This window comes from Pholcus phalangioides, unplaced genomic scaffold, assembly GCF_987345545.1.
Source record: "Pholcus phalangioides strain wild (caught in Gottingen) unplaced genomic scaffold, Ppha-v1.0 ptg000012l_1, whole genome shotgun sequence".
Lineage (NCBI taxonomy): Eukaryota > Metazoa > Arthropoda > Arachnida > Araneae > Pholcidae > Pholcus > Pholcus phalangioides.
Genome location: NW_028301605.1, coordinates 18,520,128 through 18,592,216, shown reverse-complemented (window position 1 = coordinate 18,592,216; position 72,089 = coordinate 18,520,128). Strand labels below are relative to the sequence as shown.

At 38.3% G+C, this 72,089-nt stretch overlaps 2 protein-coding genes across 2 annotated transcripts; both read right to left on the bottom strand.

Annotated features, from left to right (window-relative positions):
- Positions 1–35,790: 35,790 nt before the first annotated feature.
- LOC149079823 (uncharacterized) lies at positions 35,791–47,738 on the bottom strand. The gene is made up of 3 exons (XM_089240319.1): positions 47,701–47,738; positions 42,931–45,334; positions 35,791–38,980 (listed from the first exon to the last, which is right to left on the bottom strand). The coding sequence occupies exons 1-2, from the start codon at positions 47,716–47,718 to the stop codon at positions 42,959–42,961; spliced, it is 2,394 nt and encodes a 797-aa protein (XP_089096445.1). The 5' UTR covers positions 47,719–47,738; the 3' UTR covers positions 35,791–38,980; positions 42,931–42,958.
- Positions 47,739–59,726: 11,988 nt separating this feature from the next.
- Positions 59,727–68,173, bottom strand: LOC149079822 (uncharacterized). Its single transcript, XM_089240318.1, has 2 exons — positions 68,024–68,173; positions 59,727–60,434 (listed from the first exon to the last, which is right to left on the bottom strand). The coding sequence occupies exons 1-2, from the start codon at positions 68,039–68,041 to the stop codon at positions 59,937–59,939; spliced, it is 516 nt and encodes a 171-aa protein (XP_089096444.1). The 5' UTR covers positions 68,042–68,173; the 3' UTR covers positions 59,727–59,936.
- Between the last annotated feature and the right edge of the window lie 3,916 nt (positions 68,174–72,089).

Genomic DNA, 72,089 nt, shown 5'->3' with positions numbered 1-72,089 from the left:
GTCCCTGATTCCAGGGCAGGAACTAGAGGGGGGGGCGGGGAGGGGGCAACTGCCCCGGGAGGCAAAATTTAGGGGGCGGCAGTTTTTTTAGGTGGGAACAAAGAACACCGTTACGAAATTATCGAATTTTAAACTTGTGGAGGCGGCAAAATAATGTTTGTCCCTGGCGGCAAAAATCCTAGTTACGCCTTCCCCCCCCCACCCTCCGCCTGTGATACTTCTCACGGCATCTTCATTCCGCTAAATTTAGCACTCAAAAATAACAGAGTTATTCCATTTCTTTTGTGCAAATTCATCTCCATTATGATGATTAAAAACAAAACAAAAAAATGCAATATCCAATACATACATTAGAGACATCATTTCCTAAAGAAAACAGCTAAACTACATACATTACTGGTCATTTCACAAGAACAAAATAACAACATGAATTCAGAGAACATGGGTGAGAATTTTATTTTTCTCCCCTTTCCCAGGAGATTCCCATCATCCAGAAGCTTTTCAAGGTACATTTAGTCGGAAACTCATATACACAGTTAGAATACATCACGAGAATCTCTCCCTGTGTAATTCCGACTCTAAACCTTACATCACTCCGAAACATGTTACGCATCCCTAAGAAATCATACCAGAGGGATAACAAAAGAAAAAAGAAGTCATTTACGTAGAAAATCGGGAAAAAAAACATGTTTCTTTTAAAGGGAGGGGAAAAATAAGATTTTTTTCTCTGAATATACGGTTGTTAATTCCCTAACATAAATAAGAAAATGCAATTTTTTCTCTTCCCAAAAACCGAAATAACGTGATCCTAATGTAATCTTTCTCATTTGTTTCTAAAGTGTCTCCCACACACGACACTCTTAAAATTGGTACGTGCATATTTTATTGCTCCCTTGGTATTTATACGCGTTTAAACGCGAGGAATAAAAGCGAAATTACTGCAAGGAATTGCTGCTCCTTGTAATGTAAGCGTTTCTGAATAATACACTTATATATTTTTAGCGTTACGTTTTAAAAAAGAATGCTATTACTTTGTTTAAGGCACTATAACCTGTGCTTTAGTTATGGGGGTGGTGTATATCTCATATTTATTACTTTCGGCATTTATTTTGCTGAACGTAAAAGTGTATTTATTGGTGTTAGGTTTTTTGAAATATAAATGTTATGTGGCGTTTTAAGGGGAAAAACGCTTCTATTATTATTATTTTAATGTTTAGAGATCATTATTTTTTTGTGTGATTTTGTTTAGGAGTTCGCTCATCTGTGTGTACCTCAAGTTCTCAAAATGTGTCGCTATAATGGCTGATTCTATTGGCATTATCTTATTGGAAGGGATTCTTAGTGGGTCCCAGTCAGAGCAGCACCTCCTAGAGATAGAAGGCCTCCGCACACTGCTTGTGACGTCAGTAAATAGTCCATTTTCCCTCAGGATATTCAGGGGAAAAAATTCCCTGCTCGCACCAGTATCATCGTTGTGAGGAAAATAAATGATCGGGCTCAGAATTGGCGATTTCTATGCCTCACATCCAATTATACGCCAGAATAACAAGAGAAAATAGGATGCTGTGCTTCAAAATGCGGCTAGGTAGTCTGAATGACGTTTATGGTACCCAACCCATGAGAAGGCCTTCTGTCTTTGGAGGTGCTGGTCAGAGGCACATTTATTATTTTGCCGCCTTTCCACAATTCTAATCCAATTATCTTGACTAATCTTTATTCGAATTCGCTCCCCCCGTGCTATAAGCTTATTGCCCCCCCACCCGCCACTCCTGCAAGTGCACGTGGTCACGACCATGATCAGACACACACTCTAAGTCACTTTTTTAGTCATTCACATGATTTCACGCTGTTTTTGGTCACTCACATGCCTGCATGCTGTTTTGGTTCCTTGCTTTATAGGTCATTCTATTTTGATCGTTTATACACATGCTACAGGTCGGGCATCTTCAACCGTGGTGTGCTCGCGAGCAAATGGTTGAAAGATGCAATTTGTACAAGGTGTTTAATTGGAAGTGTGCTCGCGATCAACAAAAGAGAAAAATGAAATAATAATAAAATATATATACCAAAGAAAAAATAAGATTAAACGCACGTTAATTTATGTTGCTTAATTATGTACATTTGCATCTGGATGCTATAATTGGAATGTAGAGTGTATCTCCGAGGAAGGAAGGGCTGCCTGGATTGATCTTTCTTTACTCCTGAGTCTTGTGATCATGGGATGCTGGCTAGGAATTTTTGGTCTTGATTCTGAAACGTTATATTTGGAGTCGTTGAAATCGTCAGTCCAGTTTCTTGGACATCTGAGTTCAGTTTTGCATGTTCCAAGATGTTTAACAAGTTTTAATATGCGATTTGCATTCATCGGACTTCTGATGATGCGTCGTTTCCAGAGCGTCAGCTTGTCCTGGGCTGGTAATTTAAAATGGAACTCTTTGGTCTTGGGGACACTCTGAGATGAAATGAAAATTGTTTCTCCCTCTTTTTCGCACAGAGGCAGAGGCTGCTGTTTTGAATCTTGAATCTAGCCAGATATGAAATCAACGGGGCCATGGCAAGTGGTGTAGAATTTCGACTGACTTAGGGTAGAATTTCGTGAATCTTGTGCCCTGTACGTTCGGTGTCCTATCTTTCTTGCCAGTAACGTAATGATTCTTGCATTCACTCTATTTTATATACTGATTGAGAGATTGGTAGGGTATAGGGGGTTCCTTTCTTTTTTGGCCAGCTTTGCGAGGAAGTCAGCTCGCTCATTTCGTGGATCTTTGTTTTGAGCTTTAATCCAGCAAAGACGTATTTTGCTGTTTTGTGCTGTTTTGAATAAGTAGCTTACGGACTTCGCGGGCCATTGGATTTGTTGTGAGTGGGTCTTTGAGAGTTTTCAAAGAGGACAGGCTGTCTGTTTTTATTATGGTATTATCCGGAAATATTGTTGCCACTTCTACAGCTTTCTTGATGGCCAGCATTTCAGCTTGGAATACTGTATTCCGATCGCGAAGTTTGTAGATTCCAGTAGTCTCTCTCTTCGTTGTCGCTGAATTTGCTGTGAGCTGCTCACAATCCCCCCGTTGTTTTGGACCCATCCGTGTATATTATTCTTCGACGTGTTCCCGGAATATTTTGGAGAAGTATTTGTGTACTGGTGCAATATCTTCTGCCGGGTGATCTGTCCATCCCGTGATTTTGTTTTCTATGATATTATCCATTTGCGAGAACTTGTCTTCTGGTTGAATATCTTCGTTAAGTCGTAGATTAATGGTTTCAACCTCGTAGGTGAGCTGAATATCTACTGGGATCTGTTCATGTTTCTTACAACAAGGCCAAATAAAAAAGTTAGAAGTCTTTAGTCAATAGTTTTATGTCCCTGTTTGTCCCCGAACCCGTCTGACCAACGCATTTCGACTTCACTGTTCAAAAAAAAAGACACGTACATAGAGTTACTGTTTCCTATCATGTAATAAATGAATTCCGTAAATATAATGCATTCAATTCATGAATAAAAAATATATACTACACACACAAAAAACCATTTTCCACAAAAATACCGATAGATATCATCAGTTCATACTCAGGAGTAGGTAAACGTTCATTACCCTGTAATCTCTGAGCCTCCAAGAAAAAACTCCATGAGGACTTTGTAGTTTCCTTATTTTCTCCAATAAATCGATATCATCATTCTTATGTATTTCATTACATATACCGCAATAGCCTTTTTTGTTTTTGTCGTTGCAATTATTTGTTACTTCGTTGCTGCAATTCAGCAACTTTGTTTCTACCATGTTCACTTATGTAGGGGGAAAAAAAATCCCTGGAGAAATTTACGGAACAAATTCTATTCCCTACACATTTTCCCTCGTAAAATTCCAGTCGAGTTTGAAAACGAAATAAAACAAATCTCCAGAAAATGAAAATCTGTGGAATGAGTTTTCCCACTTTTTTTTTCCTCCCCATAAATATATATACTTCATACACCCCCCCCCCCTACATTCTCGTTTTATTCCTGAATCAGTGTAATCAAGTGCATCATTTCATTTCCTACCTTCTCAAGGGGAAATAAATCCATCTACTTTTTTTTCATGGTTGCCTGAATGGATCCTATCGTGAAGGATTTCTGCGTGGTCAGGTTACATTATGGATCGAATACAAATATTTGCGTGCACTGCATTCTGGATTAGAAATTATAAATGAATTTTTTTTTTTCGATTCACGCAATTTTGGTACAGTTTTTTATGAATATTGAAGATTCTTTTCATGAAATTTCGAAATTGCTTATCTTCATTCAAGATGAGCAATAACCGTTGTGATTAAAGAGTAGCGTAGTTTGTTTTTGTTGGATTTCGATCGTATGTGCGCAGGAGCCGGGATGAACAAAAGGGCCAGTTGCCCCCCCCCCCTCCCCTCTCAACTTGCTTGATGTGCCATGTACGTGTTTTTTTTAGGATTTGGTTCAAAAAAACGTGACTTGTTGAATAAATCTCGATAAATGGCCTTTATTGCATTTTCACCTCCACCATTGCTGTTTCGAAATTTTCTGACGCCGTTTGGCATTTGCTGTACTGTATTTCTCCCCCCTCCCTCTCTCTCCCTCTGAATTTTACCCGTGTGCCCCTTTTCTAAAGTTTTTGCTCTCTGATTTTTATTCTGAATTTCTGCTTACTCTATTTGCTCTTTCCTGAATGTCTGCTTACTCTATTTTTGGCCCCTCTCGGAATTTGTGTTCTCCTTGCCTTTCTTTAATGCCGTTATGGACGACATATTGACAATACGGCAAAAAATTCACAGTTCTCCAGAGCTGATCAGGTGTGGTAAACACTGGAAGATACTATGTCCAATTTTAGGTTTGGAACCGCTATTAGGATCTAATTAGAAGTAGTTTGACTCTATTAAACAAACCATTGAGCATTAGTAAAAATCAATAACATAATATTTAGCACACCAAAGTACTCAACATAAATGGGATATCTGATATTATATTTCCGTTTCACGGCATACACGTGTATACATGCACTTAATAGGGTTTTCCGACTTTTTCAATGTAATGGGGCTTTATACGTTTCCTAATAGTGGCAGAAATTTGTAGACATACAACATAGAATTACCGTAATCCCATTTATAGTAGACCCGCTTAAACGGATATCAACGCTTCTAGCTTATATTACAGATTTAGCGGGTTCTTCGATTATGCGGGATGCAATTCAGTTGCCGTTTAAAACCGTTAGTATAGTTTGAAAAATGCGTTATAAGCTCCATTTACATGCGAAATAGTGAAAGCATGATTGAAATTTGCTTCAAAGTTTTTTCACCGAAACCCGTTTACATGGACCGGCACTTTAAACCCACTTTTATGATGTCGTCAGAGGTCACGTGGGTCGACAGGTTCAATTCGCCGCGCAAAGGATTACAGTGGAACTTCGGTTAACGAGCTCAATTCGTTCCACCAACGTGCTCGTTATCCGAATATCTCGTTATTCGAATCAAACTTCCCCCATAGGAAATAATGCAAATTCCAATTATTTGTTCCGCAATTCACACAAAAATGACTAACGAAAACGGCATTCAATCAATAAGTAAATCTAATAGTATATACAAGGTATATTCAGAAAATATAGGAAAAACTTTAAGAGGTGATAGCACACACCAATACAAACAATTGTCATCATAGTGTTCTTTTTCTCCCGATAAATTTCAACAGGAACGCCGTTTTAACGTTTGCGGAGCGGCCGTTTCGAAACGCGCTACCGCGTTTGCGTTTCATGTTAGACCATGCATTCTTTGAAGACAATTGTTTGTATTGGTGTGTACTATCACCTCTTAAAGTTTTCCCCCCATCTTTTCTGAATTATCCTGTATAATACAATAAAACACACATAATGCAAGTAACGCGATAAACATCAATACGCTAATGTTTACAAATTTCTCTAAACGACGTGAGAGAGGAGTTTAGGCCAATTTAAGACAAACTGTTTGCAAAATTATTCTGTTTTTGCGTGACTTTCAAAAAGAACCTTATCAAATCACACTTGCTTTTGAATAATTTTTTTGTATTTCTGTTAAATGGGAAATTGCAGTGTTCGTTGGGCAGATTCATTTCTCGCTCACTGCTACAGCTCTATTTCGGTGGTTTTTTCCTGCAGAGTTTTGCACAGATTCCCACATTCTTCACATCTTTCTAATTTTATTTTAAGTGGGGGGGGGGGGGGCTTCTCTCTTCCTCGGATGAGATACCGTCCATAAACTCTTGCTGGCGCGTGCAAAAGTGATACATCACTTCATCTACCCGTCAACTCCTAGACGGTTTTCCACCACTAGTTCTTGAATTCCATCCTCATGTACCTCCAGTCCAGTCCATGGTTCCCCCAAGCACACAATCTCTTCGACGAGTAGTGGTTCCTTTTCATGAGCTAGCTCCTCAGTCACAAATACAAATACAAAGCCACAACAGGCAAAAATTTGTTCAACATTTTTGCTCTGTTATGATAATTGCTCGTTAACCGAAGTTCCTTATGACAAAGGGTTTACACTCCCCCAAGTATCCCCAACGAAGAAGGGGAAATTCCTGCTCCCCTATTTGTTTCCCTGCGAAGGAATAAAAAGTCGTCAAGCGGGTGCTAGAACTCCCAACGCTACCGCAAATATTGCACATATAAACTGGGCTATTTAGTTTTCAGTGGCTTAAAACATCAAATTTTACTGCCATCTCTGTGTAACTATCTATTCTTTCGAAGCAGAAACATTTTCACGGTTTTCAAAATCTTTGCGCGATTCCCTCGACATTTTGGCTAATCTTTCGCTACAAGTAAATATATATTTAGGCACACAGAAATACGAGCGAATAATTATTCGAAAGAAAATAATTATAGTAAATAAAGCTACATTTACACAAGACTAAATTATTCAAAGCTGTGGTTAATAATTTGGTTGTGATTTTTCAGATGGATCGGCATAGAGAGTCTGCTTGTTCTGTTTCTCTTCTCTTGCGTCTGCTCTGTTTTCTCTAGAGAAATTTCATATATATATTTGGCAATTTCAGATTATTTTTATTTATTTTTTTTGCATTCAAACTTTGCAGTTTTTGCAAAAACTCAAGAACGTGATCTCTTTACGTGATCATTTTTTTCTAATTTTGATGCATTACAAGAATCCATCACGTTCGTGCAGATTTCTTTTCAGTTTTAATTTCATTAGGAGAGTTAGTGCCCTCTATAGGCAAAAAGAACAAAATTAGAATAAGATAATTTGATATACCGAAGACACCTTAAGACATTCCGAGGCTCAACAGCTTAAGTTTTAACTGAAAACGTATTTTATCTGTAAAAATATTACGTGCGCATTGGTTAATACGCAGGGTGCATAGCAAACAGGTAGCATTTTACTCGCGAACCGTTGATTCTACAGGTACACTTCCAGTTAGAGAAAGTTTTCAAATTGCGTATAGTACTCAGATATGTCATTCATGTTGCAAGGTGCTGTGTAGTTATTACAATAAAAAAGAAAATTAACTTTTTATACAATTCTACGTATGCCTCGAAACTCAATTAAAATGTTGTTGCTCCGTCTCTCTTGATGCCAACAAAAAAAAAATTCCATATTTCCAAGTGCAATATTCACCAAGATATTCAAATTCAAAAAACGGAGCGAATTTGGGAGAAAAGCAGCTCTAAATACGGGAAAACCCGTTTTAATTTCATTTAACGCAGTTTTTCGCCCCAAATTTCCACCTTTTTTTCGAGTTCGAATATCTCAGTGAATATTGCACATAGAAACGTGGAAGATTTTTTGTTGGCATCGGGAGACACAGGGCAACAATTGGGTTTCGAGACACACGGGACGGTATAAAAAGTGTTTTTTTTTTATAACTATACAACACTTTCAAACATGAATGACATATCTGGGTATATTACACGTTATTTGGACAATTTTTCTAATTGAAAGTATACCTCTATGATCAACGTTTCACCAGTAAAATGCCATACACCCCCCCCCCCCCCCGTTTGCTATGCACCCCTGTATATTTACAGCTGTCGCGTGGGCTGAAGTATATGATTAAGTGGAGAAAAGAATTTCTTAACTACATACATATAGCATTAAGCGGGGAACTTTAACAATGTCTATGGGAGAAATTTTGTTCAAAGAAGATTTTATCTGTCTAAGCGTAGTATATGTTTATTCGTTACCCGGTTAAGCGGGTTCTACTGTATTTACAAACATAGACACAATTTTGTATTAGTTCAACCTATTCATGGTTATGTTCAATCTCATTGAAGTTTGAACCGTATATTGAAATTCTAGAGGTATTTCGACATCGTTTGAAATTTGCATAATTCATATTCACGAGTTTATTGCTACGGAATATGCATAGGTACTTCAAAAGACACACGAGAAACTGATTGGATATTTTTGAATAGAAGTTTTATTTCAATGGAATTCCGTATCAATCGATCGCGAAAAAGTCGATGCTACTGAAAAAATGGAGAAAAATTTGAATTTCGAAACATCCGTAGACCACCATAGAATTCACTCAACCAAGTTTCAACATAACCAAACTGAATGAATAAGTAATGTTGGTTCCCCATCGTGCAAATACTGCCTCGCATGCATAATGGTGGGATTCTATCGTTGAAAAAGAAAACTGCCCTCAAGAAACATTTTCTGACAAGCATTTTACGGATAAGTGAAATTTTAAAATCGGGGACTATTTTCTGGAATTGAATTCACCAGGAGGGGTTTTGCATTGTTAAAAATCTCTTGAATCTTCTTTCGAGGTTTGTCATAGATGATGATCTCTTCTTGACTCTTGGATGTGAAAGGATATTTTCCCTCCAGTGGTACAGCAATAGTCTTCTTCGAGATTTTTGCGAATTTTGAAAGATAGTGAAATTAGAAGATATTCGAAAAATCTTATAGACACACTTTTGAAGTCAATGAGAGTAAGTAATCCTATCAGGAAAGGCGAAATTCATAGAGAAGGGCAAGGAAGTAGTATACAAATACAAATACAAATACAAATACAACGCCACAACAGGCAAAATGCCCAACGAGGTGGCTGATAAAAAGATGCCCATAAAAATATGGCTGTCACATGTTTCAAAAATACAGCAACCCAATTAAAAATGCAATTAACACAAATTACAAACAATATATACACATGATAAAATATTATACAATGCCCATAAAGAATACCCATGGTTGTCTTATTCTAAGAATGGATAGCTTCTCGATTTACCCCAACATGTTTATCGTATTTCTTTTTAAACGTGTCAATTGTGTTACAATTTACTACCTCCGGGGGTAAGCTATTCCATTTATTAACAACCCTATTGGAGAAAAATTCCCTGCGACACCATAACCTTGCATTGTCCCTCACCAATCGATACTGGTGTCCCCTTGTAAAAGCAGTCGATTGGCGGTGTACTAAAAGTTCATGGTCCATCCTATCCATCCCATTGAAAATTTTGAACACTTCGATCATATCTCCTCGACACCTGCGTTCATCCAATGTAAACATATTCAAAAAATGAAGTCTTTCTTCATAACTCAAGCCCTGTGTGATAATAAGGACACGCGTAGCTCTTCTCTGCACCCCTTCAACCAAGTCTATGTCCCTCTGTAGGTATGGTCTCCAAAACCTTACAGCATACTCCAGTCCAGGACGAACTAAGCCTCGAAAAAGCGGAAGAATGACTTTAGGAGAACGCGAAGAGACCTTTTTGAAAATGAGACCAAGCATTCTATTCGATTTTTTGACAACCGCTGAACAATGTTCAGAAAACTTAAGTCGCTCGTCAATGAGAATTCCCAAATCGGTGACTCTAGTTGCATCCAGGATAGTGACACCATTCAACTCGTAAGAGAACCGTGGGTTGTTCGAACCAAAATGAGCGACCATGCACTTATCTACGCTAAACGTCATGCTCCATTCATTTGCCCATGCTGCAATCTTGTTTAAGTTGGTCTGGAGCAACTCCCTATCGCTTTCATTCCCGATTACCCCCATTAGCTTCACATCATCTGCGAATTTGCTAGTAATTCCATCGATACCCTGATCGAGTTTATCGATAAAAAGTGAAAAAAGTATGGGGCCAAGGACACTTCCCTGAGGAACTCCACTTGTGACGTCTGTCCAACCAGAGAATTCTCCGTTCACCATAACTCGTTGCGACCTATCTCTTAACCACGATTCTATCCAATTCAGCAAGTTGCCCCCTATTCCAATCTCGTGTAAACGCTTCAAGAGTTTGCCATGTTGGACCCGATCGAATGCCTTCTGGAAATCAAGGTAAACAACGTCGACATTTTTGCTCTTACCCAAAGCCTTAGTCACGTAATCATAGAAGCAAAGGAGGTTAGTTACACATGACTTCCCCTTCCTGAACCCATGCTGATTATCCGACAATACATTATTCTCGTCTATCCACTTCACAAACTGCCTTTTGATGATAATTTCCAAAATTTTCGAGAGGGAGCTCGTCAAACTCACTGGACGATAATTAGACACCACTTCTCTACTACCCTTCTTAAATATCGGAACAACGTTAGCCAGTTTCCAATCTCTCGGGACGATACCCTCAGCAACACTACTCCTGTATATCTGTGCGACTGGCCCCAACAATTCATTAGCACCTTCCCTGAGAACCCTGGGATAGATATCATCTGGTCCTGGTGCTTTGCTTGCACATACATTTCTTAGAAGATTTAGGACCTCCACGTCTTCCACTTGAATATCGTTGAGCGTTTTATTACCCCATGCAACACCCGTATATCGAATATCATTATCTCCATTAAAAACCGACGCGAAAAAGTCATTGAAAGCACTACACATGCCTACATTGCTCTCTACTTTTGAGCCTCCTATCGAGAGGGGGCCAACTGTCCCCTTACATCCATTATTGACGTATCGAAAAAATGATTTTGGGTCAGAGCCAATGTTATCTGCCAACCTAGATTCAACTTGCTTTTTACTATCCCTTATCGCTTTCTTCAACAGTCTTCTTTTATCAGTAAACAATGATAGGTCACCTCGTCTACTTTTATACTCTCTGAATGCTCTTTTCTTTTCAAGATAAAGGTTCCGCACGCTATCCGTGAACCATAGAGGGTGTGATGTACAAACACGCTTTTTTCGAACAAAGGGTATGACGTCGTGCAAAACAGAGGACAGCTTCGTACTAAATTCTTCCCATTGACTTACCACCCCTACTGATTCCAACCGGTCTTTGAAAACTTCCGCTAACCTTCTTCGCGGAAGTTTTCAAAGACCGGTTGGAATCAGTAGGGGTGGTAAGTCAATGGGAAGAATTTAGTACGAAGCTGTCCTCTGTTTTGCACGACGTCATACCCTTTGTATGACGTATAAGGATAAGGACAAGGAAGTAGAAGTTCGGATAAGGACAAGGAATTAAAAGTTCGGATGAGGGCAAAGAGAACAGAAGTTGGGATATTGCTTGTCAGAAAATGTTTCTTGAGGGCAGTTTTCTTTTTCAACGATAGAATCCCACCATTATGCATGCGAGGCAGTCTTTGCATGATGGGGAACCAACATTACTTATTCAGTTTGGTTATGTTGAAACTTGGTTGAGTGAATTCCCTATCCTTCTTCGTACCATTCCCCAAATTCCACCCCGTTGTTCCCTTTGCCCTTATCGGAATTTCTCTGCTCTCTTTGCCCTTCTTTGAATATTTTTTCTAAACTTCTGCTACCTTTGCCCTTATCCCAACTTTTGTTCTCTTTGCCCTTATCCCAACTTTTGTTCTCTTTGCCCTTATCCCAACTTTTGTTCTCTTTGCCCTTATCCCAACTTTTGTTCTCTTTGCCCTTATCCCAACTTTTGTTCTCTTTGCCCTTATCCGAACTTCTACTTCCTTGCCCTTCTCTGTGAATTTCTCCTTTCCTCACTTTTCTTGAATGTCTGCTCTCTTTGCCCTTCTCTGAATGTTTTTCTAAACTAAACTTCTGCTACCTTTGTCTATCTCTGAACTTCTGTTCTCTGCGCCCTTATCCGAACTTCTGTTCTCTGCGCCCTTATCCGAACTTCTGTTCTCTGCGCCCTTATCCGAACTTCTGTTCTCTGCGCCCTTATCCGAACTTCTACTCTCTTTGCCTTTCTCTGTAAATTTCTCCTTTCCTCACTTTTTCCTAAAAATCTGCTCTCTTTGCCCTTTTCTGAATATTTTTTCTAAACTTCTGCTACCTTTCAGTTTCCCTGAACTTCTGTTCCCTTTGCCCTTATCCCAACTTCTGTTCTCTTTGCCCTCATCCGAACTTCTACTTCCTTGTCCTTATCCGAACTTCTACTTCCTCACCCTTCTCTATGAATTTCGCCTTTCCTCACTTTTTCTGAATGTCTGCTCTCTTTGCCCTTCTCTGAATGTTTTTCTAAACTTCTGCTGCCTTTGCGCATCTCTGAACTTCTGTCCTCTTTGCCCTTATCCGAACTCCTACTATCTTTGCCCTTCTCTGAATTCCGAAATGTCCATGAACCACTAAACCAAATTAGAACATAATCTAACTGAATTTATTACTTCTAATTATAACAAATACATAAATAAAAATAATGTCAATGTATTAATAATGTTGGTTCTTCATCATAGAGAGACTGCCTCTCATGCATGCATAACCTTTGCATTCCACCCGTTGACAAAAAATTGCCCTCAAGAAACATTTTCTGACAAGCATTAGGGATAAGTGAAATTTCAAGATTGGAAACGTTTTGAAAGTGAAATTCAACAGGGAGCTCAAAAACCTCTTGAATCTTCTTTTGAGGTTCGCCACAGATAATGATCTCCTCTTGACTCTTTGGATGTGAAAGGATTCCCCCCCCCCCCCCTCGAGGGGTAAAGCAATCATCTTCTTCAAAATTTTCAGAATTTTGAAAGAAATAGTGAAATTTTAAGACATTATAATCGAAAAATCCTATATATACACACACGCGCACTTTTAAATTCAATGAGAGTAAGTAATCCGATCACGGGTTCCTTCTGTTCCTTCTCCACTTCAGTTTTCCCCGATCCCTGATATAATGGCGGATATTGTTCAGGAAAGTGCAATTCCTTTAACGCTTTTTTCTACTACTTCTTTCATCCCTAAATAAATAATTTACCGATCTTGAGATATTTGCTGCAATTATAAGTTGCTCCTGGCAACTATTTTCCAAGAAATATTCTAGAAAGTTCGTTATTTCCCCGAAGCAACTTTAATAAAGAATTCCTATGCAATGGCATCGTGAATTTGTTTTTACAATTTACCTTATCTAAGAGATACTGGGGAGTAGAAATGAAAATATCGAACAGATATTGTTTCTTTCAAAAATTAATAGATTAACTTCATTATTTTGGTTATATATTTGACATCCATATTTTTTATGGCCATATTTTTTCAGCCACCGTTGGGCAATTCGCCTGTTCTGGCTTTTGTATTCATATCTGTAGAAATTTTGTCATCATTTTACAGCCTATTCGATTTTTAAGTGGATCTTTATTATAATTATGAGATTCAATTCATTATGATGCTCTTAGATGCACTGATATACCTGAGTTATGGGTGTCTTGACATTTGAGTAATATAAGTTACTACAGTAGTAAAAAATATTATGCGCTGTGAAATGCTAGAACTTGCAAGAGATATGCGCTGTGAAATGCTAGAACTTGCAAGAGATATGCGCTGTGAAATGCTAGAACTTGCAAGAGATATGCGCTGTGAAATGCTAGAACTTGCAAGAGATATGCGCTGTGAAATGCTAGAACTTGCAAGAGATATGCGCGCTACCATTCTTCGATTGCAAACAATATTCAGGAAAAAGGCTTGATCGCGAAAAATATTCACTAAAATGCTTCAAAAAACAAACTTTCGAGAAAAACATTAGCCTTAAAAAACCCTCGCCTTTGCGAGAAAAAAAATGAAAATCAACTGGAAATGGTAAACGTCCGGAAAAGTATTGACGCTGAGAAAGTTCAATTTGCACAAAATAAACGAATCCTTCAACTGGTAAAAAAAAATAAATATTTCGATTTTCTACGAATCGCGCATGCCGGAATGTCGGTGTCCTGCATGTATGTGTGGCCCTGACGTGTAGCCGAGTTGCGCTTGTTTCGGGTTCATGCTGCCATCTGTCTGCCATTTTCTGAAGTAAAAATGGAAAAAGCTTGAATTTTTATGCTATGTCAGTATCGTGTTGCAGGTCTGCCTGCTCTCTGCGGAGAGTCTTATTGAAATGGGGGGGGGGCGGCTGAACTGGAATGGGGGACCAGTTGGTTTTCTGCGGTTACCGCAGAAACCGACTTCAGTCGACCACCACTGTGCCGTCAACGGGGTTCGGACCCGGATCCTCAGGACGAGAGTCCAGCGCGATGCCCACATGACCGCACAGCGCCCATCTGATTTGGGCTGCTTTTCTCAGGAATGGCCTTCATACAGTAATTCCAAAACTCTCTCTTAAGGGGCCGTTCAAGTATTACGTCATCATCGATGTGGGGGGGGGGGGGGTTTCCGATTTGCTGACTTTTGATGACAAGGGGGGAGGGGGGTTTGGATAATGCTTACGTAATCAACTACTCCTTATGAAAATATGAGGTAGGATTCAGAGGGGCAGAGCTGATGACGAAATTTTGCTGACGAGGGGGGGGAAGGGGCGGTCAGCGTTTTGCTGAATTTTGCTGACGGGGGGGGGGTCAAAAATGACTTTAAATTTGCTTACGTAATACTTGAATGGCCCCTAATACAAAGATACAATTTTTCTACCGATAGGTAGCGCTTGCACGAGCGACTTCAGTGGTAATATGTAAATGAGAGGGTTATGAGAACTTGCGCTCCTAATCCACAATCAGTTCACTGTTGTAAACCGTGTATGTGGACCTGCTGCACTCTGCAATGTGGTGGTCATGTGGAACACATACTGCTGTATTAAACGATTTACAGGCATTCTGTTCGTTATTTGCGTATCTTTTCTTTGTACGTCAGAATCAACTATCGGCTGTTTTCGAGTTTTTCTATTTTCTTCTCTTTAAAAAATTCCCGCGACCTAGCGATGCTAACCCTGTAAACCATTTTTTATTTCGGTTATTATTCCGTTTTTTATGAATTTTTGAAGCTTCTACGGACTTTTTGCACACCCTGTAGAATGATTAGTTCTGAGAGGAACCGCCACCATCTTTTTCTCGGTTGCTCGTTATCTCGTTGAGATATCACGGTGGTGGTGGGAGAACGGGGTAAGGATTACGCACTCTTTGCCCACCCTGTATATATGTATGTATGTACAGAATATTTTAAAATTGTCGCAGATGTGGTTTTTTTTTTAATTTCGCAGAAAATAACAAATAGAAAGAGAAAGAGTGTCTTTATCGTGCGCAGAATATATTAAAACCAGCTGCTTCTATCAGTGAAAAGAAAATGCAAAATATATCGAGCGATATGCAAAAAAATGCCGAATATCGAGTTTCAAAAAAAGAGTGGGGATAAAAGAGATGGGTCTCTCTTCGCTTTCCTTTTGAAAGGCTCTTGGTTCTTGTTTCTTTTTGAAGATTCTGGGAAAAAAACTCATGATTTGTGGGATATTTCTCGGTTATATAACATATTCCGGCAGTACTGAGTATGGTTGCGGGAAATGGTGAATGCAGATGTGTGCTTTCCTCAAACAAACTTGGAATTTAAATGAGGTAAACGAACCTCAATGGAAAAATGAGGAAACAGGTTGCAGTTTGTGAATGCCATGTCTATACAAGGATATATTTTTCAACAAATCTCGAATAGACAAGGGAATATTTAAAAAGATATGTATTGAATAATTTTCTATGAAGAGTGTATTTTAAAAAGTAGCCTACTGTGGGTATATGTTTCAATATCCAAATTTATGCAATATTTCATGTTTTTTCTAATGAAACGTAGGGTCTGCTGAATCTAAGTCGGTGGGTATCTACAAGTTTTCAGGTACTATAATGGTTGATCATTTTTTTTAGTGTGGACTGTGCCATTGCCAAAGCCGTAAATGTCATATTTAATACATCTTGTACAGGGTGCCCATAAAATCGTAAATAGTTTCAAAATTCGTGAAAATACGTATAAGGAATTGCTATATTTGAATGCGTTTCATGCAAAAAAAGTTATTCTCACAAAGGGAAGACGGTTTAGGAAAAAAAAATTTAGTTAAGTGTTTTGTCGATAGAGGGTGCTGTGTGAAAGTAAATTATTGGAATCATTGGAATCCTGAAACATTTTTTCATTGAAGATGCATTTTCATCGATTCTGAAAATATCTCCTTAAATAATTCTGTAAATATTTATCATTAAACATAAAAATATTTCTCATTAAACTCATTAATCATGAAATTATTTCTCTCATTAGTTTTGAAATGTTTTCTAAAAGTAAATTTGAAATTTCTTCTTTCGCCAATTTTCAAAAATACATATTTTTCATTCGAGATTTTTTACATTACACAGTATTTCTATATGTTCTGTAACTGAGCGTACCTTCCCGCCTGCAAAAAAAGCAGCGAGAGCCACATGCTGTCATCGGGCCATGCGTTGAACGCCGTGTTATACTAAAGACTCCATTCCTTGCAAAATGGGCCCGTCCTTACAAACTACGCACGTGATCTCCATCATTCTTTCATTGGCGCAGTTTAAAACCATCGTCATCTTCAAAGTGATATTTTAAAGCACGTCACTGTCGTAAATTCGGTTTATGATGAGGGAAACGTATTGGGTTTTTAGCAAGCCATTGCGCATTTTTGCTTGATTTTTAGAAAAACTCAAAATCAATCACTAGTCTACACGAAGATGAAATGTGGCAGTTGAAAGCCATTTCGACAGTCAAAAATTATGCAGATCTAGATTGTTTCTAAAGCAATGATAAAGTAACTGATAAAGTAATTTTCATTGACCATGACTCTGACTCGCAGTTTATGATATTACAGAGAGAGAAGGTAACTGCAGATAAGCTCAATTTGGTGGCTTTTGAATTCAAAAAACAAATATTTATCTCCCTGCACTTCAATTTTCATCATTAAAATTAACATTGGAGGTCTGACTGACACGACGGTGCTCTCCTCGTTCCATTAAGGAATGTCAAGTAGAACTCGCCTAAGATCTCCAAAGAACGCTACTGAAATTACAACTACACTGTACAATGGGCTCATAAATATATTGACTTTCTCTTAAATACAAAAGGCAGCTGAATTAAAAGGATTTTCCTAGAGTATTCTACTACTATACCTCTATCGAGATGGAACTCTTAGAACTTAGCGCACCATCAAATGGACAACATTATGACATCATTACCTAAAGGGGGAAAACAAAATGGAAAGAACCTCCCCCCCCCCCCTCTGAAGTTCGCAATAGAAAGCATCTCTCAAATATATCGGGAATGAAGGCAAAAGCCTGGAGGATATTACAGTGAGAAAAGAAAGATCCGAAAATCCAGGACAGTTATTGTTGAAGTCTAATCCCCCTTAAGTGCACAGAGAACAAAGATGGGGGTGGGGGAAGGAGTATAATCGAGACACTTTTGGGACTCGAACTCGAGGACACTTTTCGTGTCTATTTGTGAAACACTTTCGGGAGTGCAAATAGAGTGTTTTTTCTCTCTCCGCCCGCCTTTTTTTCATGAAGATTACCAAGAAAACTGTTTCGTAACGTTCGGGAGAAACAGCTGCTCAATAAACATTTGCCTCTTTTTTCTATTTCGACATTTAAACGCGAAAAGTCGTAGGTATTTATTCGGTAAGGATGTCTTTAAGGATTTTTTCCCCAACTTTGCTGTAATAAAAATATAAAAGATGCTACAGGCAAAAGGTCCAGTAAAGAATGTAAGCGAATCGGTCCTTGGGGACCGATCATCTGGCATTGTCCTTAACGAAACCAAACGGATATTGAAGACCAGTGTGTTACCCATAATATTAATTGTAAAGAGTTGACTCGCCTGCAATGTGTTATCCCCTGTACTGGTGATCATGTGGAACACATAGTGCTGTAATAAACGATTTGGAGGCATTCTGCTCGTTATTTGCGTATCTTTCTTTTGACTTTTGTACGTCAGCGCCACCTATAGGTTGTTTTTTTAGGGTTTTTTTCCTGTCTTAGAAATATTCCCGTGACATAGCGATGCTAACCCTGCAAACCGTTGTTTATTTCGGTTAAGTTTTAAAACATTTGTGGGAAACAGCTGTTCAATAAACATATGTCTGTTTTTTTCTATTCCGACATTTGAACACGAAAAGTCGTGGGTATTTATTGGGTAAGAATGTCTAAGGATTTTTGTCCGCCTGCTTTACTGTAATACAAACATAAAAGCTGCTACATGCAAAAGGTCCAGTAAAGAATGTAAGCGGATACCTCTTTAAGGACCGATCATCTGGAATTGTCCTTAACGAAACCATAGTTTGGTGACAATTTGTTTTTTTTAAACATCATTATTGACTTAAATTTTCTTTGAGCCCATCTGTTGTTCCTATCACATCATACGTGAAGTTTTGAATACAACCAAATAAACTTCATTTCATTTTGATGTTGCAGCTTCCGTGCGCTTTCCAAATGCCACTGCTTCGGGTGGATAGCAACAAGATATGCTTCATGATCAGCTGACGACTGATGTCGCAAGAAAGAAAATTGCTTAAAAATTTGCTGTACCTGTGGTAGATGTTCCCACGGCTGATTTCCCCTCATTAGACTTCTTCTTTGAACAACATATATAGGAGGAGGTTTTCAATTCATAACCTAGCTTTCGCAGGGAAAATAACCGCATCAACTGAATGAATAGCGTAATGATTTCCGTCATACCGTATCATTACGTCATTATATCCTACTTTTAATACGTTAAAATATCCCATTTGTCATTTTTGACAACGCTCACTTGAATTCCCTACTTTTACAGATAATTTTCATAATTTTCGACAAATAGTAATAGTGATATAGATATTTACATATAAAGTGAAATAAGTTTTAATTCACTGCAGATTCGCCGGAGGCTTTTTTTCTCCCTTACTCAAAGCTAGTTTCAAGCAATTTCAGAGATGATTGGAAATTTCTTCGACGATCAGACTCTTTTTATCATCCTTGAGCGATGTCCCATATTTTCCTTGATGATGGATCGATCCCCCTTAGTTCTACCCAGTGTTCGCCAATACGCATCTAGATGCGTGATTCACGCATCAAAATTCGATTTTACTACCCCAAATTTCGTTGAGAGGAGTGGAAATACTCCTTTAAATTTTAGGTAGATTCTTTTAAATACAGTTATATATATTTATCTCTGAAAAAAAAAAAACTCCTCTTTGCACAAAAACACTCTTTAAAATTTTGGAGAGGAGGGAAAAATCACTCTTCAAAATTATATTTTCGGATAACACTGGTCCAACGTGATTGTTTAAGAGGGTGAGGGAAGCAAAAAAATACCCACGCAATCCATGCCTTTTGCACTACACTATTGTCTTTTTCTATACACAAACATTTCCAAAATTTAATTTTTTTTTCTTTTCTGCGAATTTGAAAAGAAAATTTGAAGAGTGGTTTTTAGTCTTTAAAAAACTTTTGGGGGGGGGGGGTAAAAACGAAATTTGATTCGTGAAAATACGCATCTAAACGAGTATTGGCTAAAGCTTTCGAATAGTAAATAATGCTTTGCCTGATATAAATAGCGAAAAGGCCACAAAATTCCCTAACGCAAATAAAACGAATTTCCTTTCGACATGAAGTGTCATCTTTACAAGATAAATATAACAGCTATCGCGCTGACCGGGGATCCCACATGGGCTGGTCACATAATCTTCGCTCCCTGTCGTTCAACGACGTCTGTTCGAGTCAAACGTCGTGGTCAGAATGAAACTGGGTGCCTGCATGTAAGCCTAAATCAACGTTCTGATTGGTTGGTTGCGAAATGGAGATATTTGATTCGTCTATTCGAATTCGCTTGCAATTCCCGCTCGTGATGAACCTAGGGTACAAACATAGCGCATGCTGGTTTCTGTAAGTCCGCGCCGCTACGGATGACCGGTTAATAAAATTGAATCATGTTTTAACCTCATGTTTTTAACCAATGTATAACGACGCCGACTTGCAGAATAAGAAGCCAGCGTGTATCATGCTTATATAATCCATGGCGCTGCGATCGGTGGTGGTGTTGATATGGTTTACCTGCATCTCCTTGAAAGTGTGTGTGTGTGCCTTCGAAGAAGTCTAGACAACGGTCCTCAGATTCAAATTTCATGGAGCGAGAGTTTTTCATAAACTCCATGGCTGATTTAGATTGAATTCACAAATCACCGTGAATTATTCAACATAAACCATATTCATAACCTTTTCGCGCCCACTTCTTACTTTGGATAGGGTGTGTTTTCTGCGTGTGAAAACGGGGCACATGCCCAAGTCCTCGAAATCGGCTGCTTTTCTTAAAATAGGCATGGGCCCTTCTCCCCCCCCCCACACTTTGCTTAGAAGAACACTATATATTAGGGGTCCAAAATTCGTATTTGCCCAGGGCCCAAACTTATGAAGAGACAGGCCCTGACTTTGAGCTATAACCCCCCCCCCCCCGATTAACCAAAGCCCTAATCCAAGGAGAGATAATCTCCCTCTAATTGCAATTTATTTCTAACCAAATTTATAGAGCACAAAATGTTTTTAAATGAAGTCAATGTCTGGATCCACTTGGGTAGAGCATTATAGAGATATTTATACTGACATCCTCCGTTTTGTAAACCTAGTGTAAAAATGAAATTCTCATACTTTTCCCCTACTATATATAACTCTTAAATACTCTATATCTTCAATTTTTCTTTCAAACCTCTCTGTGTCATTATTATGTCTCCACTTTAACTTGGCTCCCATTAATGTTTCACCCTTTGTTCCCTTAGAAGATGTGAGGTTCGCATGAGTTTCATATTCCTAGTTTGAGAACTAATGTTTAAACGACCCAAATAACTTTGAAATTCTTACACACCGTATATGCTCTTGAAGCCGAGTAGTTTTATTTACAACTTCATTCCAAGGAAGGGGGGGGGGGGGAGGGTCACACAACGTCTAATGGGTGAAATGCAGTCCTTCAGGTGGTTAAGTTCAACCTACTTAAATTGTTTCTTCACAAAAAACGGATCCATCCGTGCTTCACAATAAGTACATCAGTTTGAGAACCCGCGCTATTTCGCATATCTAGCCCGCAGAGGCAAAAAGGTTGTTGTGTAAACCATCCCACCTCCTCCTTCTCTTGAGAGAGCCATCTGGACATCCTGACAGATCCTTCTGGGTAAAGTGGTGTTCTAGGGTCCCTACCTAGCTGGACATACCTATCTACCAATTTACATATTCACTCTCGAAGACCCCCCTCCCCCACGCCCTCATAGAGGAAAGGTATTTCCGGTTCGAATGCAGTTTACAGTTCACTTAAATAATCGCCAATTATGGCACCGTTTTATATTTCATCTATCCCCACTACTCCCAATATGATGTTGAAGTGTTTCGTTTACGGATGCGTATTTAACCGGGAATTGAAAGAACGTATTGGAATCAACTTACAAATAAGTTTGAAGAATATAACATTGGAGTACCGCAAGGTTCGGTATTGGGACCCATGATATGGAACATTGCAGCAAATGAGATATTTAAAAAGGCTACATCTAAAGGTATAATACTACAAGCGTTTGGTGATGACTTCTTGATCATAATAACAGGAGAAGCACCATACAAGTTCATCAAGAAATCAAAGAACATCCTTAAGGAGCTTGCAAGATGGGCGGACAGATTTGGCTTGAAATTTAATCTTCAGAAATGCCTATTTACGATAGTAAAAGAAAGGGGCAAAATACCAACGATCCCCTCCATAAAGATGAATAAAAAATCACTAAAATATGTAACAAAATTCAAATACTTAGGCGTAGTCATCAATAGAAAGTTTTCATGGACTGACCATCTACAATACATTAAGAACAAAATGGCCAAAAAGACGCAAGGAATTGTTCAAAGATCAAGGGCCACTTGGGGTGTCAAAGCTGAAGTGCTAAAAAAAATTTATTTGGAATGCTTGGAGAAAATGGTAATATATGGGTACGAAATCTGGTACACAAATACAAGAACTCAGGATGACAAATTAATTTCTATCCAGAGGAAAGCTTTAATTGTAATCTCAAAATGCTATATTACGGTTTCTAATGAAGCATTGAATGTACTTACTGGGATACCACCCATACAGATTACGCTTCAAAATCTGCTGAAACGTTACAAATTGCTTCAACTTGGAGAACAAATATGCATTAATCAAAATATTGTTAAAAGAGAGCACATAGAAGAAGATAAGCCGGCTCTAATACCACCGTGGGAGAAAAAGAAGATCGACTGGAATGAAGATCAAAAAGATAGTATGGAAAATTCAATTTACACAGATGGATCCAGGATTGAAAACAGGGTTGGCTGTGCTTATGTGCATTATAAAAACACACAGATTGAAAAGGAGCTACTAACAAGGCTTAGTGATCATAGCACTGTATTTAGAGCCGAAATTACAGCGATATCACAGGCGGTGCAATATACTCATGAAAATCACCTTCAAAATGTGCACATTTTTAGTGATTCGAAATCGGCACTACAAGCGCTAGCAAACCCTAACAATTATAACGAAATTCATCGTACAATACAAAATCTGGCAACGATAAATAATATCAAATTTCATTGGATCAAAGCGCATAATAATAATAAAAGAAATGACTATGTGGATAATAAAGCTAAAGAGGCAACAAAAAAGGACCAAATTGACATTAAAACTAAAATCACTAAAATACAACTTAAAAATGCCATAAAAAAAAATATACAGGATGAATGGCAGAGGCTGTGGAACTCAACTACAAAAGGCAGATTTACACACTCAATAATGCCGAAGGTTAAAACAACCAACATCTATGGAGACTTCTACATCAACCAATTGTTGACTCAACATGGGGCATTGGGAGTCTATCAGGCAAGGTTCCACAGACAAGACTCATTATGTATCTTCTTCATCAATCAATCAATCAATTTTTTTCAATTTATGTCATATACTGATTTTTTACGAAAATATGTAAACTTTTAGTTCGTGATAGCATGTGTGGAGCAGTGCACATAAAATATATGTTAATATCTAATACTGTAAGTTACAATGCATAAAATCGACTGAAATATAACTTGTAGTACAGTGTTCTTCGATCTCGTGCAAAATTAGCTGATTGACGGACTGATTTGCTTCGTGTATTTCAGCTGACCTGATGTGTGTATAGGTTTTTTTTTTTTCTTTCTTTTTCTCTTTTTTTTATGTTGAAAGATCAAATGATTGTCGGACTCATGTGTGATATGTGAATGTGTATCTACAGTGTGATAATTACAATGTAAAATATAATACTTAAGTGAAGCAATTATTATAAACCCCAGGGACACTAAATTGCTGCTCGCGAGTTGTTAATGGTTGCTCCCTGGGCCAAGATGTAAAGTTGATTTTTTTTTTTTTTTTTTGTGGAGAAAATAAATGCTCCCTTCGGGGAACCCCGTATGGCGAACTATGTTTGCTGGGCCAGGGGTTAGTATCTCTTAACCGGGAATTGATTAGACACATCAAGTTAATATCCATAAAGGGTCATTGGAACTACCTCGGTGAACATGCTTGGCGTTAAATAAACCTACAACACAAATAAAGAAACTCCCTTATTTTGCATTTCAACCATTTTCTTTTTCCTTTCGAATTCATAATACGAACGTTCTTGTTTACACTAATCACATTATAAGCTCCAACATTTTGAACCACTTCAAATTCAAAATGGCCGTAGATTACAAGAATAAACTACTCTAAGTGTCTCTTTAGAATCGGCAATGACTCCAGGATTTGCCCATGTCGAGCCGAATGTCAGAAAACTTACATGAAAAATATTTGCATCACAAAAAATAATGCGGTTAAAGCTCTTTAAAATTTCATCCTCGAAGCACTGACAAACTGCTGAGAAATATCCATTTTTCGTATTCAGAACACGATCCTATTCAAAGCATGCAGGACTTGAAGAGTTTCCTGAGTCGATCGACCGCATCAGATTTCTTGTCAAAACTGAAGAAGAAAACTAATTACGGGATAAGTTTCGAGTAAAGTTTTCAAACCTTCACAGGAGCTGTTTACTTTCCATCCTAATTACGTCAATATTTTGCATTCAGTTCAGATAAGAATCACTTCTTTTTTTTTTGAAAAAGGAGTATCGTTACTTAAGCCAATATATTTGTGTACATTATCCGTCATGTACCTAAAGATTTTGGAAACGCTACACGGAATACAAAGTCAGTTAATTAGCTAGATCCGGAGCCCCGTGCGCTGCCCATCGAAAAGACTGAGATTACCGTGTATTATATTCGGATTATGCAACATGGTTGGGGTATTCGGTGTTCCTGAAAATTCAGAAATTCCATTCTTACGATGGAATCCAGAGCAGCCAATAGAAAGATTTCAAGGTATAATAAAAAAACTATGATAAACAATGTGGCAACAATCTGGCAGCTACATCGAACTGCAATTTCGCTCGCGGACTTCCAGAATTGCGATCAATTTGTCAGTCATTACTGAAATAATATTTCAAACCTGAAAATGTCAGTTGGTTTATCTAATACACATCTCAATCTGCATTATTAACTAAACCCTTAACAATCGAAAATCTTATAAAGTATTTAAATTGTGGAAATTTGTATTGTGGTAGGTTAGTAGTTGTTCGTCGAATAGTAATCCAGAATGGAATGGCGTCTGCAACTGGCCTTATTTAAGAAGTCTGAATCAGACTTGTATGTGTTATAATAAGTTATATACTGCATATTACACAGGGTGCATATAGGTAACAGGACGTCTGTCATTCTACTGGTGAACCGTCGGTCTTAGAGGAATACTTCCAATTAGAAAAAGCGTCCGAATAACGTCTAATATTCGGATAAGTTATCTACGAGTATGTTGCAAGGAGTCGTATGCTTATCAAATTTAAAAGAAATTAGCTTTTTATACCGTCCCCGTGTGCTTAAAAATCCAATTAGAAAGTTGGTAATTTGGGGAAAAAAATTACGTTAAGTTCGAATTTCATTATCTCAGTGAATATCGCAATTAGAAACATGAATTTTTTTTTTTGGTTGGTATCACGAGAGACTGGGCAACAACTTTCTTTACGTTGTTTTTAGCACATGGGGAAGGCATACACTTTTTTTGATAACAATGTAACCCCTTGCTACATAGATGGAATGTCTGATTACTACAAGTTATTTTGATACTTTTTCTAATTGGAAGTATCCCACTAGGACCCTTGGTTCGCCAGTAAAATGTCACATGCCCTGTTACCAATGTACCCTGTATATCCGATCAAAAAAGTAGGATTCCAGTTTTCAAATCCTACTGACTGCTAGCTTCGCACGAATCTATAGAAAATAGAGTGAATAGTTGAACTGTAATGGAATCTGCAGTTTTGAATGGAGTGGCTGGTTCAGATATCTTTCTGCAACTAATATGGGGGGGGGGGGAATCTAGCTCTGCAACTCCTACATAAGTAAAGTGGCTGCACAAATGCAATTCTGCAACTCATGTATGAGTAAAATATCTGATCCGGTTATAATTTCGTAACTCAATATGGCAAGAATCCATTTTGCAAGTCATGTATGAGTAAAGTTCCTGGAAGAATGGAACCCTGTTTTAATACGGTGTGATGCGGTTATGATTCTGCTCCACGAGTATAAATAAAGTGCATGTATCATGCATGAGTGAAATGCCTGTATAAACGGAGTTCTGAAACTCATGAACAAGATGTCTGATTCGGACACAATTCCACGACTCATATGACAGGAATAGAGTTGTGCAACTGAACTCGTGCATAAAATGCTAGTACCAATTTAATATAACAACACATGCATGAGTGAAGTGTCTGATACGGATGCAATGTCAACTCATATGACCGGAATGGAGTTCGGCAACTCGCGCACAAGTAAAGTATCTGTACAAATGACATTCCGCAACTCATGAGTAAAGAGTCTGAATGAATGCAACTCTGCACGATCTGATACGATTGTAAAACTCTACAACTCATGCATCAGTAAAATTTCTGTACTTATAGAATCCCTCAACTCGTGCATGAGTAAATTGTCTGTAGGATTGGAGTTCTGCATCTCATGCACGTGTTAAGTGTCTGATTCGGGTACAATTCCGCAACTTATACGCCAGGAATAGAGTTCTGTTACTCAACTCGTGCATAAAATGCCAGTACCAATGGAATTCAGCAACACATGCTTAGGTGTCTGAAGCGTATGCAGTTTAATCGCTAGAATGAAGTTCTGCAACCTCGTTTATGAGTAAAGGTTCTACAATCTATACAAATGGGGGTTTTCAGCTCATGCATACTTAAAGTGTCTGTACAAATGGAATTTTGCAACTTATGTATGAGCAAAACGTTTGATTTGGATTCAATTCCGCAACTAATATGGGAGTTCCGCTACTCTTGCTTAAGTGCGGTTGTCTGTACAAATTCAACTCCGCAACGTATACATAAGTAAAGTGTCTGCTAAAGTGGAATTCTGCAATTCGCGCATAAGTGCCTGATACAGATGCAATTTCACTACTCATGGGGCAAAAATGTCAGTTCTATAACTCGTAATGGCAGGAACAGAAGGCGGTCTGTAATTCATAATGGCGGGAACAGATGACGGTCTGTAATTCATAATGGCGGGAACAGAGGACGGTCTGTAATTCATAATGGCGGGAACAGAGGACGGTCTGTAATTCATAATGGCGGGAACAGAGGACGGTCTGTAATTCATAATGGCAAGAATGAAGTTGTGTAACTCATAATGGCAGGAATGGAGTTCTGCAATTGATAATGACAGGAGCGAAGTTCTGTAACTTGTAATGGCAGGAATGGAGTTCTGCAATTGATGACAGGAGCGAAGTTCTGTAACTTGTAATGGCAGGAATGGAGTTCTGTAACTCATAATGACAGCAACGGGGTTCTGTAACTCGTAATGGCAGGAATGGCGCTCTGCAATTTGTACTGGCAGGACTGGAGTTCTGCAATCCATAGCGGCAGGAATAGAGTTCTATAACTCCTGCATGCGTGAAGTGTCTTTACGAATGAAATTCTGCTACCACTCATTCATGAACAAAGAAAAAAAATGGTGGATAGGAAAGAAAAATTCTGCAATTCATGCATCATCCAGTGGAGTGTTTTTTTTTATTTATTTTACTGTCAGTCGACGCGTAACTTCACTCTTTTTCGAGCACTAGGACTAAAGTGCGGTCTTTGCGTTACAAAACATATATTATCCGTCATGATGTTTTACTGCAAGCTGTATTTCTCCTGTTGGGAGAGTTTACGATCCCTCCCTATACTGAACACCACTATATATTTATATACACTCTCGATACATCAGCTATTTTCAAGATTGTCATTCCGTACATATTATATGAAATAATGTTCCGAAAATGTGACATCTGCGTCCATCAAATAGGGAGCCTTATGTCCAGATGTTGTTCAAACCCTTTTAGCTGATTGAAACTTTAATAAATTTAAGTACGATCCAAAGTTCTTTGGACATCAGTGAGAGACACGCGTGGGGGACAATACTCCACGTTCACATCACGCGATACGAATAAAAGAATTACGTTTTTTTCGTACGTGGAAATGATAAGATACATCCACTCGAACGATGTTTCCAGAATTTTCTGTGAATCCTCAAACCTGAATTCGGTCAAAGAATGAAAAATATGTCAACTATATTTTCGCAAGCTAAACAGATATGGAAGGAAATTTATGCAAAAAAAAAGTTTTCTTATTTTTCGTTTTTTAAAGCAATTCATGTATGAGAGGAATGAAGTTCTGCATTTTATGCATGAATAAAGTGTCTACAAATGCAGTTCTACATCTCTTGTATGAGCAAATTGTCTGATTTGGATGCAATTCTGCCTCTCACATGGAATAATATGTAGGATATCGCAAAAAATGAATTTTTGCAACTCATGTTCGAGATATCATGTTCTGACCAAACACCACAGAATTTTCAAACGCATTTTTGGGTCCGTTACTTTATTCCACGCGAAACCATATTTCTCAAAATCTATGCGAGATTTTCTCATGGGAGCCAGAGTGGCGTGGTGGTAGGATGCTGTCACGGTCCCGGGTTCGAACCCAAGGAAGAGTATAGATAAGATATTTTTCCTAACGAACTTGAGGCGAGACCACCGATAGACAGCGCCTTCATTTCCAACCCCTCTCATTAATGGTAGTAAATTGGAATGTGGCGATATAGCCACAGTTGGTGTTTGGTGAAGTAGATATTCTCATGAAATTTTCCGAAAGCGTTTCAGATAACATTAGCTGAGCAATGAACAAGAATGTTGGCTATATGTTCAAAATTGGATACTTTACAGCTGTGTTTGAATTTAAAAAAAATTGATTTTGTTTCGTGAAATTTTTCACACGTGTTGCTTCACGAAAACTGTCATATCTCAAAGAATATTTCATGTATCTTAAAACGTTTAGCTCATCACACAGGTGACAATCAAATAAAGACACAGTATCAAAACTATTCAATTAAATTGTGTGGTTTTCAGTGTACAATGTCTGGCGTAAGTACTGAAAATGAACCAATTTTGAGGACATAATTTAGAATATCTCAAAAATTTTTAGAGATATTTCAGAAATTTCATACAGTATTTTGTTTCAGAACCCACTTTTTTTTGTGAAAATCACAAAGTTTCCATAAAAAGTGCCCCACACCTAATCTGGGCAATGAAACATGGTTCCACGTTTCAAGCTCCTCAATTACAATACAGTTTTTTTCTTCCGTGAACTCCGCTGGGACGAGATTTCTAAAATTTCCGGCGAATCCTTAAATTTGAATTCGGTCAATGGCTTCCACACGTGGGGAAATGAAAATATTCCAACTACATCTTCGCAAGCTAAACGGAAATTGAAGAAAATTTACACCTAAAAGAAATGACACTAGTTTCCTCTCAGATTGTTTTTTGTCTTTAGGAGTAAAAAAAAAAAATTGACCGATTGAAAGACACTTGGTCTAGAAAAAACCGACAATGACGTGTAAAGAAAAACGTTGAGAAATTTTTCCTTAACGTTTGTCTGGAAAATGAAAAAGAAATAAAATTCTTATGGATTTTTCTCCTGGGTATCCGAAATCTTTGCTCTCCGTTGTCACATTGCATTCCTCTGGAGACGTGTTTCAAAAATCCGTCCAACTAGTCGCATTTCTTTCAGGATTTCCCGGATCCAAATGCGCCTTGAATTCTTTCTCTTCCGGATCGTGATATCCAGGGAATTGTGGAGGAATATTTTTGTAGCTTCATAAGGTATAATAGAAGAAAGAACATTTGTGTGTGTGGATCCAATTTTTCTTTTATGTATTCATTCGGATGTATGTGGATGATTGATTTATGCTGATGATCAACGAAAGAAAATACTTCGCTTTCGTCTGCATTTATTTTTTGCAAAATTTTCTTCGCTTTGGTTTGGAATATTTGGAATTCGTGAATTATTTATTTTGTGGATTTAAATTTACATTTTTTTTTTTTGTTTTTTTTTTGGGACGGAAGTCTGAGAAAATGTAGATATACCTACTTTTCTACAAAAATAGAGGTCTGTTAAGTGTTGTTAAGTTTTACAAATGAACTTTTATGAAACTTCTACAGTGTACTCCTGGCGTTAGGCTGGGATTGCACTATAAAAATTTGATAAAAGTACTTTTGTAAAAATTGAAAAATGCGAATTACAGCATTGGTAACATTCCAGCAAATGCACTCGATCACATTATTCGTTGTATTTTTCGAGTTTCATAAATGAACTTTTATGAAACTTTTATAATGTAATCCTAGGTTTAGGCCGGTATTACACAATAAAAGTTTGACAAAAATTATTTCATAAAACTTGAAAAATCTCACCAATAAACACATCTGTTACATTCGAGCGAACTTAGCTGATCCGCCTATTGGTTGCATTTTTCAAGTTTTATAAACGAACTTTTATAAAACTCATATGGTGTAATGCCGGCCTTAGACCGAGGCTGGCCTTAAATTAAAATATAAAAATTTTATAAAATTTCATTCATAAAACTTGAAAAATTCAACCAATAAAAGTGCATCAGTTACATTCCAGGGAATGTAACCGATATGCTAATGATAAGTTTTATAAATGAACCTGTCTAAAACTTTTACGGTGTAATCCCGACCCAAATCAGGAACTTAGGAAATTTTTCTTCAATTTTTTTTCCACTGATTCGCAACATGTTTTCTTCACATTTTTGCCGGTCAACGAAAATGTCCACTTAATTTCAGTGGTCTGCAATGAGAAAAACATTGAACAACACTGAACTAAACCGTACAAGTCCTAGGATTTCTAGCCAATAGGTAAATTCTATTCATTCGACACTATTGTGCCTCCTGAATTTTTTTTTCAAGATTTCCTGGTTTTTATTAGCGAATTTGCGTTGTGTCCCGGTTTCTCATTAGCATGATCCGGCCACCTATCGTAGGCCTGCGCCTGCCATCCGACTGTAAATCGACTTCCACTACTACTACTAAACCAGACATGCACCTCGTCCATATTCCTCTGTGGAGCTTCTAACGAATTGGTACATGTTGGAATATGTGTTTATGTATAGTGCTGCCATCTGCAATCAATTTTTTTAACTATGAGTTTTTTCTCAACTCATAGTGAGTGAAGTGTAATGAATAAATAATTGCAACGTTTTAACGGGGAGATCGTCTCGCATTCGCGCCTCGAAGTGGGAACCGCAGGAAATCTACTTCAGTGCTGTAAATCGGGTACGATCCTATGGGCTAGGGAAATACAGTCGAATCCCGTTATAACGAACTCCAAGTAACCAGAGAAATCACTTCGTTATAATGAAATTTCGTCGTAAGGGAATTCCAGGTTTTTGCTTTGTTCCTATGTAAACTTACCTGGGAGATTAGAAAAGTGTTCGTTAAAACGAGATTTTCGCTACAACGGTATTCGTTAAAACGTGATTCAACTGTTGTAACTTGGTGCATAGGTTCTCAAACTTATTCCCACCGCAGCGCCCTTTTCCTTAATCAACGCTTATCCGCGACTCGCCCAGAGCAGTTTCACGGTCAGACGCACTGCAGAGCTGCGCACAGTTTAAGAACCCGCGACTTACTGACTTGTTTCCGGGCATGTTAATTGCCGGAGATTTGTTCAGCCCTGCACACCACCAGCAAATCGAACTATTTAAATTGAAGTTGTAATCGATTATGGATTTTATATCGATACATGATTCGTTCCACAATATGCGATTAAAGATTCTATATTCGAATTAGGATTCGATATGCGATGTAGGATTATACAGGGTGTCCTGTAAGTGCTAATGCGGCCTGTATCTCATCAATCGTCCGTCGTAGAGGACCAATTTAGAAAATGCTCAAAAGGCGTTAAAAATTACCCTATAACAGTCCTGAGAGTGAAAGCACAGTGTGTTACAAAATAAAAAGTATTTTGGCTATTTTCTTAAATTTGAGTATTACCTCTACGATGGACGGTTGATAAGATAAAAGAAGCATTAGAACTTACAGGACACCTTGTAATATTGATTTATGACTGTATACTTAGATCATGATCTTGTAACTGATTTATAATTAGATTATGATTTTGTACTTCTTAAGTTAATAATGTAGTTTGAATGTGCATATTTTTAGGAAATAAATTGCCAGAGGTACTCAGTCCTTGAGAACAATGAGCCGATATTGCCATACGGTGATGTGGCCCTGGGTATCTCTCGGTTTAACGGACGCTAACCGAGAATCCATTCGTCATTGAACTACGTCCACAAACACCTCAGTCTCCTCATATTAATTTCTTTATGCGATTTATTTATACTTAGTTGAATCTCGAAAATAAATCAATGCATGCGCAATAAACAGGCCATGTGCGATAAAGAGCACATAGAATATTTTATTCCCATGGTAAAATGAAATTACCAGCTTCAATGGAAAATCACACTGAACAGAATGAACATTTTTGAAAAGCTAAAACCCTTTTTCAGTCTCGTCCCAATTTAAGTTACATTGCAATTTATCCGTAAGTGATAAATGCATACAAAATAGAAATTTATTTGTGATTCCATTGCATACAAAATCACTAAAACTATAATTTTCTACAAACAATAAGAAATGTTACATTAAATTGGAGATTCTCTGATAGAAATTGTCGTGTACAAAAGTACCGTAATGTATTTGTCCCGTAAATATATTCATTGGATAATATTACCCACGACGTGTGTTTTGTTTTTCAAGCCTTAGATGCAAGACGTATATTGGGACTTTATTGCCGATACAAAAGACACACAGAAATGAATGGAGCTTGTTCCGGAGAAAAGTCGAATTAATTAATTTGAATGGAACTCGTTCCAAGGGGAAGAGAAGTTCAATCGCCGATTGCGGAACAAAAACGAAAAGTTTTGGATTTCCCTTCGAGGGGGGAAAACAACGTTACGAATAATTTTCGCGGAGACGTTTTTAAAAGGCCATGATTAGAAGGATCGCTATCCGTTTTTAATTAGCCGTTCGTTTGAAATGTCTTTTCGAGGAAATCTTTTCTGCTGAAAACTCACCGACGTTTCTAAATACGCAAATATATTCCTAGTTTCTAAATATCTCAGCATAGCTTATGTAACTTAACTATATTAATTTGACTTCAAACAACTAGCGTTCTGCTATTTGTCTTCCTGTTTATCACAGGATGATGGTTTCTTTCAATATAAGAGATGAAGAAAATCTGTTCCCCCTTTGGAAGTTATTCGAAAATAGTGGTTTCGCAAACATACGAATTCATTTTATGTAATGGAGCGTCATGAAATATGTGTATATGTAATTTATAAGATGGAGTGATGTAGAAAATATGTTGCGCATAAAGATAGCCAAAATTAGGATTCCGTTCTAGACTTGCCGAACTGGATATTGGCAACCCAACAACTTCTCTACTGAACCTGCACCTCGTCGATATTCCTCTGCGGAACTTCTAACGAATTGGTACATGTTGGAATGGGTGTGTACGTGTTGCGAACCTGACGGGAAGTTTGTTTCTGTTTAATGCTTCTCATTTGTAGTGCTGCCATCTATTTTTCTAACAATGATGGAATAATTGTATCGTTGTGGGCCTGTTGCCTCTCTGTGGCGAGACTTTTGAACTGGGAGATCAGCTCGCATTTGCTCCTCAAAGCAACTCGTCTGCAAGGCAGAAAATTTGCTTCCGAAATAAATTATAATAGGAAAAAAGCGAGTTTTTTATTGATCTTTTTTTGTTTTGCATCACGAATCGAAATTTATCATCTGATATTCGGGTAACGCCGAAATTTACCAACTCAATATTCTGTCCTCACCCAGATATTCACCGGTTCAACATTCTTGTGCCGTAGGAATTTAAAAGTTAATATTCGGATCACGTAAAAATTAACAAGCTGGTATTTCGCTCGCGTAGGTATGAACGTATTCAATTCTGTTTACACACAGATTCACAAGCTGATATTCTGATCCCGAAGAAATTTACCAACTTCATATTCAGTTCTAGTTTAGTCCTATAGAAATTTACCATCTCAATATTCTGTTCACGTGGAGATTCTCCAATTAAACAGCCTGATCACTAGAGCTTCTCCAATTCAGTCTGATCACACCGACATTTTTGTTGTCATTCTATTTAGCTACAGATCTGCCTACTCAATATTACGATTGCATAGAACTTTACCAATTCCATATTCTGATCACGAAGAACTTAACCTACTGAGCATTCTAACTATGTGGGGATGCATCAACTCAATATCCAGATCATACAGAAATTATTGGGGCAGCATGGTCCCGGGTATCTCTCACCATTAAACAGCAAATCCAACGTAGAGATTCAATACCTGAACATTCAAATCATATAGGAAGTCACTAACTCAATATTCTGATAAAGTATAAATGTACCTACTCAATATTGTGATCACGATCACGTAAAGATTAACCGATTCAACATTCTGATCAAGCAGAGATTAACCGATTCAACATTCTGATCAAGCAGAGATTAACCGATTCAACATTCTGATCAAGCAGAGATTAACCGATTCAACATTCTGATCAAGCAGAGATTAACCGATTCAACATTCTGATCCCGCAGAAATTTACCTGCTGATATTCTGATCACGTACAAATTTATCAACTCAATATCCTGTAAAAACATTTTCAACTATTCTGTTTAGATTCATTAATTTACTTCACGGCCTATGTTTCAAGAGTTTAAATAATTATTTCAAATAATGTTGCGTTCCCACACATGGAATTGATTGTTTTCGCATCACTGTGTGCATTTGATGCTCATAGTGGTCAGTATGGATTTTATACATGGTGTCCTGTAAGCGCTAATGTGGCCTTTATCTCATCAGTCGTCCGTCGTAGAGGTATAGCTTCAATTTGAAAAAAAAAACTCAAAAGGATTTCAAAAATTACCCTGCACCAGTTTCGAGAATGAAAATACAGTGTGTCACAAAATTAGAAATCTAAATTTTATTCAGTCTCCCTGTCCTCTAACTTCCAATTAGAAAGTTGCTGCCCTGCATCTCATAAGACCAACAAAAAAAAAATCGCGAAGTTCCTGAGTGCAGTGTTCGCTGAGATATTCGAATCAAAAAAATCTGAGAAAATATTTGGGAAATTTACAGCATAAATGAGGGAAAGGAGCATTGTTCGTTAGTTTTGGCTGTTCACACTGTGACACTGTATTTCCCCTCTCAAAACTGGTGCAGGGTAATTTTTGAACGCTTTTTGAGCATTTCCTAAATTGGAATCACATCTCTACGACGGACGATTAATGAGATAAAGACCGTACTAGCACTTACAGGACACCCTGTACAATGCTAAAAGTCGATATACTCCGACATATTCCAAAAACCGAAACAGTCTGTTCACGGACACCCATCTCTCACCCAGGAAGAGCTTTCTGCAAAAGGTACCAGAATCATCTGCAGACAGTGTACCGAATCATAGTTGGCATTGGAAGTGTAGTGGCTATACATTACATGCACAAAGCAATATCTCAAGGGATATTGTTATAATAAATGCAATACCTACGCGGAAAGATAATGGCTTAGTGGACATTCCACTCATCCAATGACCTTCGTATATCACGATTTCACTTTCCAACTGATTCCAAATGTGAAACCAATGCTTCATCCCAACATGATATACTTTCTTCCAACTTTAATAAATGAGCGTTGACATGCGAATATGAGAGGGGGGTAGAGGGTAGCAGCATCCAGTCCCTTAAGGGGGTATCGGATTTCTCGGAAACGCAACAACTGGAGTCCCGGCAGCACGTAAATGAATCATCTCCCTCTCTCTGGTCATGGTATGCATTCCTTATATTGAACACTCGTGTCGGGGCACAAGTTTATCGGAATCACATTAATCTTGGCTCGGGTGTCCCGCACGCATACAGTATGCACACTCGCTTCGAATCGCAATTCCCTACTGGCCAAAAGATCCCGCGCTTTGTGCTCGAGTCCATTGCGGTCGCTCTCCTGGAGGTTATCGGTTGAAGTTTCTCTGCCCCTGATCATCTGGAGCGTGACTCGACTTCGTGATCAAAGGACTTTTAATACTGTCAAATTAATACCTTCACCGATACTCGTTTGCCAGCTAATATATTGCTTGATACTTGCTGACTTGTGACCGATATCTCATGTGTTTTGTCCAAGCTGGTACAAATTACTGTAATATTTCAGTCGCTGATATGGACGTGATTTTGATATTAAGAAATCACCAGTTTCTGCAAATACTATTTTTAATATGAATTTTCTTGTACAGGGTGCTCCGGTAAGGACTACCTGACATTCAAACAACATAACTTGGAAATAGTGATAGACAGAAAAAAATAAATAAGCATTTTGTTTGATGGGCAGAACATAAATTTCAAATAAGCCGGTTTATGAAATTAGTTGCTGCTTTGGCTAATAGATGGCACCACAGTCGTTCAAACAGTTAGTATTACTGCCCTTCGTAAACGTATCCAATCACAGAACTACGGATTCGAAATAGTTACCAGGACATGACAAAGGTGAAAAGTGGAGTTTGAAGCTTTTTTTAACACTTCCCTCCCCCCCCCCTCCCCACACAATGTCTGTACTACAATGGATGCGTATGCTCAAAGCTGGAACTAGAGGGGGCAGAGGGGTGCAACTGACCCAGGCGGAAAAAATTAGGAGGTGGGGGAAGTTTTAAGTGGAGGTCAAAAACACCATTATATGAAGCCATCGAATTTCACAATGGTGGGGACGGGAAAATAATGTCTGTCCCCCCTCACAAAAATCCTAGTTACGGTCCTGCGTATGAACTTTCACAGATGAAAAGTTCAAGCGGATACAGCTTTCAGCGCATGTTGCCGTAAACATTGACTTTCGAATGGCCCCACAGAAAGAAGTTGGGAAATAAATCGACTGTGTGACTCAATCTGTTAATCGCGGCAGTACCCAATTGCCCGGGGGAAATATATTGCCATGATTTTCCATGACTGTAATTTTCTCTATTTCTTTTTGACTCAGTAAAGGGAGGAATGCTCTGGACTAGGTCACGAAGCTGGTCTAGAAGTGATCTCAACAGCGGGATAAGAGAAGCGGTAAAATTATAGAGTTCATTCATTCATCCAAGTGGCGCCAGCTATTAGTTAAAATTGTAATTAATTTTCCAAACCGAAAGACTTATCCGATGATGATGTCACTCTCCGCTGTCCGCACGTGACCTTCGTATGGATAGCGGAGTCGCCATCCGGTGGCAATGTCAGCAATTGTGAGCTTTGGCCTGAGTTAGGTCCATGTACGGTCCCGTTCAGTGCACAAGATCTGCAAGTAAAGATTGAGATATTCGATGTCTTTGAGTCTAGTGGTCTAGGGCGTTGACCCGGAAAGTGAGAGGACATGGGTTTTATTACCCGCAGGGGCAGTTGAATTTCCTCCCTTTCCTAAATACATCTTCGCATCAGCCAGCTATTGAAAACCTTCGTATGGATAGCGGAAAGTGACATCATCCTTGGATAGAATAGCTTATGCGCATAGCAACGACGCCATCAGCGAGTACAGTGATGTCAGCATTATCGCTTGATCAGTCCGCTCGAATCTTTAGACCGGTGTTTCTCAAAGTGTACGTCCCGGCGAGCTGGCCTTATTGATTTGCGCGCATATTTGTGCTTTGAAGGGGTTCTTTTAAATGGGAAAATATCTACCAAACTATTCTGGTGAGAATGAATAAATCATGAATTGGGCAAGGGAGCCCCTGGTGAAAAAAGTTCGGAACCACTGCTCTAGGCGCTGTAATTTCGTTTGATCTCAGGAGACTGAGATTTTCATAATCTGCTGCATCTCAGCGCTTCTCAACATCATGGGTTGCCCCGGATGAAATGTGTGCTGAGACACCCATACCGGACTTGAAGTAACAGCTTATGTTTTCGCATGCTGACTCTTCAAAATCATGATACTAGGTTCTCATCATAGCGGGCCAAATGCGGACCGCTTAGAGCGTCTATCCAGCCCGGCGCAGGATCTGCGGAGCTTCACTTCTAGGCGCAAAAATTTCAGTTATGACTCATTATCCGAATATGTCCAGCCCCCACCAAAATTCGATCTTGTTTGTTAGCCCGCTTTTAAAAAAAAAAGTTTGCCCATCACTGATGTAGACCCTTATGGACATTGGCGCCTCGAACCTTGCCGGATGGGGCACATGTGTTAATATGGGTTCTATGAGCATTATATTTCACTTCTGAACTTCATTGTTTTACATCTGAATTTTATCTCATTATTTCCGTGGCCTTCTTAACCATCAGCCAAGGCTCTCCTTCCACTTGATTTTCATCCATGAATACCCCCCAGAATATCCTGGGGCCAAAAGAAGCCACGCGACTCCAAGTTGAAAACCATTGGCATGACTTGTCATCATCATTTGTTCATTTTTAATCGAATTCAAAATTTGAAAGAACTTTTGGCGCATCCTGTAAGTCATAACTATAACAGATGGCTTCTGAGTCAGTCCATAAAATGTAAAATATATGGATTCTTATTCTTTGACAAGGCTTTTCTTACGAAGGTTTTTAACAGCTAGTTGATGCGAAGATGAATTTAGGAAAGAGAGAAATTCCACTTCCTTTGCGGGGGAATCGAACCTACGTCTTCTCACTTGTCGCGTGAGAGCCCTGGGCCACTAGACTACAAAAGCAACGAATTTCAATATTTCCCTGCAGCTCGTGTGCATTGAACGGAACTGTACATGGACGGTCGGACTTAACTCAGGCCAAGCTCACAATCGCTACCACCGCCACCAGATGGCGACTTATCCAAGGATGATGCTACACTGTGCTATCAATACGAAAGAAACCAGTTGTTAAAAACCTTCGTATGGAAAGCGGAGAGAGAGAGAGAGAGAGAGAGAGAGTGACAAAATCCTGAGACAATTACCTCCCTAAGCAAAGCGAAGAGTGACATCATCCTCGGACAAGATTTTTCTTCCACAACATTAACGACACCGATGGCAGTGAGAGACAATCTCGTGCATTCCAGCTACCACTGTTGCCAACGACCTCTTACTTCAGTGACAAATAACACACGGATAGTATCATGTGAACTAAAAGAGTCTGGTATTGACAAAAAAAATACTTGAGTCTTTTTTGAAAAAAAAACACGACTACACAGAAGTAGAGCTGCATAAAACTGCATCAATGCTAGTGCCATGGCAATGATATGGAGAAAAGCACACCACCTAGAAATCGCGTCACCATGTTAGCTGAGACTTGTTACTCTCTTCAATATAATCCATCTACAACGCATATTAAGCATCCATTTTCCTTCGGTCTTGTATATCACAACTGCAAATTCTCTGTCATTGTCGATTGGGCAGCTCCAAATGTTCATAACAGAATGCACTTCACAGACATGCGTGATACACATTCTTCTCTCGGTTCCTGATTTTTTGCAGGGACGGAACTGAGCTTACCTAATACAAGAAATACACAATGTTCAAATATTGAATGATAACAAAAAAATTGGTTTTCGTGATCAAATTATATGGTAATACTTTTCTTCTAATTTTAAAACTAAGTTGTATTATCAGCAATTCTTATAAAAATGAAGGGAAGACACATCCCTTTTTCAGACCCGTACCCAGAAAATGCACCATCAGCAATTCAATGCCGGAAAATTCGGCGACCAACAATTCACCGCATGGAAAATTCACCGACGTCAGTTGGACTTGAATCAATGAAACTAGTGAATTAATGACCGAGTGAGTGAATGAATAAGCGTGTGAATATGTGTGATTGAAAAAATGATCGAGTGAGGGAATACACGAAACCGGCCTGCCGCAAATAAGCTAGCTCGCTCTCTCAGTCAATCATTAGGTAGCTCATTTTATCACTACTGCACCAAACACCAACTCTGGCCATATCGCTATATATTGCAATTTACTGCCGTTAATGAGATGGGTTGGATATGAAGGCGCTGTGTATCTCTATGGTCGCCTCAAATACGTTAGGAAAAATATCTTATCTATATCTTCTCTTGGGTTCGAACGCGGGACCGTGACAGCAACCTTCACGGTGGTAGACGAGCATCTTACCACCACGCCACTCGGGCTATGTCCCTACTCATTGGATCAAGCTTTCTTTCACTCATTCACCTGGTCGCTTATGTCAATAGGTCACTCACTTACTTTTTAGGCCACTAAAAAACCTGCTAGGTCGCGCAATTTGTCATTCATTCACCAGGTCACTCATTCTATCATCAACTCACTAGGTTACTCACTTTGTCATTCATTCACCAGGTCACTCATTCTATCATCAACTCACTAGGTTACTCACTTTGTTACACAATCACCTAGTTGCTCACTTACTAGTTTGCTAACATACTAGTTTGCTCACTTACTAGTTTTCTCATTGACCAACACTCTAACCACTCTCTCTCACTCTTCTACTAACCACTCTCTGTTACTCTTCCACTAACCACTTTCTGTCACTCTTCCACTAACCACTTTCTGTCACTCTTCCACTAACCACTCTCTGTCACTCTTCCACTAACCACTTTCTGTCACTCACAACTCTCTCTCTCTCTGTCCCTCTTCCCCTCTAACCACTCTCTGTCACTCTTCCACTAACCACTCTGTTACTCTTCCACACTAACCACTCACTCTCTCTCTCTCTCTCTTTCTGTCACTGTATACTGTATCGTTTACTGACGCGCTAACTGACTCGTGTCGAACTGTTGTCGATGAATTTTCTTAATGGTGATTCTAGCGGTGAATTTTCCTTAAACCTTTCAGACCCTGGTGCCGCAGTGGGTTGCTTCTCCTCCCCCCCCCCCACACTGTGGAATTTTTTTCTTTTGCTCTCAGAGAGTTAAGCTTTGACTTAACGGATTGCGTAAATTTTGAGTTGGTAATATGGTGAATATGAACTTTGGTTCTTTCATCAGAGGGTAGCACTTAAAAGTGTCTCCGGGGAGTGATTTATGTCATACAATTTAGAAATAAAATTCGGGAAAAAATTGTATGTGAAGATGAATATACACTTCATCACTTTGGGTGAAAAAATTTGAAAGAAGTAAATTATTGCTTCAGAGGAAAAAAAAATAAAAAATTGAAATTTTTTTGAAAAACAAAATTGAAAAAAAATGAAGATTTGCTGTCATTTAGGTTTCTAATGCATTTTTTGATTATCAAAAATGCAAAAACATTTTGAAAATTCCAAAAACAAAAATAAATGCTCGGGTCAGAAGTGGATATGCAATGCAATTTCTTCCCCGTGATTGCGGCGCTAATTTTTGAAAGCGAAATTTATTGAAGCACGGCCCTAATTTCTGACAACGCGATTTCTAAAACCACAGCCGTTATAACAAAGTTGTTTTGTTTTTCGAAATTACTGCATTAATTTTTGAACAACGTGACTTTTGACATTGCAGCTCTGATTTTTTTGACAATGTAATAACTTTTTTCCCGAAAAACAACAGCCCCAGAGAGAGTTTTCTGACGAACATAACATCTGAACAATTCATTTTTTTTTTTTAAATTATAACACTTTTTTTTTTCGACAACGTATATCTGTGGTGTTTGGTCAGAACATGATATCTCCAAAATATGACTCTTTGGTCTAAAAGTAAGTCTTGCTAATTATAACTAATTATAATACAAATACAACGCCACAATAGGCAAACTGCCCAACGAGGTGGCTGACTTAAGAACATCATGGATCCCCGAGCCATTTTTTGGAGGCCCTACCTACTTGAACTTGAACTACCAGACAGATACCCACGTTAATATTCCTTACGGAACCTCTAACGTAAAGGGTATCTGTTGGAAAATTAGCAACACCTTCCCCAGCCCATCAAATCCATCCACCCTACCCGATCAAACATGAGAACACTTTTTCAAAGTACATGGGGGGGGGGGACTTAAATGGCCCTACCTACTACTGCTACACCACACCCCCCCCCCGCGGAACCCCCAACGAATCGGTACATGCGGGAATGTGCGTGTACGTGTAGTGAAACCTGACGTGAAGTTTTTTTTGTTTCTCTGTAATGCTTGTTATGTGTAGTGCTGCCATCTGCCACCAGTTTTTCTAACTATGAGTGAAGTGTTATGATTGAATGATCTATCGTTGTAGGACTGTTGCTCTCTGTGGCGAGACTTTTTAACGGGGAGATCTGCTCGCATTTGCGCCTTGAAGTTGGGAACCACAGAAAACCAACTTCAGCCGATCAGTTCGAACCCGGACCCTCGCATCGCCAATACGTCACTATAACCACTCGACCACCACAGCGGCAGTCAGACAAATGCACAAATACGTGCGTACGGCTAAACAACAAGCTGATGTATGATATTTCATTTGTATTTGTGTGTACGCTTTTCTTTTGAAATGACAATGCAAATGCTTATATCTGAAAAACGTGATTTTGGTGTTATCATGTTCTGACCAAACACCACAGAATTATTTATATTATAATCCTAATTTTTTGACAACTTAATTTTTGAGATGAAAGCCTTATTATTTTTTTGACGGCCAAATTTGCAGTGAATGTTTCATAAACGTGAAATTTTTTTTACGTCATTTAATATTATTTGCATCTTAAAATTTTCGACAGCGAAATTTTTGAAATCAAATTAATAGTTTTTTCACAACGAATTTTCAAAATCTCGGCGCTTTTCTTCTTAACCCTTTGCGGTCCAGAGGTTTATTTCGGTACTTCGTTGGTACAATTCATAATTAGTAGTTGATTTGCATATCGATCGACTGATCAGTTTTAAACACTAAAGCATCCTATAAAACGAATGACGTACGGAGCGCACGTCCTGGTCACAAAATATTTAAATGAGAGGACGTACGCTGCGTACGTCGCGTCATGGGGGTTGAGGAATTAAGCTTGAAAATTAAAAGCATATAGGCCTATGCTTTTATATTTAGGCTATTTTGACAAAAACCGCTGTTTTTAAGAAAAAAAAATAGACTTACGAATACATATGTTACTGCCAAAGGCCAAAATTGACCAGTTAACCCGGCCAATGTCCGAAATTTTATGGAACTTCGCACATTACAGGGCAGATAGCTAGAGAAGATATCCCTAATACATAGATATCAATTCCCCCCCCCCCCCAATGTATTGACATTCCAATTTCTTTGATCATTAGAGTTACCGTAGCTAACCATAATTTGAAACCACCACAATTAAAACAAAACAAAGAAATATATGATACTCCAAATTGGCGATGCCACGGAAGCCTTTTCTATGGCTGATGATCTCCAGCCATCCCACCAACTGGTTGGCTAAAGCCCGGGACCGACCGAATTTTGAACATTGATCGGTTCAACTGGCTGCCAAGTTCACGAACTGGCCAATTTCGGGCTTTATCAGTAACATACATACATCAGTATATATGATCAAAAACAGACTTACACTTTTCGATTCCAATCTGAAAAACATTTTACTTCGTCCTGTGTTTGATGTGGGCGTGATGTGTAAAATACCATTCAGCGTTGAAATGATTCAATTCGTACTCGTATTTCCATTCTTTTCTGCCGTCGCCATGTTTTTGTCCACTCGTGCCAGCATCAACGTTTCCTCGTCCTACACTGCCACCGAATTTGACTCTACTTGCGCCAGCGCTGTATTTCCCTCCTCCACTTCCAAAATAATGCTTCCCACCTTCAAAAACACCATTACCATATTTCACCCCTTCCGTGCCATCATTCAGTTTTATTCCTCCTATGTCCTTATTTAATTTCGTTCTCCCTCCGTCGTATCTGAATTTAGTTCCTCCAACGCCACCATCATATTTCACTCCTCCTATGCTACTACTGGATTTTGTTCCTCCCGAGCCACTATCGAATTGCAGTCCTCCTATGCCATTACCGAAACGTATTCCTTGAATGCCATTATCAAATCTTATTTCTCCTATACCATCTCCGAATTTCATTTCTTTTATGCCGTTGCCAAAGTTTATTCCTTGGACGTCATTACCCAACTCTACTTCTCCTATGCCATCACTAAACTTTATTCCAGTTATGTCACTACCATATTTTGGTCCTCCTGTGTTACCACCATATTTTGCTCCTCCTCCTGTGTTACCACCATATTTTGCTCCTCCTCCTATGCCAATACCGAAATATATTCCTCCTTCACCATCACCGAATTTTACTCCTCCCGTGTTCCCAATGTATTGTCTTTTCGTCCCACCTCCGTTTTCTTGACTTTTTGTGCCATCACCACCATATTTTTGTCTATTCGTGGTACCGCTGGTGCTCCCCTTTTTGGTGCCACCATATACTCGTCGTTTCGTACCACCACCGTATTTTTTCCATTTTGTACCACTACCATACCCACCTCCTCCAGTAGCATCGCCGTATTCTTTTCTTTTCCCGTTCTCTCCAGATTCGAATTGCGGAGCTCTTCTCGTATCACCACCGGAGTACCTTCTTGTTTCTGTATCACTACCATACCCTACTCCTCCAGTGCTGTCATTGTGTTTGCCATACGTGTTACAGTTCAATTTTCTTTTTCCTATGCTGCCACCGTATTTTCCTCCTCTCAAGTCATCTACATACGTCCTTCTTCCTCCTCCAATAGTTCCATTATAGTTTCCCTTTTTAGTAACATATTTTTTCATCCATGAAACATTACCATATTCTGCACCTTTCACAAAGTATTTGATTGCCCCTACGCCAGTGCCGCATTCAGCTCCTTCCAGGTTATTACCGTACTTTCCTCCTTCAGTGCCAGCATAGCGTGTTTTTTCTCCTGTGCCATCATGCCGAGTTTTATCTCCTCTACCATCATGGCGTGTTTTCCCTCCTGTACCATCATAACGTCTTTTTCCTCCTGTGCCATCATAGCGTCTTTTTCCTCCTGTAGCATCATAGCGTCTTTTCCCTCCTGTACCATCATAGCGTCTTTTTTCTCCTGTACCATCATAGCGTCTTTTTCCTCCTGTGGCATCATAGCGCCTTTTCCCTCCTGTACCATCATAGCGTCTTTTTCCTCCTGTGGTATCATAGCGTCTTTTTCCTCCTGTACCGTCATAGCGTCTTTTTCCTCCTGTGGAATCATAGCGTCTTTTTCCTCCTGTACCGTCATAGCGTCTTTTTCCTCCTGTGGAATCATAGCGTCTTTTTCCTCCTGTGTCATTATAGCGTGTTTTCCCTCCTGTGCCATTATATCGTGTTTTCCCTCCTGTGGCATCATAGCATCTTTTTCCTCCTGTTCCATAGCGTCTTTTTTTTCCTGCGTCACCACCATACACTCCACCGTTTTTTTCTCCTCCAAGACTTTCACCAAGTTTTTCTTCCCCGTTGAAACCAAATTTTCCATCTCTTATGTCATTACCACTTGTCTCTTTCCTTATGTCATCACCACTTTCTTCGTTCTTTACGTCATCAATACTTTTTTCGTCTTTCACTCCATCACCGCTTTCTTCTCCTTCCATGCTACCGACATCATTCTCCGTGTCACTTCTCACCCCAGGACTAATATCTCCTCCACTTCCTCGCAGCTGTCCTCCCGGCGTCTCTCCGAACCCATCTCCATTTTCGCCTGCAACTAATCCTGATCCCTCGGCATGGTCTTTTCGTGTCCCTGGTCTAATATCTTTCCCGAATGTATCTCCTACTTGTCCGCTTGTTCTTTCGCTGACTCCTGGAGCTCCATCTGGAGTCGTAGGTGTTTCATTTTCATATCCACCGAGATTTACGAAGAGCATATCTGGTTCGATATCACCTATTCTTCCTCTTGGGTCTCCACGCTTATCTCCTAAAACGATGGCAGACGCTGAGAGCCATACAGAACACAGAAGAATACTGAAGACCTGGAAGTAATTCGAGAATAAAAAGGATCTGCAAAAATCTCAAGTCATATAATTATCACATCCATATGTAATTGAATCATTTATCTACGTGCAATAATAAACTACGCTCCCTTCTCAACTAACGGAATTCTTAGTTACGCGAACAGAAACATATCGGTGTTCTTGGTGAATCTTAGGCCGGGTTGACACTGGACCGGTACTACAACGATACGATCCGATCAACACGAATTGGTGAAAAAAATCTGAAAATAAATTCAGATTTTCAACCAATGAAAAAGTTTTTAGCTAAAACTGAAATTCGGGTTTTTAACTAATCCGTGTCGATTTTGCGGTTGTATTGCTTATCATATTGGTCAAGTGTGAACCCGACCTTACATAGAGAGATTGGCAATAAATAGAGAAAATTGTTCGAATTTATTTGCTTAGTCTTGAATGTGGTAAAGAGTGTCGCGCCATGATCAAATTTATTAGTGTTATCATAATAGAAACATGGGGGTCCATGTTTCTATTATGATAACACTAATAAATTTGATCATGACGTACCTGGGAAATGGTGAAATGTAAACCTGCAGGCATCATAATAAATTTTCTGAATTCCCTTCAATTGTGTTTATATCAGGGTTTATAATTAAATGCATAGTAAATTGGCGATAGGATCAGAGTTGTGCTCGGTTTGGAAGAAAGAAAGGGTTCACAGGTAGCCAATTCATTACGGGGAACATTTCTCAGAATGTTCGTTCAATCTGGTTATAGATAACTAAGGCCTGCGGAGCAAGGTGTATGTATGTGTGTCCTTAACCTTAACCGAAACCGGCGAAAGTAGTAGTCATTCCCAGCTGGACTTGAGCCATCATTGAGCTGCTATGACCTTATACAATTTCGACTTGGCATGCGGGATCCGTGTCCTCTGCAGTGGCTTCAATATTCACTGCGAGACCATCACTTGAGAATCGAGCTCATGAACGACAACTTGTGTATTTAGTTCTCAAATAGTTTCAGATATTCGAAGATCCTGTCTAACATTTGGGAATTGGAACGGCTCTAGAATGTACTGAGGATAAATGTTTAAACACTGTCAAATCGACAGTAGCGGGAATTAGAGGGCTACTGTAAGTTGCAATGAGTAAAAATGCAATTCACCAAAAGAAATTTATATGTTGGACAAACATGCGCGAGAGATGAATATGTTTATACAGGGCTATAGACCGCTCGTGATTCCTTGCGAAAACCTAATATGAAAAAGTGTTTTCCATTTAAGGATAGGGCGGATATATCAAGTGAGTTGTAACGATTTGAAATTTTGTGACGTGTCAATTTTCTAACGGTCAGTTACGTGCCCTACACCCAACGGAAAAAAAATTCCCATGCGGTGGTCTGCCGCTAATTGAAGTGAAATGTTCAACCTCATAAATAAGAAGCCTAGTTCACAGTCATTTTCATAAGCGATTTGTGCTGTTTCTTCCTTCTGTAGAGTGATGTTAACCTTGTTACCTTAACGTGTTACCTTCGCACCAATGTATTGGCAGATATAACGTCAGATATGTAAAGCGTTAGCCAAACGAGATCTATTGGGAAAAAATTTTCCCCCAAAATCAACACTTTTTTGCCAAAATGTGATAATTTTTTGTTTTCTTCACTGTCAAGTGGAATTTTTTGAAGGAAAGAACAAGAGGGTAAAAAGCAAACTAGTTTGTGCACAGCTTCAGGTCTCTTGATTATGCTCAGGGTTGTAGCATTGCTATCAACTTCAAAGCGTCAAGTTATACGTTTGGTGCCCCTTAGGTGAATTTGGTAGGATTCGAAAGTGAATCAAAGTGAAGTGAATTTTTAATCTTCGTTTTTTAATGCGTTATAACTCCATAATTATTGGTCAAATAAAAAGAAACTGAAAACACTTTTCCGTATTAGTTTTCCGCAAGGAATCACGTATTATTGGGTGGTCGATAGTATCCGCCCTGCATAAATATTGAGGGCCGTAACTAGGCAGGTGCAACAGGAGTACCCACGAAGGGTTCACTTGGAGGGGGCTCCAGAATGGGCCGATAATGGGCCAAAAGGGAACTAAATTCAAATTCTGGCACAAGAATGGCCCTGTAACTATTATTAATTGTATAACTTATGTCAAATCAAGTAACTCTCGTCGAATATAAAAGAATAAAATGCGACATTTTACAGAAAACTTTGTGATGGCTCAAACTACGGGTAATATGGTGAGCCCAAAGATTCTGGTGCGAGGACCGAAAAGGTTGTTCATGCCTGCTCTAAACTTTCTGATAATTGGATAATACCTCCGATAGAAATTGTCAATATTGTGCGGTGCATTTACAAAAACATAAGAAAATCGAATATTTAACAATAGTACTTACCAGTGCACGAGGCATCATTCAACACAACCATATGCCAGTATAAATAAAAACCATTCGAAATCACGTCGGAAGTGATTACTTTCGCGCATCCAGGTGGAAATTCCGGTTTCCTGTTTAGCACGAAAGAAAATCAACCTTTTCAGAAAATTGCCGCTTGAATCTATTGCGGATAAACTTGAAATACACACATATTTCATTTTCAGCTTCATTCATCTTAATTTCCTCTAAGATTATGATGAATTGTTATGAGCGCAAGTTTTGGATCAATGGTAATTACTTTTGGGTAGATATTCAAGTGAATTTTACTATAAGATGAAGCTAGAAAGCTATCTTTAAAAATATCTATGAGGTTTTTACCTTATAAAAAGGTTTTTTAAGATCACAGATCGTTTAATGCAGTGGTTCCAACCGAGGGGTGCGGAAGAGCATTTTTAGGAGGTGCGAGATAGGAAAAAAAATTACTACATGTTGACTGATTATTCCAGGAAAATTGAAATGATTATAAAAAAGGAAATTTTAAATTCTCAAAAGAATATGAATCATACCAATATTTTGACACCTCATCTCTTGGCTTTTACTTGCAGAAATATTTTACGCGAAATTTGCGTTGTAAAAGTTTCTTTTCCGATCAGGCGATCGTACTTGGTTGAGGAAAAAAATAACATTACTTACCTAAACTATTCCGTGGTTTGTTTACATTGGTGACTCGCGTTATTAGCATGTTGTGCTTAGACTTGATAATGTCGTGAACACGCGACTCAGGAAAAACGTCAAAAAATTCAGTCAAGTGCCAAAGAAACATTAATTTTGAACGTCAATGAAGAAGGCCATTTCTCCTATTGCCATTGGATATACTGCAAAAAAAGGTAAAGATATCGCATGCGTCGGCCTGCTATATCCGATGGCAATAGGTGAAATGACCTTCTTCCGTGACGTCACGAGCTTCGTGCGGAGGCTTTTCTACAGATGGTGTTGGCCGAAACGGCTAAAGCTATGAATTTGAAATTCAGTCAGCAGTAGAAAAGGTCGTGATGTAACGACTCACTAAGAAGGGTTTATTTTTTTAATTCGACCCCCCCCTCCCTAAGGGGGTCATAAGGGGGATTTCAAAGGTTATATGGGACAATAAACGGGGGAAGCGTGGGTGCCGGGTGGAAATTGTAGGAGGGGTCCTGCTGTTGGTTGTCTTGTGCTGTCTGACCAACCAGCTTATACCTCTTAGGGAAGGAGAGTCATAACCGTTTTCAGCTGCGACCCAAAATCAACATCAAGATCAGCTTCGCGACCCATGGGATTGTTTGTTCTACAAAATTAGTGAAACCAATGATGCAATAAGTGCATTTCTAACAGAACTAACTATAAGGGGGTTTATACGACTCATCTAGGAAGTCGCTGTGAATAAAGTTTGGGGTCTTAACGCATAAAAAAAAGCTCAAGAGCCCCTGATTGTTAGTGGATTTGTAGCCTCTGCGAATCAGAGGTTTAGGTCGTGTCCCAGAGCTCAACAATCCCTAGCTGTAGTAGTACCTATCTCTGAAGCCCTGTCGACTAGAGTTTCGGGGATGATCAATAGATCAATAGCCCCTGTTTGTTAGTGGATTAGTAGCCCCCGTCCGGTTTGGGTCGTGACTAATAGATCAATCACCGAAAAGCTTCTCGGAAGCTTCTGCGAATTAGAGGTATGTGTCCTGACCCAATGCCCAAAGATCCCTTGCTGTTATTGGATTTGAGCGGCCCATCTGGGAAGCCTCATGACTCGAATCTGCATCACGACCTATAGGTTAAGAAACCCCTGCCCTAGGGATACAGAGCGGTGGTCACGGTTGGCTGGTAGTGGTGGGGCAATAATCGCGGATCCCAAACCGTTGAAGCTATAAATATGAAATATATATTCATCATTATATTTTATAACTAGCTATAATACCCGGCATTGCCCAGGTTTTCTTCATTGAGGCTTTTTTTCGATCACGTGATATCTTCCTCTTTCTTTGAAGGACATGCAAAACCGTGTCTAAGTTCACCAATATGGCGACTTCCTGCGCGACTCATGAAAGAAACAAATCTAGATTTAAAGTAACGTAAAAATAAATATACATATTTTTCTTTTTTTAAAGGGTGCTAGGTATTTCGATTCCCCCCTTTGAACTTCAAGTTATCCATCTCTGCCTGTTTCTGCTTCAAAAAATGCTTAATTGAAGCTGCGGAATTTTTTCGATGTACTTTTTACGGGCCCATAATTAATTTTAAAACATCCTAAACTATGAATTTATGCAGTTCAATATTAAAAGGCAATACGGAGACATTAATTTTCATGCTTGAGAAGATATAAATAAAAATTTGGAATTAATGTTATTGCCTGGATATCCAACTCGAAAGTAGGTCCGGCTAATTACTTAATTTTCTGGGCTTCGTATCTCTAAGCGAACTCAATATTTCAAAAATCGAGTATTTAATACAATTTTTAGAATTATTGATGTGACAGAAAAAACCCCACCAAACATTTCTACATTAAAATCGGCAATTTTAACACTGATTTCTATGGGGGATGATCCTTTGCCTTACCCTCAAAGTGATACTGATGATGGTGTCTATTCAAAAAGCTCTCATTACTGGGAGGATTGAATAAAGTGACAAATCATTACAAAGGAATAAACTATTATACATATACGTACAACATTTTTTTCCTTTTTTTAAGGGGCGCTATTTCGACCCCCCCCCCCTGAACTTTAAGTTATCCATCTGCCTGTTTCAGCTTTCAAAAATGCTTAATTGAAGCTGTGGAATTTCTTCAATGTACTTTACGGGCCCATAATTAATTTTAAAACATCCTAAACTATTAATTTATGCAGTTGAAAATCAAAAGACAATACGGAGACATTAATTTTCATTCTTGAGAAGATATAAATAAAAAGTTGAAATCAATGTTATTGCTTGAATGTCCAACTCAATAGTAGGTCCAGCTAATTACTTAATATTTAATCTCCCGGGCTTCGTATATCTCTAATCGAACTCAATATTTCAGAAATTCAATAACATTTAGAGAATTTAGACAATTTTTAAAATTATTGATGTGACAGATAACTCCACAAAATTTCAGCATTGCTACAGTAAAATCGGCAATTTTAACACTGATTTCTATGAGGATCACCCTTTTCCTGACCATCAAAGCGATGCTGATGATGATTACGACGTCATTCAAAAAATCTCATTACTGGGAGTATTGAAAATGTGGCAAACCATTATAAAACCATAAATATTATACATATACTGACAGCGTTGAAGAAATGGCAAACCATTGTAAAGGCATATACACGTCTGAAACGCATTGCTAAGGAACCACGGTAACCAAAGTAAACGTTCGGAAAGTGATTGTTGAGGCCAAAAAACCATTGCTGCCGGACAGTTTTTTGCCCATCTGGGGCATTTTCCCTGGTCTGACGAAATTTTAAAATAGCCTATCGTTCAAGTCGGATCCCATTTGGTATATATGCAAAATTTGGCGACGATCGATCTAAAATTGTAGATTTGTATGGAGAACATACACACACACACAGACAGACAGACAGAAAATCAATTTTATATATATGGATATAGAAACTCGGTAAAGACCGGATTTCTCAAAATTCATCCCCCAGGGGGTGTCATGAGCGGGTTCAAATGTTACACAGAGGGAAAAATCACCGAGCAATTTTCAGATTATCAAAATCACGTGAGCGAAGCCGCAGGTACAATAATAATTGTTCTCAACGGCCATCTTTCAGCGTGGAAAAATAAATTCCCACGAACTCGTCCCAAAACTTCATTCAGATTTCGTTCCACAAAAAAATATTATTAATTTTTATTTTTAATGATCATTTCCATATGAAAAACCGAAAGAAAAATTTGAATACCTGAACATTTAATGACCTTAAGAGTCCAATTGAAAAACTCCGTATTCATAAAGAAGAGAATACAAAACTCTCTTTTCAGAAAACTTGAACGAAGAATTTTTACTCCCTTTTCGTACAAAGATGGAATTGTACATAATGGCGGTAAAAGCACCACTACTACTACTACTATAAGTACAACTGCTACTAAAAGCATTGAATGCGCTGCTGAACTGTCTGGAGATATAAAAGAGGAATAGGAAACATTTCCCAGGCCTGGAATATTCTCTTCCTCTTTTGCCAGGTCCTTAATGTAGTTTTGAACATCTGTTTTCGTTCCCAAAAGAATAAGCTTTAAAATCCTTGTTTGCTGATAAAGTCGCTCATCATTTTTTTATATTATTATATATTTATAATACTTTTATTTTTCCGTTTTCCCTCTATTATTCGGCCAATTCTTCTACCAAAATAAATGTGTTTTTCCCTTTTCTAAAGAACAGGAATATTCTTAGTTTTTAGTGAATATAGACTCATGGAGAGTGAAAAAAATAACTTCTTTCTGAACATGAATTGAATGTATTTTCCTCTCCCTTTTTACGCTATGTTGTGCGTGTGTGTTTTATCATGTGTTTGTTTGTTCGGTGAAATCCCCTGTATTTTCATTATTTTGCTTACAGGAATTTTACATTTTGAGTGTTATATTTTCCATTTTTGTTCTAAAATTTAGGTACACACGTTTCGGAAATAATTTTAGAAGAATAAAAAAACTGCTCAAATAAGACAAAACGGTTCAATAGAAATTCAGTTTTTTCTGTCACGTGAAAAAATTTTAATTTTCGGAGATGAGCCCTTTTCGAAATCCGTAATTCAATCACAGCCGTACTTAGAGGTGTGAGTGAAAAGTGCGGTCGCACCGGGCCCCCGCGCTTTCTGGGGCGCAGCAGCCACGGTAAGTTATCGGAGGCTTTCACCTATTTTTTTTAAGTTTGTTCCTTTTTTCAATAATTTTGAATTTTCATCAATTCTGGAATTATCACTTTCATTAATTCTGAATTCTCCTCGTACTACTTTCATTAATTCTGACTTTTCATCATTTCTGGAATTTCTTCTTGCGTAAATTTTGAATTTCTATCAATTCTGGAATTTTTCTCCCAATTATTCTGAATTTTCATCAATTCCTGAATTGCTTCTTTCATTAATTCTGAATTTTTATCAATTCTGAAATTATTACTTTCATTAGTTCTGAATTTTTATCAATTGTGGAATCATTACTTTCATTGATTCTGAATTTTTATCAATTCTGGAATTATTACTTTCATTAATTCTGAATTTTTCATCGGTTACGGAATTTTTTCTCCCTATCATTCCAAATTTTCCTCATTTCTGAATGTTTTTCCTTCCGTTAACTCTGAATATTCGTCAATTCTGAGCTTTGTTTTTCCTTTCAATTATTTTTAATACATCAAGTTTAAAATTTTCATTAGTCTCGGGAAATGTTTCTCTCATTAGTTTGAAATTACTTTCAGTGCTGAATTTTCATCACTCTTTGCGTTAATTCACATTTAATTGTGCGTTTTTCTCAGTATTCCTGTAAATTCCGAAATAATAGATGCCCATTCCCCCTTCCTCCCCAATATATATAAAATCGGGGCGAAAGAGGTCCGGAACATTTTTGTTGCCCCGATATTGTTTGAGATGTATTGTTTTCTCACCGCGCCCGTGGCTAGTATGGGCGGCCCTATACTCAATTATGGTTTGGATTTTTTTTCTCCAATGGAGTTACTGTATAGGTATGGAGGATAGGTATATAAAATACACAAAATACACGATATAGTAAATTTTCCGTTATTAACGTGCTTTATTAGAGAATTTAATGGAGTATCACATCGATGGCCGTACATAACTTCAGCACTGCTCTTCGGAATTGATGCTTGGTTATCTGTTTTCGGCATCAGATAATCGAAATTTAAATCTGGCATGTGATGGCACGTGCAGATTTTGGAAGCTCGGGGAAAACACCCGGAGCTAAATGAGCTGTAATTACTCGCATATCAGCGGAAATGTACCATTTTCGAGCCGTAAGATATTCATTTATAATTGCTTGTATATTTTACTGCGAAAGCCAGAAGGCGAAGTGGCCAGCCCAGTTGACCCGGCCAATGTCCGAAATTTGCCCCATACATCGATCCCTATGATCCGGAGTCATCGAGTCATCGCCGCGTTCGCTTATTTTTTGTTATAATTATGGCCAGCTGTAATTAACCATAGCTTACCATAATTAATTATGGTTAGCTATGGCAGCCCTAACTATTAAAGGAATCTGAATATCAGAATGTTAGAGTGATACATATAAGAGGGTGTATAAGGATCGGCATATAAGTGCCGGTCAAACCCGAATTTCGGACAATCGCCGGATCAACTAGCCACTTCGTATTGCCATAACATAATACAAATTAGAGTTTGAGTGCTTGTTCTCACAAGTTTTTGAGCACTTGAAATAGCTTAACATTCGACTATCTGGCAGTAACATATTATAGTACAAGCAATTATAAATGAATGGGGTACGGCTCGAGAATGGGACATTCCCGTTGCTATGCGAGTAATTATAACTCATTTAGCTCAGGGGGTTTTCCTGAGCTTCCAAAATCTGTGTACGTGCCATCACATGCCAGATTTCAATCAAGATAGCACTGTATTATGGCCGGAATTATCAACTATAGATGTTTGATAAAACATATTTTACAAAACTTGGAAAAAAAAACAACCAATAAGCATAGTGGTTACATTCGCTTGAATATAATTTATTACGCTTAGGGGTTAAATTTTCAAATTTTATATAAGTTTTATAAAAATTCATTTTATAAAACCTTAAAAATGTAACCAATAAGCGTATCGGTTTCGAATGTAACCGTTTGTTGTGTTAAATTCAATTCAGAATTTATTAGTTGTTTTTATTTCATTCCGGAATTTACTTCTTGGACTTTCATTAATTGTGAATTTTCATCATATTAAAGTCATTATATATATATATATATAATTCTGAATTTTCATCATATTACTTTCATTAATACTGAATTTTCATTAATTCTGGAATGTATTCTTCCGTAAATTCTGCATACCCATCAACTCTAGACATTGTTTTCCTAACTCTGAATTTCTACCAATTCTGGAATTTTTTTCTCCCAATTATTCTGAATTTTCATCAATTCCTGAATTGCTTCTTTCATCAATTTTGAATTTTTATCAATTCTGGAATTATTACTTTCATTAAATCTGAATTTTTCATCAGATACGGAATTTTTTCTTCCTATCATTCTGAATATTCATCAATTCTGAACATTTTTTGGAATGTAACCGTTTGTTGTGTTTACTTCAATCCAGAATATATTTGTTGTTTGTATTTCTTTTCATTCCGAGATTTATTTCTTGTTTTTATTTCACATTCCGGAATTTATTTTTTCTCTCTATTTCTTTCCGGAATTTTAATGCGCCATATAATCCTGATTGTATATACATTTTTTTTTCATTCTGGAATTTTAATAATATGCTTCATATTGAAGAATCTAATCATTTTTTATCTCATTCCGGAGTTTTATGATTTATATCATATATGATTTATATTATGATTTTATATTTCATTCTTGAATTTTAGATTTTCATATTCCAAAATATAAAACTTCGAGAATGAAATAGAATAATTAAGTTACACGTTTCCAGAATTTATTTGTTGTTTTTATTTCACATTCCGGACTTCATATTCTAGAACTTTATGATTTTTGTTTTATTCGGGAATTTAGTGATTTTAATTTTGGTTCGGAATTTAAAAAATTAATTTTTCCGAAGTTATTTGCAGTTATCTCATTCTAGAAGTGTAAGAAAAAAATGATGCCTATTCCGGAACCGTGTCCGGAAAATTCACCGCCAGCAATACACCGACAACAATTCACCGCCGGAAAATTCACCGACCAACAATTCACCGCCATGCAATTCACCGCTAGGAAAATTCACCGCCATGCAATTCACCGCTAGGAAAATTCACCGCTTGGAAAATTCACCGACTAGCAATTCACCGACAACAGTTCAATGCGAGGGAGTGAGCGATTGAGTGACTGAGTGAGTGACCCAGTGAGTGACTGAGTGAGTGAGTGACCGAGTGAGTAAGTGATTGAGCGGGTGAGTGAGTGATCCAGTAGTGACTGAGTGAGTAAGTGATTGATCGAGTCAGTGATTGAGCGGGTGAGTGAGTGACCCAGTAGTGACTGAGTGACCGAGTGAGTAAGTGATTGAGCGAGCGAGTAAATTGGTTAGTGATTGAGCGAGCGAGTAAATTGGTTAGTGATTGAGCGAGCGAGTAAATTGGTTAGTGATTGAGCGAGCGAGTAAATTGGTTAGTGAGTGAGGGAGTGAGTGAATTGGTTAGTTAGTTAGTTTTTAACCTAGTAGTGTCACAAATGATTAAAAAATCCGATTGTTCCGAAAACGTATTTATGATGAAGTGTAGATTTGAAGACACTTGGATCGGGCGTCCTCTTCGTCGTGGTGGTCGTCGTCAGCCGCGCTTTGACATCGACATTTGAAACTGCTTTCAAGGAACGCGTAACGGTTTCCCTAATACCAACAATTCTACAGAAGGATGGCATCGAGTGTTCCAACAGCCGAGTGTTCCAACAGCAATTATCTGCTCACCACCCAGATATATGGAAGTTCATCGGTGCCATAAAAAGAGAACAGAGTTTGAATGAAGTTTGGATGGAGCAAATTGTAAGTGGGCAAAACCATCACATTGATTAGGAGAAAGAAATACCGGAACTCTGCGCAGAGATTAAAGAATTTACCCTTCACCGAATTCGCAAATTTTATGGGGTCCCAGACTGGATATACCTTGGGCTTCCACTATCGCAAGGACCCCTGGAAATGAAACCTTTTAATTTCCCCATGAAGGTATATGTGCAATCCCCCGGGTACCCCGACCCTGTATGTTGGGAGCACTGGTGATATATGTATATTTTACGTATACATACCTCTCGGCATGACCCCCACGAGGGCAGGGCTGACAGGGGCCAGAACGTTTCTTATCGCTTTTTGATATTTTCACACTATAAATTAAGCACAGAGGGGCCCGTGATCCATTTCAGCTTAGGGGACCTGCTGTAGGATGTGGGAAACTCGGGGTACATGCACATTACTTGGTCCCGATGTGTCAAATGGGTCCCGATATATGCAAGAGTTAAATGAAAACTTGACCCAAAAATCGTAACCGACTTCCGTAACACAAAAACGTAACAGATTTCCATCACTCAAAAAACGTCACCGACTCCCGTAATAAAAAAATCGTCACTAATTTCCGTTGCATAGGAAGTATATATATACGTATATAGTAAATATAGAGTACATATACTAGATACGCACTAAGGCGGGATTCCTGAAATTACATCACGTGAAATCGCGGGTAACAGCTAGTTCATCATAAAAAAAATCCATTGGTTACTGATGATCAGCGATGTTTTTTATAACATCAAAGTGATAACAGGAGATGATTTTAAGCATTTTTAGGAAGTTAATTCATCGCGTGTCCACTTACTTTATTATCTTTTAATTCTGTTATTATCCCTTTTAACATTTCATTAGAAGTTTCTGAGTAAAACACAGTTAATGGAATTTTGTTGAATATACTATCTTGTATTGGGCAACAGCAATTTGTAATTTATACAAATACAAGGCCACAACAGGCAAAATGCCCAGCGAGGTGGCTGAGAAAAAGATGCCCACAATAAATATGGATGACATATATTTAAAAAATACAGCAACCCGAATCCGTATCATCTGAATTTCTTCTCATAAAGTCATTATTTAAACTTTCCGCCATATCTTTAGGACATGGCACTTACTCACTCAATAGATCACTCACTCACTCACGGACTGACTTACTCGCTCATTGAATCAGTAACCCACTCGCTCACTGAATCACTTACTCACTCGGTCACTCAGTCACTCACTGGGTCACTCACTCACTCAGTAATTCAATCGCTCATTCCCTCGCTAACTGACTCGCATCGAACTGTCGTCGGTGAATTGCATGGCGGTGAATTGTTGGTCGGTGAATTTTCCTAGCGGTGAATTGTTGGTCGGTGAATTTTCCTAGCGGTGAATTGCATGGCGGTGAATTGTTGTCAGTGAATTTTTCGGCGGTGAATTGTTGGCGGTGAATTTTCCGTAAACCTTCCGGAACACGCTTATTTTCATTTCATTCTGAAATTTTCACACTTCATACCGTCGGCATCCAAGCAAAAGTCCTAGGAAACAAGGAAATTTCCCCAACCTGGCATCTTCAAAAAGTTTCTAAAAAATTACCACTAATTCTACCCATTTTAAATGTGTGCAAAAATATGTTTCAAAAAATGCAAATATTAATATTTTGAACGCTAAAAAGAGGCAATAATGAACTTAAAAATCTTGCAACCCTAGAATGTTATAGTGATGTCATTCACACGACACGTGATTACAGCACAGGCAAAGAACGATTTGGGAAAAAAAAGATAAATAACTAATTTCTAGAACAGAGAAGCTGGAGGAAAGAAATTCAAAGAAAGTGAAACGATTTTTTTATAGATATCGCCAAAGAAGCGCAAGAGGCGATGAGTAGCCGACTGTTATAATTTTTAATAATTTTTTGCCGCTTCAATAATTGCATTCCGACGCTAATTTTTTTCGTTTCATGTGTTTTTGGATGAGATGAATGTACTTAAATTCCTCAAAATTCTTTGAGGACGGCACCTTGAGATCCTTTTCTTGTAAGACCACAAAAAAAAAATTGATGGACTACCCCAATTGATTAGAAATTTTCAATTGATTATTTCATATTGGTGGGATGAGAGACATACACAATGGAGAGCTTGGGGGGCACCCAACGATCAAAAATTTATTTTTTTAATGCAAAATATATATATATATATATATTTTTTTTTAATTGAAATTTCGGAAGAAAATACTTTTATGGTTATTATAATCAATTTCTGTTAATTTCAATGTTACTTGAAGGCTATGAACTCAAAATTTATCTTTAATAAATATTCATTGTGACCCACTCTCTAAGCTATATAATGATAAATTGCATAAAGGCACTTAGCCCGCGGACCAAATATGGTCCTAGTGGGTTATTGATGCGGCCTACCCTCCTCAAACTTAATTCTGTGAGAATGAGGCGGCATTGAGAAAAGCGGCACATTTACAGATCGCTTAAGTGTCCCTGAAATTCCAAAGCATTTAAGCGGCCCCGAGGCATATTTTCAGATCACTTAAATGACCCGGGACACAGTTCCAGAACACACCAGAACCTTAATTATCCGTGACACAATTAGAGATCCCTTGAGTGACATGTGACGTAGTTTTAGAGCACTTAAGTGGCCCCCAGTGCGGTTCTACTACATCACTCTAGTTACCCGCGACACATTTTCAGATTATTAAAGCGATCCGCGGCATATAATTACGGATCACTTGAGTGAAGCGTGGCACAGTTCCAGAGCACTTACGCAGTCCGGACACATTTCCAGATCACTTGGATCCGCGAAAAATTTAGATATCACCAAAGTGGCTCTGTAGGGCCCTTATTAATGGGGGGGGATGTTATTTCAAGTGCCCACAAACTATCGAAAGGTTTTTTTCGTTTTCGGCGCACCGAATAAGATGTCATTAAAAATATTTCATATTCTCATAAAAGGGTGGTTGATGACGTAAGCAAAATCGAAACCCCCCTCACCCCCCTTGTCATGAAAAGTCAGCAAATCGGAACCCCCCCCCCCCCATCGATGCTGGCGTAATACTTGAATGGCCCTTATACCATTTGATTCTATGGGCTTGTTTAAGTTGTTGGGCGATGAGAGATTAAAATTTCTGAAGAAGGGGGCGATGGAACAAAGACGGTTGGGAAACCATGTTCTAGACGTTTCTTTTTAGAAGCATTCATTTTAAATGGTAGTATCGTCAAGTAATAAAATACTATACGCATGTCTATTATTACGCGATGATCACTCTTAACGTCCAAACAAATATTCGAAGTCGGAGAACATTCTGTAAATTTTGTGTGCGTCTCTATATAATTTACGATTTACACACGTCAATAACTTTTTTTTTCGAAAATTCATTAAATAACTAATGACATCGTAATTTTAAAATAAAATTTATTAATTCACAAAATGAATCAAAATTCCATGATCAAACTTCACAATTCAAGTGGTTTTTCGTAGATTTTACATTTCGAAATTTTTCTTCCAACAATAGAAAAGTTGTCCATTGTTCGTGGGCGAACGTGAATCAGGGAAGAGTACGTGGAATAAACACACTGGAAATAACATCAAATTTTAGACTGTGGTTTTAGCCTTTGTAATCGTATTTGCCGACTCCCATGCCACTCTTTCTTCCACCGGCCATCCCGCCTCCATATCTTCCACCTCCCATGCCGCCTCCATATCTTCCACCTCCCATGCCGCCACCATATCTACCTCCTCCCATGCCTCCACCATATTTTCCGCCTCCAATGCCGCCGCCGTACTTACCACCTCCCATTCCACCACCATATCTTCCACCTCCCATGCCGCCACCATATTTTCCGCCTCCCATGCCGCCACCCATACCTCCGCCTCCCATGCCGCCACCCATACCTCCACCATAGTTTCCACCGCCGAGGCCGCCTCCGAGTCCTCCACCTCTCATTCCTCCACCCATGCCACCGTCATATCCACCGAGGCCTCCTCCGGCGTCGATATCGGCAACTCCCATGCTTGATTTTGGTTTGAGCATGACTGGTTTTTTGACTACGGGAATGTCGGCAGTCGCTAGGAGCCAGACAGCGCACAGAACTGTGCACAACACCTGAAAATAAATAAAAAACAAAAATATAGGTAGATGTGGAAATCAAACTCAGGTGATTATAATGAAATATCAGAGTGGCGTCGGAGCCGGGGGTGCGAACACCCATGGCAATTTATAGACACGGGTCCGAGCACCTCCGGAAGTGATTGAGAAAACAAAATATCCTACATGAAACTGAAGACGAGCACTCACAGGTTTGACCAGTTCCGACGCCTCTGATCAATATTGCTAGAACAAGAAATTACGACATACTCCGAGACTTCTGATTACTGAGTACGATTTGAAATGAAAGTATTGTAACCTTGTATAGGTTGGCGCGTATCGTGTACACCAATTTGAATTGGAAATCTTGTCACATGCCCATTGTAACCTACATCCATTTCTGAAAATTGGAAAAAATTTTAAGATCCTAGCATCGGTAAGTACAGGTTTTCAAATTTGCAATGAAAAGCGCCTCGCATGAAACAAAACCTATGGCAGGGGTTCTCAAACTGTGCACTGCAGCGCCCTCATGCGCATCTAACCTTTGTGAGAGGGGCGATGCAGCGATGATTTTTTCCAAAAATATTCTTTGTTCTGGGGAGACGGTGGAGATCGCTGATAAACATTGAATAGGGGGGAAAGGGGCACCGCGGGTGGAAAAAAGTTTGAGAACCTCTGAATTAGGGTTTTCTAATCTGACTGAAATTCAATTCACCAGTGTACAATTATTGTTCTGTACTTTGTTTCAGATGGTGGTGTGACTGACGGTCGTTCGACTGTCAATGTTAGCGATTTTACATCAATGGTCAGCATTCACTTCCGGCACAACTCACTAGGTAATAAATTGCCCCATAGTGATAGTCCTGAGTTGTGCTCGGTTAGAAAGAAAGAAAGTATTCACCTTCGCTCATCAACACACCATGCTTCACCTTTGTGAAACTATTGCTCTGCTCTTCTCGTTGAGTTGACGTGACACGGAACTGTGAATGCTAACGACCGATGGGAATAATTTGCATCCACAGTTTAGTTTAGGAGTTAAGTAGAAGAGTTTTGCGTATACACGTCGCGGCACCATCTTGACCCGTGTAAACTTATTGCTCCTACTTTCTTGAAGTTCGTACCGTAGTGAGCAACTGCGAATATGCTGACGAGTTATTAACATTAATGATTGGCATGCATTGTTGCACGTCACGGCATCCTCTTTCATCACTGCTAAAATACTGTTCTCTACTGTGTTGAAGATGGTGCTATGGGGTGAGCGACTGCAAATCAGGGATTACACTATAAAAGTTTAATAAAAGTTCTTTTATAAAACTTTGGAAACGTAACCAGTAGGCTTTTCGGTTGTTTATTTTATGTTTTGTAAAATATCTTTTATCAAACTTTTATAGTGTAATACCGGCCAGAGACATTTCAAACTACATAAGACATTTTACAGACTATACTAATGGCTTGAAACTGCAATAGGATTGTTCCCCGCATAATCAAATACCCCGGTTAATATGATATTACGTGCTGGAACCGTTGATATCCGTAAAAGAGAGGCCCGACTGTGCTTTCATTTCAAAAGTCATATAAAGTTATCACAAGTACAAGCAACCTTTTTATTTTGATTTGAAGTTAGTGGATGCAATTACCTCATCCGTGTATTAACCCCCATTTCTTCGTTATTAATCGTACGTACAGGGGGCTATTCATTTCCCCTCTCGAAATCATAAGGAAGATCGCTAGAACTTTATCATACAGCAACTGACAGCAACCGAAATAATTCTGATACTCTCCGATGTTCAAATAGATTGATGAATTCGTCTTTTAGAACGTCTGTTGATGAGCCAAAGCACCACTATACGGTAACTTTCAAAACTCATATCCTTTACAAACAATAAATAAATCCGTTCAGCTTGAGAATGGGCATTAAAAACATCTGGAAAACTAGATGCGAATATTATCTCGGCCTTTCAGTTATTCATAAAAGACTCATTTTCACAGAAATTCTCACGCAACGCCCCAAATTCATGTCGAAATATCGGAATTGCAATAGATCCCAAAGCAACGTCCGGCCGGATCCAAATGCCCAGCAGTCACGGAATGACTGATCATAATATATATATAACCATGTTCTCCCTCCACCTCCCTCTTTAAAAGCGAACAAATTACACGCTAAAAGACATTTCAACAGCGGAATGCATTCATCATGTGCCTCCGCCAATGTTTCAAGTCGGACCGAATTATTTCGAACATTACTACTATAAAGCGATCCATTATTTTTTGATAAATGGAGAATAGAGAAAGAGTCTTTCTCCACGGTTATGGCCGCACACGCAATACAACATTCATATAATGGTGTTTCAGAGAAGGCTGGAGGAACAAAATGATGAATTATATATGTAAGGCAACGATATATAGATATTATATATCCATAACTCACATGGATCCGAGCTACTGCATGAATCTTCTTTCCCAATAGACATACCATTATAAATATTGCCTAAACGAGAATGGTTTGAGTAGTTATGTGCAAACATAACTTTGAGAAAAGAGAGACATCTTTAGAGAATTGTTTTTTTTTAAGGCATCGTTCGTATTACCATATTCCCAGGGCCGTCTAAAAAGCATCATGGGCCCCCTGGGCCAAGAAGTTTTTCTGAGGCTCAACTGGTAAATTCTAGAAAATTTCAACCGGATCTCATTTTTGTGAGACCCCCTCTTCTATTGAGGGCCATGCGTTAAGACGACACTGCATATTCCCCTCGCATTATTGCAAAATACCAGGGACACTAGCTTTTTGAATGCTGGGATATGGTCCGTTCCCGGCAAGCTATTACTACGATTACTGCTAAACCACACATGAACCTCCACCGTGGAACTTCTAACAAACTAGTGCATGTTGGAATGTGCGTGTACGTGTTATGAACCTCACGTGAAATTTGTATAGTGCTGCCATCTGCCATCAATTTTTCTAACTATCACTGAAGCGTTGTTCCCGACATGCTGGAAAATCGAGGTTTGGGTATCACTATGCATTCATCCAATTCAATGGATTTTTAGAATAAATATATTTAAGAATTTTTTTTCAGTCTGTGACTCGAATTTCCGGCATGCTGCTCTCCCTTGCTGTTTTCCGGCATGATGGCTAATGCGGGAACACGGTTATTAATCAGGTATAGCAGGGCCATCTCAATAATATTGGGGTCATAGTGCAGAAGAGCTCTTTCCTCCACCTCCCCCTTCAGCCCCGATGAAAAGAAGTTATGGGGAGGTCTAGATAATTTTTCGAAAAATAAAGGAAAAATAATTTTGAAATTAAAGCAAGAAATGATTTCAGAATTAATCAAAAATATTTTCAGAAATAATTTCAGAATAAATGAAAATTCTTAATTAAAAAGAGATAATTTCAGAACTAAAAATTTCTGAATTAAGAGAGAAATAATTTCAGAGGAAAAAGAATGAAATCATATTAAATTAAAACTCAGAACCATCGGAAGAAATCATATTAAATTATTTAAATTTAGTTAGAATTTTGTAATTTTTTGTAATTTAATTATAAGAAATTATAGAATAATGAGAGGAATAATTTCAAACTCAATGACAGAAATAATTTCAAACTCAATGACAGAAATAATTTCAAACTCAATGACAGAAATAATTTCAAACTCAATGACAGAAATAATTTTAAAATTAATGAGAGAAACAATTTCAGAACTATGTAAAATTCGGATGAATGAATGAAAATTAAGAATTAATCAAATAATGAAAATTAAAAATAATAATCAAATAATATTAATCAAATAATGAAAATTAAGAATAATAATCAAATAATGAAAATTAAGAATAATAATCAAATAATGAAAATTAAGAATAATAATCAAATAATGAAAATTAAGAATAATAATCAAATAATGAAAATTAAGAATAATAATCAAATAATATTAATCAAATAATATTAATCAAATAATATTAATCAAATAATATTAATCAAATAATGAAAATTAAGAACTAATCAAATAATGAAAATTAAAAATTACCAAAATAATGAAAATTCAGAATAATTTAATTTTTATTTATTATTTTTAATAAAATGAAGAAATTATAAATTATAAAATAATAAAAAATAATGAAATAATGAAAATAAAGAATAATAAATAATTTCACATAAAATTAATTAATTTAATTAATTTCGTAATAAGAATTAATAAAAGAAATAATCAAAATTCGCTACAAACGAGTTGGAATATGATAAAATAATTTCATAATTATTGAAAATATGTTTCTAAATTGAAAAAAAAATTTCAGAATTGATGAAAAAAAAATTTCAGAACTATTAGAATAACTTTAGAATCAATGAAGATTTGGGAAAAAAAAAGGAAGAAAGAATTTCAGAAGAAAAACGAAACTTCAGAATTTATTCAAATTCGTGGGAAAATGAACTTTTTAAACTTCTTTTGTAATTTTTAATTCTAATTTATTGGTTATACGTATTCAAGAAAATTGAATCGATGTATTTATGAGAGATATGTGGGGATAATTTTATACTGTGATTTATTTTATCACGAGTAGTTAATATACTCGAATCCCGTTATAACGAACTCCAACAGACCGGAGAAATCCCTTCGTAATAACGAAATTTCGTTATAAAGGAATTGCAGATTTTTATACATTGTTCCTATTTAAACTTCTCTGGGGGATTAAAAAAATTTTTTTCACAAAACGAGATTTTCGCTATAACGATATTCGTAAAAACTAGAATCGACTTTAGTATAGTCGGCCGTGAAAATCTACTGACTCAAAATGACCCTATCATGGGAATTTATAGAAATTGTGGGAGCATGGAAATTATTTGTTATATTCTTAATGTAAATAAAATATGATCATTAATCAATCAAATTAATATAATTAAAAAGCTATATAAATATTTTATAAGAAATATCTTTAAAGATAGGTCTGTGAGACCCAGCCCGTGCTATTACGGAACATTTTCCCACCCGTGCACTGGAGAGTTAAATAAAAGTATTGATTAATCGGTTATTTTGTTGACAAGTGCGTGGTCGCTCATCTTAGTTCGAACAACCCACGATTCTCTTACGAGTTGAATGGTGCCACTATCCCAGATAGTATCAGGGTCACCGATTTGGGAATTCTCTCTCATTGATGAGCGGCTTAGGTTTTCTGAACATTGTTCAGCGGTGGTAAAAAAAAAATCGAATAGGACGCTCGGTTTCATTCTCAAAAAGGTCTCTTCGCGTTGTCCTAAAGTGATAATTCTACTTTTCCGGGCTTAGTTCGTCCCGGACTGGAGTATGCTGTGAGGTTTTGGAGACCCATACCTGCAGAGGGACATGAACATAGGTTCAACGGGTGCAGAGAAGAGCTACGCGTGTCGTTGTTAACACACGGGGCTTGAGTTATGATGAGGGAAGTCTCATTTTTGAATATCTTTACATTGGAAGAACGTAAGTGTCGGGGGATATAGTCATAAGTCTTATGTGAACTGCCCCTAAGGACATGCACTTAATTCTGAAGATTAGACACCGGATATAGAATATGGCTAAAGTCGAGGAGTGAGACGCTACACCGCGTTCCACCTCAAATTCAGTACTAGTTGTACCGAGTTGAATTAAATCTAATTAACTAACCTCCTACCCGGATTCCCCCACCTAACCTTGTGACTGGAACTTTTGATTACAATAGAGCTTTTCAGAGTTACATAGCTTAAAAATATAACGGAAATATGTACAACTAGCTATAATACCCGGCGCTGTGACCGGGTTTTCTTCAATTACTGAGAGGATTGGAAAAATGACAAACCATTATAAAGGAATGAACTATTATACATAATACTTTGCAGCATTAAAGAAGTCTGGCAAACTGTTCTAAAGGCATATGAACGTCGGAAATGAATTGCTATGGAACCACGGTAACCAAAGTAAACATTCTGAAAGTGATTGTTGAAGCCCAGGAACCATTGTTGCCCAACAGTTTTTTACCTATTTCAGGCATTTCCCCAGCTCTGACAAACTTTTGAAGTAGCCTATCGTTCAAGGCGGGCCCTATTTGGTATTTATGCAAAACTAGCTATAATATCCGGCGCTGCCCGGGTTTTCTTCAATTACTGAGAGGATTGGAAAAAGTGATAAACCATTATAAAAGCATAAACTATTATACATATCCTGCAGGATTAAAGAAGTGGCAAACCATTGTAAAGGCATATGCATGTCTGAAACGCATCGCTAAGGAACCACAGTAACTAAAGTAAGCATTCCGAAAGTAATTGTTGAGGTCCAGAAACCATTGTTGCCCGACAGTTTTTGCCCTGCTCTGATAAACTTATAAAGTAGCCTATTGTTCAATCTGATCCCTGTTAGGTATATGAAAAATTTGGCGACGATCAATCTAAAATTGTAGATTTGTATAAAGAATACACACACACAGAAAATCAATTTTATATATAAAGATTACTAGCAAAAATATCCTGCGCTTCCCGGGTTTTCTTCAATTACTGGCAGCATCAAAAAAGTGACAAATCATTGTAAAGGCATATGCATATCTGAAACGCATTGTTAGGGAACCACGGTAATCAAAGTAAACATTCCGAAAGTGATTGTTGGAGGCCGAGGAACCATTGTTGCCGACGATTTTTCCGCCCATTTGCCCAGCTCTGATGAACTTCCAAAGTAGCCAATGGTTCAATCCTGTTTGGTACATATGCAAAATTTGGCGACGATCGGTCACAAATTGTAGATTTGTATAAAGAACAAACATATACATACGTACTTTCACATTTATATATAAGGTAACGCTTATATGTGGGCTATTTACACAGTGGTAATGGAGTGTCTACTTTTCAAAAGCAACGCAAATCTGTGTCGGAGGGAGGGGGGGATATAGTCGAAGTGTTCAAAATTTTCAAACGGATGGATAGGACGAATCATGAATTATTAATACACCGTCAATAGACTGCTGTGACAAGGACACCAGTATCGATCTAGGTTTTGGTGCCGCAGAGGATTTTTCTCTTACAGGGTTGTTAATAAATGAAGTAGCTAGTCTTCCGGTAGTCATGAATTCTAACACAATTAGCATTTTTAAAAAGAAATACGATAAACATGTTGGGGTAAATCGAGAAGCTATCCATACTTGGAATAAGTCAACCATAAGTAGTATCTTATCATGTATATACTATTGTTTCTGGTTATTGTAATTGCAATTTTAATTGGGTTGCTGCATTTTAGACATATATGGCATCCATATTTGTTACGGGCATCTTTTTCTCAGCCACCTCGTTGGATATTTCGCCTGTTGTGGCCTGGCGTTTGTATTTTTTTCGACACTGGTAATTTATGGATTTGAAATACGGGGAAATAAAGTGGTCTGGATTCACTGTGCTAGAGTAGAAATTGACAAAAATGTCTATTTCAAAGCAATGTGTAAAATCTCTTATTTCAAAACTTTACGGAGAGAAACTCTATTCCAATTCGATCTTAGAACTTTTCAATCTTGCAAAGGAATCATGCTTCACAAGAAAAATTTTCTCGACATTACTTATATTTCCAACACACAAATATGGGGAAAAAAATATATATATATATATTTCCGAGACATGTACTTACCAGTGTACGAGACATCATTCACGAGTTCGTTTGAGCGTCAATGCGAGCCTAAAACTATTTCCAGAGCTCGTAAGGACAAGCTGTTGCGGAAGCAGTTACTTTTATGCATCCAGGTGGAAGTTCCAGTTTCCTGTTTATCACGGAAGACATCTTTTTCGGCAGAATCTTCTACCACATTTACCTTGCCTGGCCCGGATGCTATCTTTAGGACAAAAAACAAAAGAAAATCAATCTTCTATCCATGTTCTTATGTAGATAAGATGGAAAATTCTCGTTTTATAAGATCATGTTCTCTTCAGAATCGATCTCGCTTCCTTATTTCTTAGTAATGAAAACTGAACAGGAAAATTACTTTCCGTAGGAAAAAAAAATGTAGATTTCGTACCCAAAAATATTGAATGTGTGTTAACATGTGAGCATGTGTGTGAACAACTAAAATAATTTTTGAACATGAAAACCAGGAACTTCTTAAGACAGAATAAAACCACGCGTACCGCCATTCTGCACCTCATAAAAGAAATGATTCTACCCATGAAAAACATTGTGCCACCCTTCCCCGATCTCGAGGCACATCTAGGCCAGGAATCTTCAACCCGTTGCTCGCGAGCACCATGGTGCTCCCAAAAGTATCCAGAGTGCTCGATGCTCGTGTCTGATTTTACGCACGTGACCACACTTGATCAGCGTTCCAATTCAACACCTTGCATTCAAGGATTGGAATCATTGTCATTTCATGCCTTCGTATGTTATACTTACCCTAAAAGTGCTCTCTTTTTTTGATGATCTTTTTGTCTCACTATTATGGTCCTCCGGACAAAATTCTGGGGTGCCCCTTTACGTAATCGAAACAGTTTATACATATTTAACTCAAAAATTATAGTACCATATGTGACCGTGAAGGGCCTCCATGAGCACCCCAAGACACATAGGTTTAGATGGCTCCTGCTTCATGGATAGCTCTGCTGGATTCTGAAAGATCAATCACTTTTCCTCCAACATATTTCACTTGAAAACTTGATTTCTTCATATCTCTGTGCGTGCCCCCCCCCCTTTCACTCCTTGTATTGACTCCCGTTTCATCTGATTTTCACTCGTGGCCCCCTTAGAATATCCCAGGACCGCAAGGAGGCCATATGGCCCAGGTTGAGAAACGCTGCTCTAAACTATATATGCTAAACCCATGGCCCGCGGACCAAATGTGGTTCTTATTGTTATCTCATGCAGCCCGCCACTGCAAACCTAATTTTGAAAAATGAACCAAGTGGCACATTTTTAGAGATCAATTAAGTGACCCCTGGCACAGTTCCAGCCCGGGACACATCCGCGGAACATTTGGAGATCACTAAATTGGTCTATAGAGGACTTACCAATGGGGAGAATGTTAGTTCAGGTGACCACAAACTAGGCATGAGCCCCCTTCCGGCAGACTATCAAAAATTTATTTTTTTCAATGCAAAAAAAAAAATATTTTTCTTTTTTTTAATCAAAATTTTGAAAGAAAATACCTTTATATGTGTAATATAATTCATTTCTGTTAATTTCTATGCAATTTAAATGCTAAGAACTCACAATTTCTTTTGAAGGAATTCATTATGACACACCCTTTAAGCCATGTGTGGTAAATCGTTGGCCCGCCCGCGGGCCAAATGTGGCCCCGAGGGTAATCTGATGTACCCTTCGAACCTAATTTTGTAAAAATGAACCCAGCGGCAGATTCACAGATCGCTTAAGTGACCCGTGACACAATGCCAGATAATTTAAGCGGCCCGCGTCACAATTTCAGATAACTCAAGTATATTCCCGTGGCACATTCACGGATCCCTTAAGTGACCCGTGACGCAGTTCCAGAACACTTGAGTGATTCGTGACACATTTGGGGATACCGTTGGGTGACATGCGACACAGTTTTAGAGCCCTTAAGCCCCCCCCCCCACCAGTGCGGTTCTACATCATTCATGTTACCCGCGGCACATTCCCAGATTAGTTAAATGATCCACGGCATAATTACGGATAACTTGAGTGTCGCGCGGCACAGTTCCAGAAGAACCACCTAAGCGACCTGCGACACATTTCTAGAGTACTTGAGCGGCCCGTACACATTTCCAAATGACTTGAAGGATCCGCGTAACGTTTCGAGATCACTTAAGTGGCTCTGTAGAGGACTTATCTATAGGGGGAATGTTAGTTCAGGTGCCCCAAAGTTCCCGTTTTTGGCGCAATGAGTAAGATGCCATTAAGAATATTTCATATTTTCGAAAAACAGTGGTTGATGACGTAAGCATCATCCAAACCATAGTCTCCCAAACTTTTTATTTCATCGCCCCCTTGTTTAGAAAAATTTTATTCCCTTCGCCCCCAACTCAATTCAGCCCATAAGATCCTATACTAAACCCACAGCTTCTACCCCACCCCCCCCCTTGACCATTCCATCGTCCCTTTGGGGGCGATATTGCCCACTTTGGGTATCACTGATCCAAATCCCTCTTTCTTGTCATCAATAGTCAGCAAATCGGAACCCCCCTCCGATCGATGCTGACGTAATACTTGAATGACCCCCCCCCCCGATCAAATTGTAAAATCCATACCACATTAAACATGAATTAGTCCCATTAGAATTTATTCATCAGGGCGCTCTCAAAATTCCGATGACCACGGGGAAAAAATAATGATAAAATAATGCCATAAAATTACCATCTTCCATGAATATCATTATTAAAACATACACAAGTAAACAATATTCATTCTTTTTCAGAGATTTTTACAGGGAAAAATATCTGATTTTTTTTCCCGTCTATTTCGAGCAATAAAAATGAAGCCAAGGGGGAAAAATAATTTATAGCTTCAATAGTGTCATTATGTAATAATGACCCCGTTGTAGCCTCGAGTCCAGTGATGGTCATAACTTCGCACATGAAATTCAAACATTATTCTGAAACATTAGTTTGTTTTTGTTTTTTTTTTCATGCGAGTATATTGCGGCAATAATCGTAACTCATTTTCGTCCGTGTGGCAAATGTTACTGCTTCTAGACACGAATGTAATAATAATAAAAAATAATGGAGGAATGTGCTTAAAACGGAGTTTGCGTTAAAGATAACATAAGTTTTTTGAACTCATAAAATAAAATAAAAATGCACTTTGGGGAGAAAAAAAAGGAAAGGAGAAATGTGAAGTAAAATTCATAAGAGAGAGAAAAAGCCGGGATTATATATATGTTATCGCCAAAGCCCGAAATTGGATAAATCGCGACGGTGCCAGTCACTTCGCGGATTGGCCAATTACGTTAAATACTGACCCAGCCAATGCCTGGATTTCAGACAATGACCGGCCAGTTTGTGAAGTGACCGATGAGCCGTGTCCAAATTCAGGTAACAAAAGACATGATTACGGATCATCGTCAAGTTGGCGTATTTTTTTAATAATACAGTAGTTGTGATAATTATATCCACGGTATTTATGGCAACCCATCAAACCGAAGTGGATGCAGTAATCATTTTTTTCTCTCTAAAATTTGGCAGAAAAAACTGTATGTTTTTATTTTTAGTATGTAATTATTTTTAGTTTTTCTCTCAATTTTCACTTTTTTTCTTTCTCGTCACATGGGGATAATCAGCACCTCCTAGAGATACGCCTCCGCGCTCCACTTGTGACGTCAGTAAGTAGTCCATTTTCCCTCAGAAATATTCAGGGGAAAAAAAATTCCCTGCTCGTGCCAGTATCGCCGTTGTGAGGCAAAGAAATGGTCTGGCTAAGAATTGGCGATTTCTAGGCCTCACATCCAATCACTATGCGATACTTGTGAGCCAATCAGGAAGATTCTACGCCAAAATAAGAAGCGAAATAGGATGATGTGTTTCAAAATGTGGAAAACTTGCTAGGTAGTCTGAATGACGTTTATGGCAAACAGTGCAGAGGCCTATCTCTAGGACAGTATTCTCAACATGGGCGTTAACGCCCCCTTGGAGGCGATGGAAACTTCCGGGGCGGGACGGGGGGACGGAAGAAGCTACGGGTATAACATAGGATCCTATGGGTTAGATTGCGTTTGGGGGCGATGGGAGAAATA